Source organism: Xenopus laevis, chromosome 7L (genome assembly GCF_017654675.1).
Source record: "Xenopus laevis strain J_2021 chromosome 7L, Xenopus_laevis_v10.1, whole genome shotgun sequence".
Classification (NCBI taxonomy): Eukaryota; Metazoa; Chordata; class Amphibia; order Anura; family Pipidae; genus Xenopus; species Xenopus laevis.
In genome coordinates, this window is record NC_054383.1 from 97519917 (window position 1) to 97570877 (window position 50961).

Genomic DNA, 50961 nt, shown 5'->3' on the forward strand with positions numbered 1-50961 from the left:
AGAGAGTAAAATGCCACTGCTCTCCATTCATATGGGATTTTTAGAGGTATTTTTATCATCATTGCCAACTTCTTTGTCTTCTTCCATCTTCTCTTTGTACCAGTATGCGCAGGCCTCTTCCCAGTACAGTGAAAGCTGAACTTAGAAGCAAAACACTGGCTAAATGACTATTTGCTGTGCATGCGCTGGCCAGGCCCAGGGAGAAGTGGACAGAAGTGGAACAAGATCATGGAGAATCAGTTTCTGTAGAGACTGGATTTATACAGGAATTCAAGGGGGGGGGGCTAAGATTTGGCACCCCAGGGATTATACCTTTCCTGTCACATGACTTCAAGGGGCATGTGTATCAATATTTGAACAATTTTAAAAAATATTTTATATGTATTTAAGAGAAATGTTAAATGGGTTCATTGCAGAAGATGGTGAAAAATGTTCACGCAGGCCGGAAAACATGACTGCCGTAAAAATTGCATCAAAAAATAGCATATTGACCAAACATCACATACTAGTGTTATATAATCATAAAAAAAACCTTTCTTTGGACAGAAGCTGAGCAAATGAAAAAACGAGCTATTAATAGCTTATGAAATAAACTTCACTTTAGAAAATCTGACACATCTGTTTCAGCAAAATATTTTAACTTTTTTTTTTGCACTTAAAAACATTTCCTTTAGGCCACCGCAAAAAAAAAAAGGAGAAAACACTGATTGGTTGGTGACAAGTTTCTCTCCTCCCCTGAGACCTGAGACATAAAATGGAATGTTTGAGCTTGGTATGACTTTAGCAGAAGTGGGTTATTTCTCCTCCCGGATGAATCAAGGCATCAAGGCTATGGCTGAGTTCTGCCTCCTCATGGCACTTTGGTTTCTAGCGCTGCTCACCAGTAACCATGCCCTGTGCCCAAGTCACCAGAGTTCTTACACCCCGGAAGGAGGCACAGAGATCTGCTGTGATTTCTGTTCTGAAGGTAAGTGATTGCTCTGAAATAGTGTGACATTTGCAGCTTCTGTGCCATTTCACTTGTTCCTTATTTGTCTTTTTCATTTGCCTCCTCATAGTGGAACTTTCTCCAGCACATATTAACTCTTATATAACTCGTATATAACAAGGCTTGATATAAAAGCTACAGAGCAGTGATCCCCAACCAGTAGCCTGCGAACAACATGTTGCTCTCCAACCCCTTGGATGTTGCTCCCCGTGGCCTCAAAGCAGATGCTTATTTGTGAATTCCAGGCTTGGAGGCAAGTTTTAGCTTTAGCTTAGCAAGTTTTATGTTTTGGTTGGATAAAAACCAGATGTACTGCCAAACAGAACCTCCTGTAGACTGCTAGTCCACATAGGGGTTACCAATAGCCAATCACAGACCTTATTTGTCAACCCAGAGACATTTTCTTGCTTGTGTTGCTCTCCAACTCTTTTTACATCTGAATGTTGCTCATGGGTAAAAAAGGTTGGGGATCCCTGCTATAGAGTATAACTATATATACAGTGCCACCATGTTGTCTGATTAATGGGGAGATTCACCTTTAAGTATTATGTTATAGAATGACTAATTTTAAGCAGGTTTTTAATTTGTATAGTTTTTAAATTAATTGCCTTCTTTTTTTGTGTCTCTCAAATGGGGGTCACTGACCCTATCCAAAGAACAAATATTACAAATGTATTGTTATTGCTACTTTCCTCTCCTATTCTTATTCCAGTCTCTAGGCTATTCTGGCCCTGAAATTGCAAACTGGAGAGCTGCTGAATAAAAAGCTAAATAACCCAAAACCACAAATAATAAAAAATGGAAACCAATTGCAAAGTGTCTCAATATATCACTCTCTACATCATACTAAAAGTTAATGTAAAGCTGGCCAACCCCTTTAAAAAAAAAGTCACTTTTGAATGAAATGACTGCAATTTATATTCTTATTAATACAGAGAGGATACAGCCTCTTGAATAGGAGAAAGGTAGGACCCATTGTCAAATCTGTAAATCACTTAACTTTCCATACAGAGTGACGCTGGAAAAAATTGTGGTAGTGATTAGAGAGGAGGGAAAAACTGTCTCCGGCAAGTAGAGTCCGATCTATATCCTCCAGCTGCTGATGAATTGCAACTGCCAGTCCCTGCCACCCTCTGAAAACTGTAGGGTTATAGTTTTGACAGCCCTGCATTATATACATAATATAAATAATAGGGCCCAACCCTGACTATAGATTCTCTTGCCATTGTTGTAACCTGATAAAGAAGTTCCATAAACACCAATCCGCATGCCCTTCTGTCAGTCAGATGCCTCTATTCTCAGGGCTAATGACTCAATGGTACTTTTACGTTAGTATCTAGGGGTTTCCGTGGTTATTATACTGATGTTCCTGTAAGATTCTGGAGACCTTTTCTTTTTGTGCTTTAAGTACCAAGACAAAGAGAGAGACTTTTATTGAATTATGTGAATGAGAAACATTTGGTGCTTGGTTTCTACAGTTATTAATGAATGTTACTACCTTTATATTACATATATATTATGCTCTGATGTACTTTTGTAGATATGTGTTGCAAACTGTATGCCTAATTTTAAACAAATTTTAACAAATCCAAAAAATATAGTATATACATCAACGTCATATTCTGATGAAAAAGCTGCATTTTCCATGCTTGCGGCCCGATGTCCTTGTGAATGAAGAAGGCCAATCAGTATTAGCGGAAAACAAAAATGTATTGAATAAAGAGTAGCCTCACTGAAAGGGAAAGTTAGAAAAAACAGGCATAAGGTGAAATATCTTCTAGAGAATGTTGGTTGGCAGCCGGTGCCTCTCTGTGCTGTTGCTGAACTACAGCTCCCAGCATTTCAGCCACAAGTTGACTATCACTGTTGGAACCTGTCCTATGGCCGCACTAACACTAACACTGGGGCTCATTTATCAACACTGGGCAAATTTGCCCATGGGCAGTTACCCATAGTATAGAAACAGGTATAGTTACCAAATTGCACACCCTGGCTCTCCAAATCGTATGTTGCCTGTTGCCCGGCCGAGAAGGCTTCGGAAACCCACAAACTACAGAGTAAGTAATTACTCTGTAGTTTGTAACCGGCACACAGGTCTTAGTTGCAAGCAGGGACAACCCTTGCTGTATTTTATTTGCGTGATGCAACGTTTCGGGGTGATCCCCTTTGTCAAGCATGCTTGATCACCCCGAAACGTTGCATCACGCAAATAAAATACAGCAAGGGTTGTCCCTGCTTGCAACTAAGACCTGTGTGCCGGTTGAATTACTTACTCTGCAGTTAGCCATAGTAACCAATCAGTGAATAGCTTTTTAAAGCCAGCTGCAAGTAGAACAATGAATGCAGAAATTTGATTGGTTGCCATGGGTTACTGCCCAAAGGCAAATTTCCCAGTGTTGATAAATGAGCTCCAGTGTATGGATATCATAACCAAAGTCAATGCATGGGTAATGATTACACCAATAAAATTCACATTCAGATGTTTAGTCCTTTAGGGTAGAATTACAGGTGCGACACCTTCCGCTCCAACGTGCTGAGATGAGTCGCAGGCGTCATGTTGGATGCACCAAATCTAAGGTAAGCAATAGGAATATCGGACGTTGTCGCTACATGCATCTGACACGACTGTCAGATGAAGACACAACATGTAGCATTCTCATCTGACAGTCGTGTCGGATGCATGTAACGACAACGTCCGACATTTCTATTACTTACCTTAGATTTAGTGCATCCGACGTGACGCCTGCGACTCATCTCGCACTTAAAAACGCTCCTGTTGTTCTACCCATAAGGGTTTGATTCAGCTGAATTTGAATTCTGTAGCATGTGCTAGAATTTGGCCGTCCCAAACTGGGATTCAGTTCATCACTATGGGGGGTACCTGTTGAGAATTCTAATGAGCCATGCAAAAAGTCAATTCTATATTTGTCTTTAAGGAGTAGTTCAAATTAGCATTTTGTATGAAGTAGGAAGCTGCATTCTTAGACGGTTTGAAAAGAGCCTGTTTTTTTATTTATTTTTGAGCCTTTAAGAAAGAACAATTGCTGTTTTCTATCTGTCTAGCTTGAAATTTCAAGTGCTGCCTGGTCTCCAGGGCATAACTGCCCAACAACCGTGCAGCAGCAGTAGGGAAGCTAGAATGGAAGATCAACAGCAGAGGGGCTGAAAATAATGACAAGCCATAAAAATATGTATTCCCAATGAAAATGAACCCTCATAGTTGATTTTTTTATGCTGAGACAGGTGAGGCAAGAAAATAAATATGAGTTGCATTCAGGGTCATTATCTGAGATTAAAGGGGAAGTAAACATACAATCTGCTGTTCTTCGATCTGACAGTGAGGTTAGGCAGTTAGGGATCAATCACCATCTTTTTACACCACTAAGCAAGCCCAAATCTCAGGAACTGCAACAGTGGTGTAACTATTGGGGGTGCAGACCCAATGGCTGTAGTGGTACCTGGGGAAGGACCAGCAAAGGGGCTAGATCATCAAACATATATGCATGGTTAAAGGGGTGGTAAACCTTAAAGTTAACTTTTAGTACGCTATAGAGTGGCTTACTTTTAAATTGGTTGATGTTATATATATATATAGTTTTTAAATTATTTGCATTCTTCTTAAAACTCTTTCCAGCTTTCAAATAGAGGTCACTGACCCCATCTAAAAACAGATGCTCTGTAAGGTTACATAAAAATTGTTATTGCTACTTTTTATTACTCATCTTTCTATTCAGTTCTCTCCTATTCATATTCCAGTCTCTTATTCAAATCAATGTATGGTTGCTAGGATAATTTGGACTCTAGCAACCTGAAATTGCAAACAGAAGAGCTGCTGAGTAAAAAGCTAAATAACTAAAAAACCACAAATAATAAAAAAATGAAAACCAAATGCAAATCATCTCAGAATATCACTCTGTACATCATACTTAAAGTTAATTTAAAGGTGAACAACCCCTTTAAAGGGGATCACAGGTTATGCACATGGGCTAAAGCAGCCACATGCTAAGTCAAATGTCAAACAACTTTTGGCTGCCCAGAATGCTGGGAGCTGTAGTTCAGCAACTACCTATATCTTACATATGGCTACATTAGTTACCAGAGCAATTTCATCTTTTAAAAACATCTGCAAAATGTGTACTTCCCCTTTTCTATCAGCCCCTATGCGAACGTAACGGGGTTTTTTTTCTATTTTTGCTATTTTCCTTATGTAGGCGATAACTTCAAATATTTAACCTATATGAACAGAAATAGAGAAAGTGTTTACTTCCTGAAGCAGCTGAGACTGCACATGAAAGGGGAAGTTTGGCAAAGAGATGGGGAGCTACAGTATATGAAATGGAATAGGAATATGCACAGTGTGATACAAGGGTTCATGGTCTGAAAAGAGAATCCCAGTCAGTTATTAAAAGCTAGTTTTTTTGTAATATGTTAAATGTCTTTGGACCAGTGACCAATGTCTATACTGGCTCTTCTTTCTTTACAAAAAGTGTCCATGTGTTGCCTTGCACTATTTATCAAAAATAAAATTTGTGAGGTTTTTAGATGTATTTTCTACTTCAAATAAATTCACAATCTAAAATAAGTTTGCTTCATTATTAAAAAAATCTGAATATTAAAAACTCAATTGAGTACAAACGTGGACAAAAAAACTTGAACACCTTGAATTTGTGAGTTTACAAGCTCAAAAAAACATGAAAATCTCAAATTCAAACTCCCACTGACTGCTATAAGCTTTTACATTGTCGTTTTTTTGTGCTTAATAAATAACAAACATCTCAGTTTTTGAAAATATAGTTCGAGTTTGTGAGTTTTTTTGTGCAAAAAAATTAGAATTGTGGCAAAACTTCAAATTCGAACCTTGATAAATCACCTGCTAAGTGATTGAGCCAGTCAGAATGTCAGTAATGATGTGCTGGTGGCTTATAAACTGCCCCTTCTGACCTCAGGTCATGACAAATATCTCAAATAGACAAGTATATATTTGAGTAAATTGGTGTTACTCTGGATGAGTAACTATATGTGATATAAACTAGAAGTAAGGTTCAAGTGTGGTTAAGGCTGCCACTTTATTCAAAAAGTAGTTGAGTTAAAATGTTTTTCAGGGCTGATTATCCAACAAGTTATATGGGAGATATGATAATTCATAAAAACCATACCTGTATATGGGAAACCTGTTCAAACGCTGAAATAGATTGTGGGACCTTATCCCAAGAACTTGTGCATTGGAGAAGGAGCTCTACCTATGGTCATCCAGCCATGCTTTTATCTTCAGTACCACTGGCTTGTTTGATACAGCTGCATGGCTAATTCCTCTACTGTAGAGCTATCCTCTTCTACAGATTAGAGTCCTCTTCAGTTTTTCGAGTATTTTGAGTACTGACCAGAAACAACTGAATAAAGTGGTAGGGAATGGATGCTGAAAAATATAGCAGAAAGGTAGTGGTGGTGGGGGGTGTATCTACGTATAAGACCAAAATTCAAAGAGGACAGGCATAAGCAGATCCCTAGCTGTATAAGTTTGTATTCATGGTTGAATGATCCTTCAATTGAAGGTTGTACATAGGCTGACAGCAACTTATTGGTCTGTGTATGGGATGTAAACAGATAACTAGTTGGTACTGAAACAGATATGAGCTTGGGTAAGGGTCGCATTGAGCCGGGGATACAGTCCTCTCCCAAAGGGATCTGCTCTGTGATCCAATGTGTTGCTAGAAGTCTTGTAGCCACAAGTTAAAGAATGTTCCCGTAGGACCCCTGCAGGTGTTTCTAAGAAGAGTGCAAGCCTAACCACACTTTCTTATCACTCGTAGAACAAACTGTAGATGAGCAATGTGCTGCCAGGAATGGGCTTTGTGATATGTTCTACAACTGAAGGAAACTGCTGCGGTTCTTGTAACACCTGCAGAGCTGCACCCTTGGCTGAAACCCAGACTTTCTGGCTGAATACACCGCAACTGCTTAGGATTCTCACCACGTTCAGTAGCAATGAGATTTGAACCAACCAAAGCAGGAATAACACCTTAAACCAAGATTTTAAAAATCTTTATTAAAAAAAAAAAAAAAACAATTCCAGGTAGGGGATCTGTTCTCCAGAAATCCGTTATCCAGAAAGCTCCGAATTACGGAAAGGCTATCTTCCATAGACTTCATTTAATCCAGATAATTAAGATTTTTAAAAATTATTTTATTTTTCTCTGTAATAATAAAACAATACCTTGTACTTGATCCCAACTAAGATATAATTAATCCTTATTGTTAGCAAAACCAGCCCATTGGGTTTATTTAATGTTTACATGATTCTTTAGTATGAAGATCCAAATTACTGAAAGATCTGTTATCAGCAAAACCTCAGGTCCCGAGCATTCTGGATAACAGGTCCCATACCTGTACTTGAATATTTTCATTTAGGAAAATCTTGTGGCCATGGCAAAGCTTTAGTTTCTCATGAGAAGTAACAGAGACAGTGTATCAGTGGCCCAGTCGAACACAAATGCAATATTATGTACAAAGTGAGTTTTTGGTCCAAATGTCCATGTTTTTTTACCCATAATGCATAGTTTTATCCAGAATTCAGCATAATTGGAGCACCAGTATATTAGCACCCAATGCAGCACAAAGTGTCAGTAAAGTCTAGAATAGAACAAGGCTAGAAATGCTGTATTTTGTATACTAAACATGTATACTAAACATAAACATGAACTTACTGCACCACAAGACTAATAAAACAAATGATTTATCCTTGCAAAGTTGGCTACAGGGGGTCACCATCTTGTAACTTTGTTATACATCTTTGCAAGACCAAGACTGTGCACATGCTCAGTGGGGTCTGGGCTGCTTAGGGATTTTCATAAATTATCAAAACAGCAGAAGTCAGAAAATATCTGCCAGAAGCTGATACAGCAAGACAGCAGAATAGGCAGACTGCACTGGGTCCTGTGTTGTCATGTAATCTAATGTGGATTTTATAGCTTCTGTATTGTTTGATACAAACTTTCTACAACCCAGTTTATCTGTTTAAACCTGGCTCCATGATCTTTTCCCTGCACCTGGAGTTGGAAACAGTAAAGGCAAGAATAAAATCCAATACAAATCTCTACACAGTCGGCGACTGCTCTACAGGGAAACAAACAAAGCTGCTTGAGTTCTGCATGGCTGGGAAGTAAGGTGGGGGCTCCCCCTGCTGTTCATAAGTATGATTGTTTCCCTGCTCAGCAGTTAGGGACCATCTGACAATTCCTATCCACAGCAGTAAATGAAGGGAGAATTTCACTGCATACAGTCAGGTTTCTTATAAAAATGGTAGTCATTTTTAAAATAAAGTATATTGGAGATAGGTTTCTTTTTCATTAAAGAAAGTAAAAAATTGTATTTTATTTTTTTTGCCTTTACATGCCCTTTAAGGCAGTTGTATTCATTGGCACATTTTATGAATTTTGCATCCATTGTAAGTATACAAATAATTATGACAATATAATAGTTTATATTCCCTGTATTTGAAATGTTTGATGTTGTAGAATTGTCAAGTCATTGTAATTGTTCTTTTTTCATTAACTTTTACCTTTTCATCTTTCATGTGAACTACTGTACTTGTTCCAAATAAACAGGAAAAATTCCAGTTTCCTCTTTCAGACTTTCTGTTGTGATTTATTGCAGTAACTAATAGATTTTCCCTGCACATGATCAGGATAATGTTACAAATGTGGTTTCTTTTGACATCACTAAAAGCATATTGATTTTTCTGCTTTTCCAGGCGAAGAAATGAGAAAACGTTGCACCAGCAATAATCCGAAACCAACATGTGCAGCTTGCCCAGAAGGATTCTATAATCCACCAAGAACAAATTACAAATGCAAGGTCTGCAATCCTTGTGATAAAAGTAAGAGATCCTCTGGTGGTGGTGGTAATTGAAAGGGGTTGTTCGTATTTAAATCAACTTTTAGTATAATGTAGAGAGTGATATTCTGAGACAGTTTGCAGTTTTTTTTCATTTTTAATTATTTGTGGTTTTTGAGCGATATTTCTTTTTATTTAGTGGCTCTCCAATCTCCAATTTAAGCAATCTGGTTGCTAGGGTCCAAATTACAAAGGCGCACAAAAGGATCAGTTATAAACAAAGCACAGTGAGCAAAGTGCAAAAGCTAGACACAAATTGACATGATTTGTACCCACAATGCAGTATTTCCCCATAATTCCTTCATAACAGCAATCACCCTCTAAGTTGAATCCATTGCATTTAATGCACAAATATGGATTCAAATTAGGGTAGTTTTTTTTTTTCAAATAACAGTTTTAGAAGATGTATAATAGCTGAAATTCTGTCTCTCTACATGCAGGATTTGTGCCAAAGTCAGTTATTTTGTTGATTTACAGTGGTTGAGTGAGCTCTAATACAGCTGCTAGGAAAGGGAGTGTCTCTAAAAGAATTATTGGATTTAACTGTCAATCAAAATCTGATTCCCAACTCCTGCATGAAGAAAGAATGAAGAGAGATACAGGTTGATGAGAGGGGAACAACTTGGACAACTTGATTATTTCAGAACCAATACAGAATTTCCCACTGATTATATTTATAAAGTTTCTTATTTCAGTATGATGAAGCTAATATTTTATACATTTTCATTTTTACAATAGTTCACCATTATATTAAGTCATCTGATGTTTCTCTGGTCACTAAACATAGTAATAGTTTCTTTTCTCAGGCATTTTTGTTGGTCATTGGTCAATATAATAATAATGTTTTTTTCCACTTTTCAGGTAGCATTGAGATTAAACCATGTGACAAATCCTCTGATGCTGTGTGCAAATGCCCGGCTGGGAGTGAAGAGAAAAATGATAAGAAGACAGCATGTCTGTGTAAAAAAGGGAATCACATAGTAGCAAATCGTAAGTTCATTTTTAAATAAATCTTGGGTTTTGTGAGACTCAATATCCATAGTGTCTCATGCTGCATTTCATTAATACAATTAAACTACCAGAAGGAATTATTCATGGATTATACTTCCCAAAGCTAATTATATTTATTGGGGATACATTGAGATCATTGTTTTACAATTTGGTTGAATGTCAATACCAAACTAAAAAATAACATGCAGGTTCCAGTTTGAATGGGTCCCCTGCACAGACCCCTTCCCCAATTGAATTGAATAAACAGAATTGCCCAGCAGAGGATTGTAAATTGTCTAATTGCTTTCTAATTGTCTAATTGCCAAAACCTAAACATAGGGGTGGCAGTGGATGTGATCTACTTGCTGGTTAAATTAAGAAATATTGGCATGGAACATAATATTTGTATTTGATTTCAATATGTTTACTTCCACTGGCTTAGTTAATTTTTGTTATTTTCAGTTTATTGTCAGTCTCTTAAAATTGTATTCCGTTTTCAATCTCACTATGCCATCATATTGAATACGTCTTTCTTCATCTGCATAATATTTGCTGTCATAATGTTATTACTTGTTTAATATGAAAATCAAATAAAACATTTTCAAAATAAATAAAGAAATATTGGCCTGGAACATAATATTTGTATTTGGATAGAGAACTTGCTGAAGCATAGATTACAAAGAGTGGCAGTAACTGAACACTTTCTAATTGAACCAGTGTAGTTAGTGGAGTACTGCAGGGGTCTGTCCTTGGCCCTTCACTGTTCGGCTTGTTTAAATGGACATCCCTTTGCTGCTATAACAGCCTCTACTCTCCTGGAAAGGTTTCCTGGAGCATTGTTGGAGGGAATTGATTCCATTTAGACTCAAGAGCATTTGTATTAGTAATGACAGATGTGACTTAATTAGCCAATTATAATAATTAGAAGGGGAATCATCTATTTTGGTCATGTAGTATAACTGCAGTCAAGACCCACACTAGACCCTGGTGTTTTTATTACTATGACCCTGTGTGAGGGTGCTTGAGAGAATATATATTAAAAAAAATGCAAATTAAGGTGAAAAAATTAATCTGAAAGAAAAATGTAACCCATCCAACCCCATCCTCATCAAAAAACAATACTGCAAGGTATGTTTGGCCATAAAATAACATTATAATGATTGTTCCTATATCCATATAGCACAATAGGGATAAGGCAAAGTTGGATATTCTTATCTAATGCGATTTAAACATATAATTTTGATAGGATATTAACTGTTATCATGAATGACCTTGACACAACAGGAGTTCTCTTTAGTGCTGCTGAAGGGCAAAAATACTGCTGTTGTACTAGTGTAAACTAAAAAGAAAATATATCTTACAAAAAAAACAGAAAGAATCCATTCAATCTCCCATGCTTATGACACTGTATGTGATATGCATTAGCCTGTGCTGAGCTTTTACTTCTGTCCTTACATATTTCAGAATGTGTGCCCTGCCCACAAGGACACTTCTCAAGTGAAGACAACAGCAAATGCCGCCCATGGACCAAGTAAGTGGGGCACCACCTGCCAACAAACATTTCCATATAATGAAAGTTTTCTTCTAAAAAAAGAAATTATATCATTAAAGATTATTATTTATTCATTTTGAATGTAAGATTGTGTGTTTTTTAATCTTGTGGCTTTTCAATTAGAACAGAATATTTAGTGGTCATTGGCCACACTGACCTGTTTCATGTTTTTTTTTGACTTACTGCCCTGCATTGTTAAAGGAGAAGGAAAGGCTTTGTGATGCCAAATGTTAGTCACCCCCAAGTAATTGTATTTACTTACCTGAAACCCTGGGCCAGTGCTCCTATCAGCAGAAAACTGCACCAGCCCAGGGTTATACCAGTGAGCACCACAGAGCGATCTTCTTCATCTCCCTCTTCGTCCGGCTGCACATGTGCAGTCTGCCCCGGGAAATTTGAAGAAAGAAGAAGATGGAAGAGGATCACTTCGTGTTGCTCACTGGTATAACCCCGGGCCGGTGCAGTTTTCTGCTGATAGGAGCACCGGCCAGGGGTTTCAGGTAAGTAAATACAATTACTTGGGGGTGCCTAACATTTGGCACCCCCAAGTGTTGCAAGCCTGTCCTTCTCCTTTAAGGAGCAGTGTGAAGATTGGTTTATAGATTCCCTGTAGACACATGGCTATTATGGGGACACCATTCATTATTTTTCCATTATATTTAAATCCATAAATAAGTAGGTGTATCCACACCTAGAGTGTCTTTAAGTGCATCATAACCCCAGCATTCTCTGTTGCCTGCTGCACTTTAATTGACCCAGGTCACAACTTAGAAAGTTATACTTAGAAAAGGCAGATCACTTTGCATTAGATAATTGATCTTAGGCAGGGTTGGACAAGGGCATCCAGGGCCCAAAGAATGGCAACTTCAAGCCCCGCCCCCATGAAGGGCTCTCCTCCCAGCGTCCAACTTTGCACCTCCCCCCCCCCGTGCACATTCTCTGAATACTTCCTTGCTACCTACTTGATTTTGTGTCTATAATTTGGGTAGAGGGGGCGCTCTGGGTGGGCGGACAGGGGGCACTCTTGGCGAGTGGATCGGGTCTCGGTCGGGGGGGCCCCATCTGCTTTTTTCTTGGTGTCCCACTGCCCCAGTCTGACACTGGTCTTAGGCTACCTTAATACCCAGAGAGGATCACAGAGGCCATCGGTTACATCATCCATGCAGAAGACTCTGAAATCTGTCATTAGAATCCCTAAGCAAGTGACATCACAGGCCAAGAAACAGAACATTCACTGGCCTCTGCCCCCTTGTCTGTCTGCACTGACACTGGCACTGCTTAGGTCTGAGTATAGACACATGAGTGGATTTTGGTGCTAAAAGGAGCCCAAGGGCTAATTTATGGCATTTCAAGTAGGTAAAGGTCTGGGAAAGGACTATGCTAGACATTGGAAAGCCTTATTTAAAATAATTGGCATTGGCAGGTCTGGACTGGGATTCAAAATAGGCCCTGGCATTTGAAGTACATAGAGATCCAACCAGCCCCCCAGCAGCCCACTAAATAGTGACTGTGGCAATTTACAGCAGCCCATCTGGTATTTGCCAGAACCCACAGATTGCCAGTCCATGCATAAAATAATCTGAGAATCCCAGCAAACATTGCTACATCCCATCTGTTCATAATCCTGTGATATATAAATATCTATATATCAATCTACATTAGCCGAACACAAGGGCTGATTTTTGTTTTCACCTTTTTAGCTAATTAGGGTAAAAAAACCTTATTTGGATATTCCTGGAGACTAGATTTTCCAAATCTCTACAAAATCATGGAGGCCAATGTTCTCCTGAGGATTAATAGTATGAATATAAATCCAAGCCAGACAACACAACAAATAGTACATGTATACATTCTTATTAGATGATTATCCCTTTATTAGTTTCTTTATTATTTGCTTAATGAACAGATTGAGCATTTGTTTCCTTGTTGCTTTTGATCTCCTAGCTACTCTGAATGTGTTGCTGACTCACAGTATCAATTCTGGGGCAAAACAATAAAATTAAAACTGGGAAATTCTGAAGAATTCCAAAAAGTTCAAATGTTTCTCAGTAACTAAGCACTTTTCTGAGTCATGACAGTTAGAAAAGAGTGGAGCCAGTTAACATGTTTATTAAAGCAGATTAATTTGTCACTTCATCGGAATGTATGCAACTGCTTTGAGCAGCCAAACACCACCACCTCACAGCACTGAGCTCTAACACATCGGTGTGGGGTTTAGTGATTCAGACAAGTTTTTTTTTGAGCTGGAAAAAAGAATCTGAATGAATCTGATGCGTGCTGAGCAAATCTCTCCATAATGCTGTTATTACTGCCACTCAAATTGGTGAGCCAAAAGTGACACCATTCAACGGGGAGGCGCATTTATCAAAGGTCAATGTTATTTAACAAAAAAATCTAATATCTAAAACTCGAACAAATATTACCGACCCAAAAACTCAAATCAAATTTGACAACTCAAATCGAGTTTTTTCTCCGAAAATGTCAGGAAGGCTAGTAACATGTTCAAGTTGATCCCTGGACTTCTCCTTTTGACTTATACATGAACTCAGCAGGTTTTTCGGTGGCGAATAATCTCATTTTTAAAGGGCCAGGGTTTGATAAATCTTGAAATTAAAATTCGAATCGCGTTTGGATTATTCACAATTTGAATGCAAGAGTTTTTACCATAATTTTTTTGAAAATTTACCCTGTGTGTCCACTTTTATCCTCGAATTCTGGGGAATTTTTGTGGAAAACACATAGTGATTGTAAATAAGCCGTACCTATCAATGCTCACAGCCGCACTCTAGTGCAAGGAGTCAGTAGCACATGACCTACAGACCTGGGCACAGAGGGAAGTGCTATCATGTTATTGGTGGAGTATAATGCAATACTGCAAGCAAAGCACTAAGAAGAACAGCTCTCTGAATTTTCTAATAGCATGTGCAGAGAGATTTCACCAAACCTTCCAGTGTATAATATACATATAAGTTAACCAAGTTATTTAACGATTCCCCAGACACAAAGGCATTAGGGTGCATATTCCACTCCTTATGGTTCATGCACTAGCCAGCAGCTGGGCCTAGAACTTTGTAGTTTGTGTAGTCTGCTCTCTGCACCTTGAGGTGGACATTGGCTCTTCTGGGTCTTATTCCAACACGCTCCCCTCAGGCAGATGTTGTGCCCCATGACCTCATCTTGCATAACATGCAAGCTAGTGGGCATTTAAGGGAACATGCAAACTAGGGGGCACCCACCACCCTCCTACTATGAATACACTACTGCTGACCAAGAGCAGTGCTGAATTTGCTGGAAGGCGCAGCTTTTTGTGCTCCACAAAGGGCCAGATCTTTGGGTGCAAATAATTGGGAAAAAGACAAATAGTGTACCAGTTTTTTGCTCTTTACAACCTGCACAATGTTTAATAACTGACCCCAAATGCATATATAAAAATGTTTTGTAATTCCCATTTTGTGTATTTCCTCTTCTACTGATTAAAGTTGCAGTATAACAGGTCAAGAACACCAGGAATCTGGCACCTCCACTCAAGATGTAAAGTGTTCCAGCCCTAAAATCTTGCCCAGCCAAGTGTCCCGCAGCAGATCATCAACAAAAGCTTATGTCCCAGAGAAAACAACCACCAGTCACCCATGGACCACTGAAGGACAGAGTGTCTTTAATAATTCTACAACTACCACTGACAGCACTATGAATTGGAGTAAGTTGAACTGTACTAAATTTCACCTCAATATCACTGTTTTTCTGTGGTCCCACCTGGCCCGGGCTCCCTAGGCAGCCCAACTTGCCACTTTGCCCCCTCCCCAGCATGGGCACACAGAGACAAGTTTCGGTGGGGGAACAAGGCTCCAGACCAGAGAAAGGTGAAAGAAGAGATAGGTGCTTGGCGCCCTAGGCAAGTGCCTCTTCTGCCTACCACTAGTTCTGGCCCTGGGTCCCACCAACATATTATGCATACTACATTTCCCTGATTTTACTCCATTTTTGGTCTCCTGAAAACGTGGTCCCTTTAATCTTCTCAGGCCTTTAACTCTTACCTCTAATTATGTTTCTTATTTTGCTTCCTACGTGTAACACCTAGAAATGAAAATGGCTTTTAGAAGTGCACTCTCAGATAGTACATAAGAACTCATTTACTTACACAGGCACAAGTGTAAAGAGCTGCATACATTTAGTACTGGGTGCATTGAATCGAGAAGCTTTTAGTTCAATGGCTCCTTTTGCATATATACATCCAACAAACTATTGCTATATCTGGTGTCGGACTGGGGTGTGCAGGGCCCACTGGAACTATCACCTCAGGGCCTCCATACCCCAGTCATGAAACTCAGAGCCGGCATACACTCTATCCTCCCCTCCCCAGCGCACTGTATATCTTGCTTGCGCCAGCGATCGGGGTAAGGAGTGCACTATGTTTTTGAACAGAGAGGAGAGAAGGCCTGGGGCGGCAGGGCTCACTGTTTTTTTCCCAGTGTCCCAATGGTCCAGTCCGAGCCTGACTATATCTACTTGCTCAAGCATCTCAGTGCAATTCGCATACACACTGTAATACATGAAAGCAACTTGTACACGATTTATCACTGGTTAATCACCCACAATTTGCAGCACATGATACTAGTGGAGGCCTAACATAATACTGGAACGAGGGGGGGGTTTACATTGTGGGAGAAATAATGCCAATTCACTTGATCTGCTTTTACGCTTTGTTAGTGAATGAGTTCTTTAGATGTTGCATTTATTTATATCTTCAGTTATTAATGCCCCAGATGCAAATAATCGAGACCTCCAGTATTTTAACTGTGTTTACCATAATTAATGTGAAATCACATGAATAATCACTGGTTATAACTGACAACATCACTAAGCAATGCTTATAAATACATCATTCATTATATGGTTATATATTACAGACATGGCTCTAGTGCATTTTATACAGTGTGCAGGTATGTAACCTAAATGCCAGATTAATACTTTATGTCTCTTATTTATGATACAGAGTTCCTGTCCTTGATCCTCTTCGCAGTTATCCTGCTTATAGTCTGTGCCACTGTCTTTTTGATAATGATTATTCATATGTGTCAAAGAAAGGAAAAGAGAAAATTCAATGGTAAGAATATAAGAGAAAGAATATAAGACTATTGCTAACTGAGACTGAAACTTCTAGTAATAAATCTATGCATTTACACCTTTCATTTGTCAATTATTTAAATCCAAGGAGTGCTGTCCTTGGCCCTGTGTATTTTTTTTTACTAGCACCTAGGTTTAACTGCTACACATGGAATAATATATATTTTATATAGAGAGAGAGAGAGAGAGAGAGAGAGAGAGAGAGAGAGAGAGAGAGAGAGAGAGAGAGAGAGAGAGAGAGAGAGATGAAGTTTTTGTTAATTAAGTATATATGACAGAAAAGCAGCCCTTATACAGTATGTGCCATATGGGCCCATTAAAAGGCATGTAAATTCTAAAATAGAATAAGGATAGAAATGCTGTATTTTGTATACAAAATATAAACATGAACTTGCACCACTAGCTTAATCAAACAAATGATTTATGCTTCCAAAGTTGGCTACAGGGGGTCACCATCTTGTAACTTTGTTAAAAATCTTTGAAAGACTAAGACTGTGCACATGCTCAGTGTGGTCTGGGCTGCTTAGGGATCGTCATAAACAAAGCTGCTTGAGTTCTGCATGGCTGGGAAGTAAGGCTGGGGCTCCCCCTGCTGTTCATAAGTATGATTGTTTCCCTGCTGAGCAGTTAGGGACCATCTGACAATCCCTTTCCACAGCAGTAAATGAAGGGAGAATTTCACTGCATACAGTCAGGTTTCTTATAAAAACAGTACACATTTCGTTCATTAAAGAAAGTAATGATCAGCAGAGGGAGACTTCGCTGCTCTTTATTCACTTTTATATTGGCATATTTATTAAAGGCTGAACTCTCACTCTTACTGAACACGCACAACCTAAACAAAGGCAGAGCAGCTAACATTTGACAAAATAACGAAACTGAATTTATTGAACATTTTTTGTCCAAAAATATAAAATAAATAGGAACATCTGTCTAGAAACGTTTCTATCTTTCTATCTCCACAGGGTGCAGAATTCCAATACAAGAGGAGACTGATCCCAGCCTTACCAAGCAAATCACAGTGTGAGGGACAGCTAGAAAAAACACCAACATAAGCGTTAAATACAAACTATAAATACCTGCTGGCATCCAGCAATAACTTCATATAGCAGAATCCTAGAAGTGCTGTCTCCTTTGCAACATGCACCTAGAGACAAAAGAAGAATCATCTGAACAGACAAAAGGATACATGGGCATCATGAACTCAGAACCACTGTCTTTAGTCATGGAATTTGAAAGAACTTATACTTTTTCAGTTTACAGACACCAATTACCGGCCACTCTGAGACAAGATTAAGGAGCAGTGTCTTTCACATTTTACATTTTATTGGAACAATAAGGGGACGCGGGTATTTGTTTCACAGGTTATGTTTTAATAGCCCCACTTCTCACATGACTGCACTGATCACATTTCTATTTTGATAGAAAAGAGCAACTTGGAAAATTATTTTTAAAATATATGTGAGTGTTCAGATGTATGGCATGTGATAAGCACTAAAGGAAAGAAATGTGAAGCGTTGTATATGATTCAACATTCACTGTATTTACATGTCATTAGCATGACTGGAGGGGGAAGTTTAGCTAATATGATTTAATTTTTTTATGTTTTATGTACCTATGAAGGCATAGGTTATTTTGTGCATAGAACATTGCCTCTTTGTCTCTCTACATTTACATTTTGGAATGGGAGCAACTATACTGTGCTGAGACATGCTACAGAGTAATAGAGCCGCATGATGTGGTTTATTGATGACTATGAGCAAAGCCTATTCTTGTGCTAGTAAGTCACTATTTACCACTACTTTGTCGTAAAAGATATATCTGCAGAGCTAATCAGTGCATAAAGTAAGTTGCGCCCTCATGCATTGGTCTACTTAAGGAATAATAAAGGACAGTGAACAATGCTTGCAGGGTATATATTTCCTTCCTAGGACAATGGACTGCATATTTGTAATTATGCGTTATTTATAACATAGTGTGGCTATATGCTCTGGGGAGTTGCACCAAGAGATCATTTAGGATATACCCATTTATTCTGTAGAATGTTTTACCATACCTGAGTAAAAAGCTCTAGAAGCTCTCTCTCTCTGTTTGTCTAGGATAGCAGCTGCAATATTAGCTTGGTGTGACATTTCTTGCTGCCTGAGTCTCTCCCAGCTCACTTATAGCTCTGGGCTCAGATTACAGCAGAGAAGGGAGGGGGGGGGAGCAAACTGAGCATGCTCTTGCCCGGGGCAAGGAGGTTTAAGCTGAAGGCAGGATGTCTGATAAAGAAACCCATGTGTACACAATAGAAGGAAAGAAATTAAGTGTTTCTTTTGACAGTGGCCTCAGAGCAACTTTGAGGGTTTACTGGTGTATTTATACAGACCTTTCTAATAAAGCTTACTTAGTTTTAACATTTCCTTCTCCTTTAATGGCTGGATAATGAGCAGTAGCCATGGTATGACGAAAAAATAGATTTAATGAGCAAATATAAGGGAAACAAAGGGATTTAAAGTGCAGACTGAAAAAACCAAAGTCCAAATATAGGCCTGTGATCTAGATTAACTTCAGGCCAAAGGCAGAGATTGATAAAAGGCTGGGCAACGGATGGGAACTGGAGACCAGGAACTGGGCAGCATAGAGCCAGGCAGGAACACGGGTACCAAGAACACGTAAAGAATAAAGTGTTTGTTTAAATGGCTTGGTATGTGCCATTATCTGTGTGAAGCGTATACAAATCCTATTTTTGACAGCACCCTGACATTAAAAGTTAATAACTTCCAAAGGTTATGCACACATAATGAACGAGATGCAAGGATGGAGAGATGTTGTCTGAAAGCCCTGGGACAAAGTAAGGGACATAGGTATATAGGCTGCAGCAGATGTTTTGCACTGGGGGGCCAGGGAGGGAGGATGATATGCTGCACATACAGCAAAAAATAAGCCGTGCCAAAATTTAGAGGGGAACAATTATGTTTAAGGAACACACCTCTTAAAACCCCAATGTATATTGTGTCTTCACAAAGTTTTAATGGAAAGTACTACTTCGGAAGCAAAATTTGTGGAATGGTTGCCATATATACATGTGATAAAATAAGAACAATCCATTAAATATTCAGTTCTTAATTAAGAAACATTCACATAGCGATGTCTACTCTTGTTTTTATTTACCTCTGGAAAAGAAAGTGATTTAATTGCAGGTAAACAACAAAAATTAACCTTGATTAACTCATTCAACAAAAGATATCAACAAAAATGTGTATTCTAACTGAGCAAAAATTTAGGACACCTTAGCCCCTATAGCTAGTGTTACCCCCTTTGGCTGAAATAACTGCAGTGAGACACTTCTTGTAGCCATCTATCAGTCTCTGACGTCAGTCTGAGGAGACTCCCAGACCCCACTCCTCAATGCAGAATTCTTTCAGTTGTGAGATGTTTGAAGGTTTTCTTGCATGTACAGCCTGTTTCAAGTCACCCCACAGAATCTCAATGTGATTAAGATCTGGGTTTTGATTTAGCCACTCCAGGACTCTCCATTTCTTAGTTTTCAGCCAGTCCTTGGTGGATACAGATGGTCTGACATGTCCCTCAAGCACCCTCTGATACACAGTATAATTCATGGTGGATGCTATGATGTGAGCTGGCCAGGTCCTGTTGCAGAAAAGCATCCCCAAACCATAATACTTCCACCTCCATGCTTCACAGTTGGTAAGAGGTTCTTTTCATGGAATACTATATTTGGGTTACGCCAAACATGTCCTCTGTTCTGGTGTCAACATAATTCAATTTTTATCTGTCCAAAGAACATTATTCTTAAATCCTGATCTTTGTCTGTGTTCTCTCTGGCAAACTTCAGTCTGGCCTTGGTGTTTCTTAGAGAGTAAAGGGTTCCTCCTTGCACACCTCCCATGCAAGTTAAAGTTGTGCAGTCTCTTCTGATTGTAGAGGCACTTTCACATCAACAGTAGGAAGAGCCTGCTGTAGGTCCCCATTTTGCGGTCTGCTCTTGGGGCGAAGATTCTTGGATGGCCCAACCTGGGCATACTGGTTCTTGTTTTGAAAGTCATCCACTTGTAGACTATTTTCCGGACAGTAGAATGCCAGAGCTGATCTGTGCATATAATAAGTTGCGTTGCGCCTTCATGCTTTGGTCAACTTAAGGAATAATAAAGGACGATGAACACCTTTCAGCATTTGCTGTTCTTATGTGCTGCCCTTATCTATTTTTCGTCACTTCCTGGATATCTTATTTAGTAACATAGTAAGTAAGGCTGAAAAAAGACAGACGTCCATCAAGTTCAACCTTTTAGTTTTTTTTTTTTAATCTGCCTAACTGCTAGTTGATCCAGAGGAAGGCAAAAAAAACCCCATCTGAAGCCTCTCCAATTTGCCTCAGAGGGGAAAAAAAATCCTTCCTGACTGCAAAATGGCAATCGGACTAGTCCCTGGATCAACTTGTACTATGAGCTATCTCCCATAACCCTGTATTCCCTCACTTGCTAAAAAGCAATCCAACCCCTTCTTAAAGCTATCTAATGTATCAGCCTGTACCACTGATTCAGGGAGAGAATTCCACATCTTCACAGCTCTCACTGTGAAAAACCCCATCCGAATATTTAGGCGGAACCTCTTTTCTTCTAATCGGAATGGGTGACCTTTTGTCAACTGGAAAGACCTACTGGTAAATTAAGCATTAGAGAGATTATTATATGATCCCCTTATATATTTATACATAGTTATAATATCACCCCTTAAGCACCTCTTCTCCAGTGTGAACATCTCCAATTTGGCCAGTCTTTCCTCATAGCTAAGATTTTCCATACCTTTTACCAGCTTAGTTGCCCTTCTCTGTACCCTCTCTAATTCAATAATGTCCTGTTACCATTTAGAAATGTTTTCCTTTTTATATATTTCCCCTTCCTTTCAATCTCCCCATTTGGATCACCCTCCTTCCTTTACTCTGCTCCCCGTACCCATTGCCCTTTTGGTGTTGTCTTTTCTATCAGTTCTTTGCTGCACCCCCATTAGCATGCCCTTCTTTTTTTCATCACATTCTTTTCTAGACAGAACAAAAACCTGTGGCACAACTGAAGTCCCCACTGATCAGCTTGCCTAGAATATGCAGATAAACACTATCTGGTTTAAGTCCTTTCCATGTTCCAAGGGCCATTTTTTAATTGGAGATTTGAGAATCCATACTCTTTTCTCTGCTTTAGTTTTAATTCACGCCCCCTTTGTCCAACACCATAAATCTCAACTGGTAAGAGGTATGACCTGCCTCTTTAAAAGGATTAGATGCAGGTAGTCTATAATAAGTATGGGAAATACTAAACTACGGGTAAACTGCAAAACTTAAAGCACAGGTATTATATTGCTTCAGTTGCACAGACAATCCAGTGAAGCCCAACTCTTTACAATCAGTGAAAAGCACCAAGTATTTATGTTACACTGATCTAATCTACTTCCATCTCTTTGTATTAGGGTTGCCATCTGCACGTTATTTTACCGGCCTGGCCGGTAAAAATGATGGCTGTTCCCAATGTTATTAATAGGGAAAAAAAAGATAAATATATAGGCTGGTATTTTTTTCCAGAAAAGGTGGCAACCCTACTTTGTATTAAATGGAAGAGATCATCCGTGCCTGCCTTCAGCACAAACATAAAAAAAGTTGCATATATATATATATTATTATATTATTATATTAAAGAAGGGCATAGTTTTATATCAGTTATCTTGGTGGAAGTTCAATTCATAGTTTTATTTTAAGAGGGAGAATATCTCTGGTTTCTAAAGGTGGCCATAGAAGCACTGATAATACCGTACAAAACTAATTCTCCTATGATATTCCGCGAGGGTGTGGTGGGAGTCAAGCCGACCAATATTAGCAGAAGGATATCTGTCGGCTCGTAGATCGGACTGAGTGGAAAATTTTGATCATACGCCTTTGAAGGCACCCAAACATTGTCCATTGTGCTGGATCGTCAGATACAAGTAGAACTCTATTGTTTCTACCTGTATATCTGACGATTCAGCTTTACACATGTGTAATAAAAAAAACAATCTTTCCTGGAGAGATATTTTCCAAGAAAGATCCTAATTGTAAAGTATATGGCCACCTTTAGTCTGGTGAACACCACATCTGAGCAAAAATATGGCATCTCCCACTCGATTCTGAGTATACAGGAAGTTATACACTTGTGCTGTACTTAAAAAAGGAAAAAATACTGTATGGCCCAGCCATATGCATAAGTACAGACATATAGAAAATGAATATTCTGTGCACACAATACGGTCTGTATTGGAATGTGGTATTGAAACTCCTACTTTGACCAGGAATTTTAATTTAACTGCCACTTACTTCCTTGACAGCTTTCATCTAACTGCTTAAAAATGGGTATCTTAAAAACTGTAATGGAGACCCTAGTGGAATGTTTTCTGGATTACAACATGCTGTGGAACTTCTCAGTTATTTGGGCTTTCACCAGATTGCACCACTCACCTGAATGGCATAATTATAATGACATTGGTATAAAAAACTATCTGCCCAAAACTATTTGGACACTCTTGGGCTCATTTATAAACACTAAGCAATTTTGCACATGGGCAGTAACACATATCAACCAATTAGTGATTAGTGCCATTTTGCCCAGAGTTTATATATCACCCCCTCTGTCTATAAAGATGTCCCCAGTTGCAACGGTCACTGCTGAGTGGCCAACCTAAATAACGATCTTATGGCTGAAAGGAAGCAAATCCAACCAACAATATTCCAATATGTAGTGGAATGCAGAGGCTTTAATAGTGTTAATATGAATACACTGGGTGCTCCAATCATTTTAACCATTTGACATTTTATAAGACCACCAGCAATCCTATTGATATCAGCGCTTATCCACTGCAACTTAATGTTTGGATATGTCTGTTAACGGTCACTATGGCGACCTCTATGACATCACAAACACCGTGCTGCAAGCAGAGCCAACCGCAGGAGCCATCATTAATTTCTTGGATATCGAGAGGTAAGCACCTTTTATCAATTACTCCTCTATATCTCATACCTGTTTGGGGTTTGGGGTTGGAGTGCTAAGCGTGCTTTAGGCATCACTTTGGTTAATGTATGCTGTTTCTTTAGCTTTACATTTGAGTTAGATGGATGATTGTGGAAATGGGAATCTAGAGGCTGAAATTTTTCTTATATTTATTGACATACATCAAAAACCTTACCAAAAATAACAAAATGTGTTTAATTCTTTAAAATCATATTTGGAAAGTTCCTTCAGCTTACTATAATGAGAAGTGATGAGTGTTTTGCCTCTTAAACCAAGTCTAACCTTAGGAGCCATGGGCCTAATAATGTTGTTGTTGTTTAGATAATGATAAAGGCTGTTTTGTAACTTATGCTACTATCATTTTGCAGATTTTTAAAGAGTTTATTTTGTTATTATCATAAATGCGAGATTACCAACAACCATCAAGATCTAGTACAAGCACTACACATGTCAACCTACAGGAGGCAATATGCCCCATATGTATGGAGAGGATAGAGAATATCTCCCACCCAGATAACTGCATACATACATTCTGCCACCAGTGCATAGTGAAGTGGGCAGAAATCAATCCCGTGTGTCCCCTGTGCAGAGAGCCCTTCCTGACTGTGCAAGAAGGGGGGACAGAGTTTACGGAGACAGAGGACACTTCTTCTGTTGGGACTGAACTCAGCGAAGAGGAGCTGAGAGATGAAAGCCCAAGCTGTTCCTATGTTACAACGGAGCAAGCCACGACCTCAGCTGCAAGCACACAACTAACCTCTAGTGAGAGTTCAGATGAGGAGCTGTCAAGTCTTTCAGATTTCTCTGAAGATGATGAATGTGACTCAAGCCCACCTCTTAGTAGTTATTTGTCACATGTAAGCTCCCAGTACAGAGGTGTGTGCAGTGATGCACTTACAACTGGCACTCAACACCATCCTGCTAACACAGCAAGTGGGAAGAGCACGAATACGACTCACCACCTGGACAATCAATCTAGGGAAAATCCTAATGGTGAGCACTTAAATGCCAAGAGGAAACGCCCAGACCATCAAGAAGCAGTAACTCCACAGACATCACGCATGTCAAGTTCTGAAGAGCCGCTTGAGAAAAAGACCAAGCAGGAATCTTGCCCTATACCCACTAGGCAAATGACTGAGTTTCAAGCTGAGCCTCCTCTACGTGAGAGGCATGGTCAGAAAACGAAACGTGGATCTGACCACACTGAACGAGAGTTTACGGAGACAGAGGGCACTTCTTCTTCTGTTCGGACTGAACTCAGCGAAGAGGAGCTGAGAGATGAACGCCCAAGCTGTTCCTATGTTACAACGGAGCAAGCCACAACCTCAGCTTCAAGCACACAACTAATCTCTAGTGAGAGTTCCGATGAGGAGCTGTCAAGTCTTTCAGATTTCTCTGAAGATGAATGTGACTCAAGCCCACCTCTTAGTAGTTATTTGTCACATGTAAGCTCCCAGTACAGAGGTGTGTGCAGTGATGCACTTACAACTGGCACTCAACACCATCCTGCTAACTCAGCAAGTGGGAAGAGCACTAAGACGACTCACCACCTGGACAATCAATCTAGGGAAAATTCTAACGGTGAGCACTTAAATGCCAAGAGGAAACACCCAGACCATCAAGAAGCAGTAACTCCACAGACATCACGCATGTCAAGTTCTGAAGAGCCGCTTGAGAAAAAGACCAAGCAGGAATCTTGCCCTACATCCACTGGGCAAATGACTGAGTTTCAAGCTGAGCCTCCTCTACGTGAGAGGCATGGTCAGAAAAGGAAACGTGGATCTGACCACACTGAACATACTCAAGCAAAGCGCACGGCCCCAGAGAGGCAGCCACCCACCAGACCCCCAAGATCAGAAGAGGAGGATGATTCATCTGATGAGCCTGAGCGCTAGAGCAGAAGGACTACTACAACTGCAATTTGCTAATCATTCATTTTGTATTTTTAAACTTCGGATTTGCATCATTTTGAAGCTCAATCTTTTTTGTAAAAATGTTGTTTTCATATTAAATATTACTGTAATATTACATCATCACCATGTGTTTTATTTTCTTTGTCTTGTTTATGTTAAGTCCATATGAATGACATGGAAAGATTTGGTTTGAAACAAGTTGATTGATCAGTCTTTCTTCTCTTCACATATGTTCAAATATCTTAACAAAGTGGACGATTTTTGCATTATGCTGGTTTTTGGTGATAACCAAGAACTAGACAACACTTGATATCATCTACACTGCTAAATTAGATTTAAAGGCTGTCATCTTGTAACTATGTTAAACATGTTTGCAAGACCAAGACCACGCACATGCTCAGTGTGGTCTGGGCTTCAGTTGGGAGGTAAAGCTTAGGGATCATCATAAATTATCAAAACAGCACAAGTCAATAATATCTGCCATAGAATTTAATTTAACTGAAATTTATATCCTTAACCTTAGCTTCAAAGCAGGTATCTTAATAACTGTCACGGAAACTCTAGTGGGATGTTTTCTGGATTACAACATGTTGTGGTACTTCTCAGTTATTTGGGCTTTCACCAGATTGCACCACTCACCTGAATGGGATAATTACAATGACATTGGTATAAAACACTATCTGCCCAAAACTCATTTGGGGCTCATTTATAAACACTGAGCAATTTTGCACATGGGCAGTAACCCATATCAACCAATTAGTGATAAGTTTTATCAGTCAGCTTCAAGTTAAACACTGAAAGCAAACATATGACTGGCTGCTATGGCTAACTGCAAAGGTGCCATTTTGCCCAGTGTTTATTAATATATACTGTTTTCAACAGGGGTCCCTACAGGTCACATACTTTGGTATACATAGGCATATTTGATATGAAAAGGTTCAAAACCCCTGGTTTTGTAACATCACAGCAAGGTGTTGCCACTCTCACTCAGCTTGGACTGGCTCTCAGAAAAAAGGCTCCTGGTAGTCTGTAATATTGCTTCTTTTATTTAAAAAGCAAGCATTTTTGTTACACAAATACATTTGACAATATATTTTTATTTTCATACCAATTAATTAGAAATAAGGTAACCCCACACTGCTTCGGTGGTAATAATTAAATTATAAATTATTATAATTCCTTACTGTGTGTGCATAGTTGAAATCACTCCATTAAATTATTTAATAAATTACACTATTAAATGAGTTCAAAAGTGAATAAATAAATTATTGTATAAGTGCCAAACACTTACTGGATCATTGTGAAAAGTAATCAGACCTCACTACAATTAGGAAGGTGGGATGTAAGTAAGCATGCACGGTTTTCTCCTTTGGTATTAAATATTTTTGTTTTTACCATATCTGTCCATTTAGACAATTAGATTTTCACAATGGTTCCCCTTTCCTTTCAATCTCTTCATTTGGATCACCCTCCTTCCTTTACTCTGCTCCCTGTAACCATTGCCCTTTTGGTGCTGTATTTTCTATCAGTTCTTTCCTGCACCCCGTTACCATTCCCTTTTGCTTTTCATTCATCCCATTCTTTTCTAGACAGAGACCACTCTAAGACGTTTATGGACCTAAGAATATGTACCTGACAGAAGCCATAAGCAACTATCTGAATTCAAATGCTACTGCAGGCTCTGTGAAGGCCCCACTGATCATCTTGAGTAGAATATGCAGATTAACACCATCTGGTCTAAATCCCTCCATGTTCTGAATTGTAAGATATGTCACATGACCACACATATGTCTAGATCTGGTGACTTCTGTGCACATTACTGAGAAGAACTGAACATCAGTTATAGTATATTTACACTGCAAATATGATTAGTAGATTGTTAAAAGAGAACTTCCATGTTCATGCCGAAACCCGGGATCGAACCAGGGACCTTTAGATCTTCAGTCTAACGCTCTCCCAACTGAGCTATTTCGGCCAGTGTTAACCATTTCTTACACCTCTGTATACAATTACTGCTGCTTCTAGACATGCAGGGCAGAAATGCTGAGTGTCATTCAGTCTTATATTATTATTACTGGATACAGGGCTATCACTTTAACCCTTTCACTACCAGAAGAATTTACACACTTTAGTTACACTTTCTGTTAGATCCTTTTTCAACATTTTGTGATCTTATACTTTTAGATTACATACTTAAAGGAGTGTTTCACCTTTAAGTTGACTTTTAGTATGTTATAGAATCACCATTTATTTATATGCAACTTTTCAATTAGTCTTCATTATTTATTTGTAATAGTTTTTGAATGATTTGCCTCTTTCTTCTGACTCTTTACAGCTTTGAATGGGGGTCACTGCCCCCATCTAAAAAACAAATGCTCTGTAAGGCTACAAATGTATTGTTATTGGTACTTTTTATCCCTCAGCTTTTGATCCAGGCCTCTTCTATTCATATTCCAGTCTCTTATTCAGATCGGTTGCTAGGGCAATTTGGACCCTAGCAACCAGATTGATGAAAATACAAACTAGAGAGCTGCTGAATAAAAAGCGAAATAAAAAAAAAATAAAAAATGAAAATCAGACTATCATTCTCTACATGATACTAAAAGTTAACGAAAATATGAACAACCCCTTTAATACATTGCAAACACTTTAACCCTTTCACTGCCAGAAGAATTTACACTTTCTGTTAAGCCATTTTTGAACATTTTGTAATCTTTTACTTGTAGGGTGGTGGCACACTGGGGGATAGTTGCCCAGCGACAAATCTTCTCTACTGCAGGCGACTAATCTACCCAAAGGGCTTCCCGTTGGCAAGGATACGTATCGCTTCGGTTACCGAAGTTGCTGATATATATGCCAACCGCTCTAATGACCAATTTTAGCTTGTGATTAAAAAATCCAAATTAATCGGATTGCGGGGAAAAAAATCGAACAAAAACTCAAATCTCTTGATTTTTTCATGAATATTTCACAAATTGCTTTATGTTTTCGTTTTTCCCCTCTAATTGTTTTTTGGCCAAAAAAAGTTGGATTTTCGGGCTAATCCCAGCACAGACCATAAATATTCCAACTGAGATTGGTGCCGCTCCCATTGACTTAAGACGGCCATAGACGCAAAGATCCGATCGTACGAATCAACATACGATCGGACTTTCCCATCTCCTGACCCTCCACTAACCATTCAGATCAAAGTCTTACCATTCCCATCAAATAAGAACAGATGAGCCGATGTTCTGCCCCTGACAACAATCGTACGATACTTATGTCTGACAACACTAGTGACAGTCTCCCTCTGAAAATCGTACGATCGGCAATACACGCAGAGATATTATCGGCAGGCGACAAATTTTCTAACCTGTCCGATCGACCAAACTCCGCCGGACGAAAAATGACGGGACTCTCCACACATGGTCCGAAATTTGTACGAATCCACGATTCGTACGATCGGATCTTTGCGTCTATGGCCAGCTTAATACAGAACCTCAACAGGTCTAAGATGGCAGACTCAGGGTATAATAAATCTCAATTTTTTATTTTTTTTCTGCATTAATAGGTGCAGCAGTGCTCAATTCGGAACGGTTAGGAAGGACTAAGTGACACAAGCACAACTACCGTACGATTCAATTACCTTTAATGAAAGTAGTTTTCCTAACTGCTGGGAAATCGCAAGCACGGCAACTGCACTTGCAGATGTAAATGAACCCTAAAGGCTTCTAATTTAATTTTATATGCAATAATAAAACTATTAATAAGACTGTCTTGGCTGGTTCAGATCTCTGATCTGTGGCTGTTCGTTTTTGACGTAAATATGCAAACGACCGGGTTTATTCAACTTGAAAAATGATTTGGAGGAAGGGGATATCCTTATGCCACAGTCCTGGTATTTATTGGGGCCCAGGTTCAATACCTGTATCTGGTACTTGGGAACCCTTCTAATTTTCCCTTTGTTCTCTATACTGTACATAATACAAATATGGGACCTGGGTTTTTTCCGGATAACGGATCTTTTCAGAATTTAGATTTTCTGAATAACGGGTTTCCAGATAACAGACTCCATACCTATAGTATGGAAGAGACAAAAGCCACAGAACTTCTCATTGGTATATATTTAGGCAGCCATAAACGGATTTAATTACCATTAGGTAAATAGAAAAACAAAATAGTAGAATTTCAGTGGAAAACAGGGCCATCCATGGTAAAACGGTTTGTATATATAGGGATGTATCTCAGTAAGTCTCTACTAGAATATCAATATCACAGATAAATTATCTAATACAGTGGCCGCATAGTAAATATCTAGGTGGCTGCATGAAAGGTTTAAAGATATAGTACAGGTATGGGATCCATTATCCAGGAAACCCCTTATCCAGAAAGTTTCGACTTACAGAAAGGTCAACTCCTATAGACCCATATCCTACATAGACCTCCCTCCCTCCAGCCTAAGTGTTACCCCGGGCAAATGCCCGAATGCTTTACTTACCCCTCGGTGCAGATTTAGGCATCTGAGCTGTTGGGCGCCATCTTCAGCCACTTCGGTAATCTTCGGAACGAGACAGACGATTCAGCAATTTTCGGCACATGTGCAGCTGTCGCTAAAGCAGAAAATTGCTCCAACTGCGCATGTGCTGCCGCGCCGGTCTCATTATAATTTCGTAAGAGAAGAAGATGGCACCCGTGAACTCCGATGCCTAAATCTGCACCGAGGGGTAAGTAGATAGTTAGGGGCATTTGCCCGGAATAACACTGGAGGGAGGAGGGAAGGGGTCTATGTAGGGTAGGGTTTTTTTTAACTTTAGGGTTGAATTCTCCTGCATGAAGATCCAAATTATTTAAAGATCTGTTATTCAGAAAAACCCAGGTCCCAAGCATTCTGGATAACAGGTCCCATATCTGTACATCATTTAAAGTCTTTATCAAGACTACATGTGAATTATAGTTAACTTATATTTTTAAATTATTAATGGTACAGAAAACCACAGTACACACTAATGCAGAATGCCTCCTAAAAAATTCAGCTGTGCTCACCTTCTCAATATGGACATTTTTAGTATCTTCCCAGAACTCTAAGTAAGCTTGGTGGGTCCCACAGACTGATAGTTTCTCAATCATTAATTCTTAACCAGTCTTCTCTGCTATTGGACACCCCTCCTAATCATCAAGAAGCTTTCCTCAAATTGAACCTTGTCTGGATGGTATAGTTTTTTCATACATTTACAGACAGACAATGCATTTCAATGAAAAAAAAAAAAAAAGCCAAATCATATGTTCTGACGTGAAGACCGCAAGCTTCATCTGTTAGACAGCCATGTTTGATGAAAAATCTCCCATGTAGTTTACACATTAGATTTGTGTCCATCCCATTATATTTTGACCCATGCGACTGCATACTGTGCATCTCTGAACTTCTCTCCAGGTACTCACCATACAGCTTATTAATCTTCTACTGAACTACTCACTCAATTCCTCTCCTCTTACTCAACATCAAGACTTGCTACAGCAGCATATAAAACCCCGCACATGTTTCATCTGACTTTCTCCTTATTGTTGTACCTTTAAAAAAAGATCATTTCTTTAGACGTTTATCCCCATCTAATCTAGCATTGATTCAGCATATAAATTACTACCAACAATGCTCAATGCCACAGCTCTCCTTTTCTGACTCTCAAACTTGCCAGTCCTTGTTTAATAGTTTCAATACTTGATGGATTAAAACCCACATGGCATTATATATAGGATATTAAGTCACACAAGAAGCAAGTTGTGCCAAAGCAAAAATTTTATTCAGTAGAATGATTGGATCAGACATTTCTGTATTAAAAATAAAATCTTTCAAAAGTAGAAGTGTTACCAGAGAGACAGAGCAAACTTGAAGTTTCTAGGAGAGAGGGAGAAAGAAAAAAAGTGAAAGAATGCAAAATAAAATGCATATAACTACACAGAATAGAAGAAAAATGCAGAAGTTGGTGGTCTCACATGCCACGTCCAGTTTGAATCTAAACCCCACCCTAAAAAGCCGGCATTTGCCTTTGGTGACACAACAATACAGATATATACCCGTTGGCCCTGTTGCTAGAACAGCAGGAATATCCCAAAAGACTAAGCTAAGGATGTGTGCAGTATTATACACGAGCATCAGACACTGGGAGATGCCCACACCTGTATCTGCACAGGCAGCTCAAGGAAGAGTCCAACCTGGTGGTTTCTCTAGGTCTGGGAAAAGCTGATTTGGTACAGACTGACAGACACTGAAGCTGCACAACCAAAGAGCCAGGCCCATGACCACAGTTACTTGTCTATATCAGAGGATAGGATTGAACATACATTTTATGTAGGGATGCACCGAATCCAGGATTCTGCCTTTTTCATCAGGATTCTGATTCGGCTCAATCCAAAATAGTGTATTCGGTGCATCCCTAATTTTATGAGGTTTGGGCTCTTACCATTGTGCGGTGAAGGCAAACGAGTTTTCTTGGACCTAGAAAGAACAAAGCAACACGATTAAGATAAAGTTGATCATGTCAGCTGCCAAAATAAGTGAACTGCACCATTCCTGGGACTGTGAGCTGCACAAACAAATTCATAAGAGCCAAAAGTTGCAGATGGTCTCTTTTTACAATCTGCTGTAAGATCTTAAGACAGGGGCACTAAATGCAAAGGCCTCTATGGTGAGTCAGTATGTGAATGGGTTTCTCCAGGGCACCCAGTTTCCTCCCACATAAACACACACAGGCAGGTTCAATAACTCCTCAAACAGACCCTCGTGTGTGTAATAGAGAGGAACTACAATAGAACAGAGGGACTGATAGGGATAGTCGCTGCTGAACATACAGACACGATATAACGTGTATCAGTATATGTAGAGTTTATAATCCGCCACTGAGAGGGACAGGTTCTGTGCGGAGGAGCCAAGAATAACACGCAGGACGGCTGTGAGGAGAAAGGAACAACATTGCGCGTGAACAAACAGTATTTGCGCCTCCCAACCAACACATAAGCACAAACCTACGATCACCAAACGATTCGTATTCATTATAAACACGCGCCCAGAAGACCACATACCTCCATTTAGCCTCACTTTACTGCTCAAATGTCCCACAACGCCTTCGCCGTCCTCCTACTTCATAACCAATCCCATCACAAATCTCATCTCGCGAGATCTTGACGTCGCAACTACTCGTTATATAAGCGCAGTGGCGCGGGAGGGACTCGGCAATGGAAAAAGCACCTGGTTGTTGTCTGACGCTATAGATGCTTGTGGCGGGTGTCTTCTCTCACAATTATTTTTTAATTGCTCAAGGGATGAAAGAGAGACGAACACTGAACAATTTTCTCGGCGTTACCAAAAATACCCAGCACGGGGGTCTCTGCGCGCAATATTAATAAAACAATAGAATCCATTATATTGTCTCTGTTCAGAGCTGCCATTCTTCACAAGAGAATAAATATTTGATACCTGCTTTTTATCTGAGTCTTTTCTCTTGAAATTACCAAAAAGGAAAACGTTTTTCATCTGGAGAATGTTTAGAATATCATTCTCTATGTCCCACTAAAAGTTAACTGAAAGGTGATCAACTCCTTTAAAACAATCCCTAAAAACTCCAGATTACCTTTGCCTTGTATTAAACTAGCCATTATTTTGACCCCAAAATTGAGTGAAATCAGTCCAGTTTTTATTATTTGTTGTTTTTGAGTTATTTAGCTTTTTATGCAGCAGCTCTCCAGTTTACAATTTCAGCAATCTGGTTGCTGGGGTCCAACTTACCCTAGCAACCATGCACTGATTTCAATAGGAGACAGGAGGGGATGGTTTGAAATAATAAAAAATAACAATAAATTTGTAGCCTTACAGAGAATTTTTTTCTTTTTTAGAAGGGGGTCAGTGAGTCCCATTTGAAAGCTGGAAAAAGTTTTAAAAAAAAAAAGTTGCTTAGAATTGCCCATTCTATAACATACTTAAGTTAAATGAATTCTTGCATCAGAGGATCTCTGTTTTATGTAGCCAGATTTTATATAATTAATATATTATAATTTATATTCTCTTAAATTGGATAATTTAAGAGAATATCATGGGTGCAAAATACTATACTTTTTTTTTTGTATGAGATCTATGTGCAGACAGGAGCCTCTGGTATAAGAAGGTACACAGTTTGGCTATGGGCTTTGTTCACTAGAATCAGAGTGTGCCAGTGTTTTTTGTGTGTAAACAAGGTCCAGGTTTTTCACAATTTAGGGACAGCTCATTTAGATTGAGTGAAATTGTCCAAAAGTGACTTTCCCCCTTCATTTAAGCTGGTCTTAAAGGAGAATTCAACCTGTACCGCCCCCCTACCCTACGTAGTCCCCCCTCCCTCCTCCCCCCCAGCTTAGCTGCCCCCCCCAGGGCAAATGCCCCTAACTTTTTACTTACCCCTCGGTGCTCATTCTGTCCTCGGGAGTTCACGGCAGCCATCTTCTTTTCTTCATTAAACTTTGGAAGCAGCATGGAGTTTCGGCACATGCGCAGTCAGTCCTGAACAACTGCACATGCTCCAAAAGTCACAAATTATTTCTGAAAATTTCTCGTCACCTTCACCGCATGCACAGTTGTTCGGGACCGGAGTATTACTCCAACTGCGCATGCGCTGAAAATTCCAGTCTGCTTCTAAATTTTAACGAAGGAAAAAAGATGTCTGCCGTGAACTCCCGAGGACAGAATGAGCACCGAGTAAAAAGTTAAGGGCATTTGCCCAGGGAAGGCAGCTAGGCTGGGGTGGGAGGGGGGTCTACGTAGAATAGGGGTAGGGTTTTTTTTATGTTACAGTTAGAATTCTCCTTTAACACCAAAGTGTTCAGGTTCCCTGTCAGTTACACAACAGGAAATTCCAGGGCCCCAAAAGAATGTCGGTAAAGGCCACAGAAGCTCTCACCCATAATTACCAAAAAACAGACTAAGTTCTGAATTCCGTTGCAGTGTATTATGTGAAAACTAGGGCAATATTTTTCACAAGTTAGGGATACAATATAGACTAATTTAGGAGAATATGTGTGAAATATATCAACCATAATCTTTAAATTGTATGCTCTTTTGGTAATGATCGTATTGAAGGGTCCCAGTGGCCCTTGTGAAAACAAGGGCGGAATTTTTCACAATTTTAGGATAGAATAAGGGCTAATTTAAGAGAGCGAAATTGACCAAAAGTAATATTTTACTCTTGCTTTCTCTGGGTCAAACTCTGAAATGTGCTGGTTCCCTGTCAGCTCCAAAGAAGAAAGTTCTGAGGCCCCAAAAGGGCATTAGTGAAGGGCACTTTGGCATTTGTGAAGGGCCCACGGTTACCCAAAATCAGGCTAAGTCGTTTTGTGTTCTGGTCCTGATCTGATGTGAAGACTGGGCAATAATTTCCACAAATAAAATATGACCTAATTAAGGATAAAAAAATTATATTTTTTTAGTTTAGTTTGTTAACAGTAGTTAATGAAAGAGGCAAGCACAAGCACACAAGGCAAGCTTTTTTGCAGTAAAAGGAAATGTTTTAGACTTTACATGTCTTATCCAGGATTACAGAGGATATATGAAATAAATAATTTCATAATTTATAACAGTACTGAGAAAAAAAACAGTGGGTGGGGGAGTAAATATAAATGTGTGGTCCACTTACATCTAAATAACTTAAAAGTTTATGTTGGGGTATCAGCTCTGTAAATGGGAGCCATTCGGTGGATACTTCTGGGCATATCTGGGTTTTAATATAAAATGAAGTCCAGCCTTGATCTCTACTGTGGGATTGATTTCTGGTTCTGGTTGCAGCCATTTTTCATTATATGTTAGAGTTCATTTTAGCGATGAGCTGAGAGTATGGTACCCCAGCCTTTCTGGGTTGTAGAACCACCTATACAACACTTTATAATTTGGATTTTATGTCTCACCGTCACATTAATAACTCTCAGCCATTCTTATGATGAATAAGTAGGCTGGAAATCTGTTTCCTATTTGTGCTTGGCTGAGAGTTTCTCTTGTCCCATAGCGATATCTACAATTATATAACACTGAGCAGTTCCTTTGGGTACAGCTGGAGCTTTAGAGCATATTAACACCAAAGGGGGTGATATTTTAAAACATTTCTCTTATGAAGACCCTCTTTCCTCTGGAGTTGTTCTCAAGATATTAGGTGGATTCATAAAGGTGCGTATTCCAAATGAGATCCAAGTCTCCAATTTTTACAGGCACATAAAGCTCAAAAGTTGACATGGGTCTGTTAAGTAAGAGAAAGATTATGTTTTGGTCTCATCCATGCCAATCAGATATATAGCCCGCTTTGATTGTTTCTAGCAATGGGGAGGCTGCATGTTGCACTGAGCTATGTGCCCACAGAGCAGTGGTCAATTGCACCTCGGCCCCTGACTCAATTTCTAACTAGTCAATTCTTTTGTTGTAAAGAGAGGTGTCAAAAGCATGTTTGGGTCAGAATGTTGACTTTGTAATCTCTATCTGGAACCGCTAAGCCACCCTTTTGTCTGGTTTTGCTTAGTATGTGGCTGGAAATACTATTTTTCTTGTGGTCCCATTTAAAACGAGTTTGTGGAAAATTCACTAAAATGCATTGAAGTCAATGGGCGACAATTTTTTTTGACATGCAACAATTTTTTCCACCCATTGAATTCTATGGGCGTCATTTTCGCGGCAAAACTTGGCAAAAAATTTCACTCATCAGTCATCACTACTGTCAAGTTGATCTCTGTTCTCAAGTGATACAAAAATGAATTCCTAAATCATATGTGTGTGCACTTTGCTCTTCTGATGCTTGTTATTTGGTGAGAACCAAGAACTACAAAACACTTGATATCATCTATACTGCTAAATTAGATTTAGAAGGGCCATTTTTGAATTGGAGATTTGTGAATCCTCTTCTCTCTGTTTTAGTTTTGATTCACGCCCCTTTTCTCAGGTAGGAAACAATGTCCAACACCATAAATCTCATGTGGTCAGAGGTATGAGCTGCCTCTTTAAAAGCACTAGATGCAAGTAGTCTAGTATTCCCCATAATGAATATGGGAAATACTAAATTAAGGGTAAGGGCACACCTGGTGATTCGGGTACATTTAGTCGCCTAGCGACTAATCGCCTCTTCTTTGGGGTGACTAATCTCCCCAAACGCCTTCCCCCTGTCTTCCACCGGCTACAATGAAAAATTGCCTGCGGCATGCGTATTCTGAAGTCGCCCCAAAAAAGCGGCAATTAGTCAACAGGCGACTAAATCTCCCGAATCGCCAGGTGTGCCCTTTTCGAGATTTATCATACTCTGGCCCTTTTAGGAATTCTAAGTCAATGGGATAGGTCCAGGGATCAATTTTGATTTCAATTGGTTGAATTTCAAGTTCATTGAAGTTTATGGGAGTTTTAAAGAATTCACATGAATTCGAAATCCGACCCTTGATAAATGTGCCTTCCGATATTTATGTTACACTGATCTAATCTACTTTCATCTCTTTTTACTAAAGGGAACAGATCATCATTGTCTGCCTTCACCACAAACATAAAAAAGAGCGCATGGCTTAACTACTTCCATTTTTTCCCTGGAAATTTTCAACACACCGAGACAAGATTTTTTGAAGCAATTTAAATTATGGGTATATTATAGAAGGGCATAGTTATCTTGAAAGTAATTTCAATTCATAGTTTTATTTTAAGAGAGAAAACATCTCTGGCTTCTTAGTCTGTCGGAGATCTGGAGGGGACCCCCAGGAACTGCCAGGAGGGCCCTTCCTTTGCAGTCCCAGTGGGTTCACAAGGATCCAGTCCGACCCGGCACGTACAAACATATAGAAACATATTGAAACTCCTGCTTTAACATGGAATTTAAATGTAACTGTAATTTACTTCCTTAAAGGAGAACTAAACCCCATCGGCGCTAAAATCCCTCCCCCTCCCCTGTGTTGCCCCCCTCCCTCCTTGCCTACCTTCCCCCCCGGCAAATGCTCCTAAGTTGCTACTTACCCCTCGGCGCAGGTCCTGTCCACTGAGTTCACAGGCGCCATCTTCTCCCGTGCGGTCTTCTTCCTGGATTGCCCTGCGTTTGGCGGCGCATGCGCAGTAGGAGTATTTGCCGGTTCAGCTCTACTGCACATGCGCCGAGTCACTAATTTTTCTGATTTCTTTTTTCGAAAACGTTGTGACTTTCGGCTCATTGCACAGTAGAGCAGACCTGGCAAATGCTCCTACTGCGCATGTGCCGCCAAACGTCGGGCAATCCAGGAAGAAGACCGCATGGGAGAAGATGGCTCCTGTGAACTCCATGGACAGGACCTGTGCCAAGGGGTAAGTAGCAACTTAGGGGCATTTGCCCAGGGGGGAGGTAGGCCAGGGAGGAGGAGGGAAGGGGCAACACAGGGGAGGGATTTTAGCGCCGAAGGGGTTGACTTCTCCTTTAACAGCTTCAAAGCAGGTATCTTAAAGGAGAAGGAAAGCCCCAGGGCGCAAAACCCTGGGGCTTCACAGTCGCCATCTTCTCCCACGCGCGTCTTCTTCCTGCTCTGACCGGCGTCTTCTGATCAGGTACCGGTACAGCTCTATTGCGCATGCGCCGAATGTCACGAAGTTTTCCGATTTCACTTCGTGACATTCGGCGCATGCACAATAGAGCTGTACCGGTACCTGATCCTACTGCGCATGCGCCAGAAGACGCCGGTCAGAGCAGGAAGAAGACGCGCGTGGGAGAAGATGGCGACTGTGAACTCCGTGGACAGGACCTGCGCAGAGGGGTGAGTAACAAGTTAGGGGCATTTGCCCAGCGGGAGGGGTAGGCCCGGGGGGAGGAGGGAGGGGGGGCAATACACGGGAGGGGGGGAGGGGTTTTGCGCCCTGGGGCTTTCCTTCTCCTTTAATAACTGTCACGGAGACCCTAGTGAAATGTTTTCTGGATTACAACATGCTGTGGAACTTCTCAGTTATTTCTGCTTTTACCAGATTGCACCACTCACCTGAATGGCATGATTATAATGACATTGGCATAAAAAACTATTTGGACACCCTGGGGCTCATTTATAAACACTGATCAATGTTGCACATGGGCAGTAACCCATATCAACCAATTAGTGGTTTTTGAGCCAGCTTCAAGTTCAACATTGAAAGCAAACATATGCCATATTTGTCATGGGTAACTGCAAAGATGCCATTTTGCCCAGTGTTTATAAATCACCCCCTCTGTCTATAAAGATGTCCCCAGTTGCAACGGTCACTGCTGAGTGGCCAACCTAAATAACGATCTTATGGCTGAAAGGAAGCAAATCCAACCAACAATATTCCAATATGTAGTGGAATGCAGAGGCTTGAATAGTATTAATATGAATACACTGGGTGCTCCAATCATTTTAACCATTTGACATTTTATAAGACCACCAGCAATCATAAACTACTGTTATCAGCGCTTATCCACTGCAACCTAGTTTTTGGATATGTCGGTTAATGGTCGCTACGGTGAGCTCTGTGACATCACAAACACTGTGCTGCAAGCAGAGCCAACCACAGGAGCCATCATTTATTTCTTGGATATCGAGAGGTAAGCAGAAACGTTACTAGAGGGGGACGGGCCCTGGCGCAGGACGCGCAGCCGGGCCCCCCTCCGTACACCCGGAACTGGCCGGGAATATGCGGCGCACGGACTGCCGGGGGGCCCTGGCCCGCTCGCACCCCGGTAGTTCCGCTGCTAGAGGTAAGCACCTTTTATAAATCACTCCTCTATATCTCATACCTGTTTGGGGTTTTAATGTTCACCTGAGAGCTAAGCGTGCTTTAGGCATCACTTTGGTTAATGTATGCTGTTTCTTTAGGGTTATTTTTGAGTTAGATGGATGATTGTGGAAATGGGAATCTAGAGGCTGAAATATTTCTTATATTTATTGACAAGTATCAAAAAACCCTACCAAGCACACCAAAATGTGTTTAATTCCTTAAAATCATCTTTTGAAATTTCCTTCAGCTTACTATAATGAGAAGTGATTTTGTCTCTTAAACCAAGTCTAACCTTAGGAGCAATGGGCCTAATAATGTTGTTGTTGTTTAGATAATGATGAAGGCTGTTTTCTAACTTATGCTACAATCATTTTGCAGATTCTTAAAACATTTACTGTTATCATAATGCGAAATTACCAACAACCATCAAGATCTAGTACAAGCACTTCACGTGTCGCCCTACAGGAGGCAATATGCCCCATATGTATGGAGAGGATAGAGAATATCTCCCACCCAGATAACTGCATACATACATTCTGCCACCAGTGCATAGTGAAGTGGGCAGAAATCAATCCCGTGTGTCCCCTGTGCAGAGAGCCCTTCCTGACTGTGCAAGAAGGGGGGACAGAGTTTACGGAGACAGAGGACACTTCTTCTGTTGGGACTGAACTCAGTGAAGAGGAGCTGAGAGATGAAAGCCCAAGCTGTTCCTATGTTACAACGGAGCAAGCCACAACCTCAGCTGCAAGCACACAACTAATCTCTAGTGAGAGTTCAGATGAGGAGCTGTCAAGTCTTTCAGATTTCTCTGAAGATGAATGTGACTCAAGCCCACCTCTTAGTAGTTATTTGTCACATGAAAGCTCCCAGTACAGAGGTGTGTGCAGTGATGCACTTACAACTGGCACTCAACACCATCCTGCTAACTCAGCAAGTGGGAAGAGAACCAAGAAGACTCACCACCTGGACAATAAATCTAGGGAAAATTCTAATGGTGAGCACTTAAATGCCAAGAGGAAACACCCAGACCATCAAGAAGCAGTAACTCCACAGACATCACGCATGTCAAGTTCTGAAGAGCCGCTTGAGAAAAAGACCAAGCGAGAATCTTGCCCTACACCCACTGGGCAAATGACTGAGTTTCAAGCTGAGCCTCCTCTACGTGAGAGGCATGGTCAGAATAGGAAACGTGGATCTGACCACACTGAACATACTCCAGCAAAGCACATGGCACCAGAGAGGCAGCCACCCACCAGGCCCACAAGAGGAGGATGATTCATCTGATGAGCTACATCTGCACTTTGCTAATCATTCATTTTGTATTTTTTAATTTCGGATATACATTTGCAAACAAAATCTTTTTTTGTAATAATGTTTCCAACATTATTTTTGTTTTTATATTAAATATTACTGTAATATCACATCATCACACATGTTTTTATTTTCTTTGTCTTGTTTTTGTTCAGTCCCTATGAATGACATGGAAAGATTTGGTTTGAAACAAGTTGATTGATAAGTCTTTCTTCTCTTCGCATATGTTCAAATTTCTGAAGTGGATAATATTTGCATTGTATACAAAAAGGGGGGTTGTGGGAGCACTCAAAAGGCTAAGTTAAAGTATATTTAATTATAATGGAAGTGCTACTTTTTAAAGCACATTCCCTGGTCCCCTGACTCATAAGTAATTCAGTGCATGTGTTTACAAAACAGGGGTTTTTAGTTACAAATGATCATAAAGTTGATAAGCCAAGTGGGAAACAAAGTCCAACACCATAAATCTCAAGTGGTCAGAGGTATGACCTGCCTCTTTAAAAGGATTAGCTGTAGGTTGCCTAGTATTCCCCATAATGAGTATGGGAAATACTAGAGTACTAGAGATCTAGAGTACCTTAAGTCTTAAGAACTGAGGGTTCGGTGGGACAGTCACTCTAAGAAAATATTTAGAAAACAGAATCACACACAGAGGGTTAAGATTAAAAAAGGAACCAACATTTGGAAGAGAGGATGTAGAGTTTATGGCAGAATGGAAAGTTCTTAATGGGTGTACAGTAAATTTAATGCACTCTCTAGAATATGCTCTGACCAAATTTGTCACCTCCCTTAATCTAAATAACCTTAAATTGGAATTTTCCATGACTCATAGCACAGAAAGAATTAATTTTTTAGATTTGGACATCTAAGTAAAGAATGCAAAGTTACACATTAAAACATATTTTACAGAGTTTGATGCAAACGAGGTAGTGCCTAGTAGTAATCACCACCCCAATGGATTAAAAGCATCCCCTTTAGCCAGATGTGCAGAATTAATAAAAAATTAAACGAACAAGAAGTTTTAAATGAACAGTTAGACCAGCGGTTCTCAACCTGTGGGTCGCGACCACTTTTAAAGATGAGTTTCTTTTTCGCAAACCTCTTGAAATGACAATAATTGCATGTGATATATTTGACACAGTTGGCTCATTTCTTAAAGAGCATAAGATTGGGAAAAAGTTTGTGGTGTTTGCACAGATGGTGCTCCAGCTATGCTAGGGTGTCGATCTGGATTTCAATGCTTGGTACTGAATGAGGCACCAAAAGTCATCGGAACTCACTGTATGATTCATAGGCAAATATAAGCAACAAAGACGCTGCCACAAGAGTTACAAGAAGTAATGAAAAGCTTCATAATAACAGTCGACTGTCTTCGCAACTGTGCAACGAGTTGGATGCGCCAAACAATGCTCTGCTATTTCACACCGAAGTGAGATGGTTGTCAAAAGGAAAAGTTTTAAAACATGATTTTGAGCTTCGTGATGAACGCAAAACGTTTTTTAATTAGAAAGCAAGACCGCAGTTCGAAGCACTTTTCAGCGATAAAAGTGAACTGCAGAAAATAACTTATTTGGTTGACATCTTTGCCATCTTGAATGAGTTAAATTTATCACTGCAAGGACCAAATTCAACATGCCTCGATTTGTCTGAAAAGATCCGATCATTCCAAATGAAACTTCAGCTTTGGCAAAAATAATTGGATGAAAATAAAATGTACATGTTGCCAACCTTATCTGCTTTCTTTGAGGAACATGACATTGAACCAGACAAAAGAATTACGATGATAATTTCTGTGAAAGAACACTTGCACATGCTTGCAGACAAAATCTAATCGTACTTTCCAAATCTACCTGACACCCCATTTGCACCGTTATTATGGACAAACAGAAATATTTACAAATGTGTCAAGACCAATTAGATCAAACTACATACAAAACTTTAGGAAATATTCCCATGGAAACATTCAGCACGAAATTGATGCGATTGTTAAATGAAGCCAGGGGAAATGGTATTTTAAGTGACACAGAGTGGGATTACCTAATCCAGTTGTGTCAATTCTACTTTGTCTCCCAAAAATTCATAAAAGCTTAACAAATCCTCAGGGCAGACAATCATTTCAGGGATAGGTTCACCCACAAATAACCTATCACAATATATAGATGCTGCAAAAGTATGTAAGAGACGTGGGAGATGAATATGATAAGGCACAGTCAAGGCCTTAAAGCTACAGCCCATTTTTTAAGAGAGTGATGATCTAATCCCATCCTCTCAAAAAGAATATATTCTGAAAGGGATTGAATTCATTTTAGAACCCATTTTTTTCTGGTTCTAAGACGGATATTATTTACAAACTTCATGAACAGCCATGGGAACTAGGTTTGTGCCCAGTTATGCCAATCTACACATGGGAAATTGGGAGTGCCACATCCTTCCACACCTACAACTGGGTGCAGACCTACTCCTATGGCGTCGCTATATCGATGATATTGTAATCATTTGGAAGGCCTCTGAAAATGCTTTGACCAAATTAGTCACTTCCCTTAATCTAAATAACCTTAACTTGGAATTTTCCATGACTCATAGCACAAAAATAATTACTTTTCTAGATTTGGAAATCTATGTAAAGAATGCCAGTTACACTTTTGAAGTGAACTTTGAAGTTGATGCAAGAATTATGTAGTGCCTAGTAGTAATCACCACCCTCAATGGATTAAAAGTGTTTCCTTTAGCCAGATGTGCAGAATTAAGAAAACATTTTTTTTTTTTTTAACATCATAACCTTTATTGAAAGATGATAGGCATGACATGTAGCAAAGAATGCAACAGAAAAGGCATAATGGACAATGCAGTAGATGACATAACACATGACAGTCACATACCAGTCAAATAAAGTTATACAATATGATAATCAAAAGAAAAGAAAACAGTGAAAGAAAAGAAACAAAACAAAAGAAAAAAAAAACAAAAACAGAGAAAGTGCATATATTCAACATTGTCTAGAAAACAACAATATGATAATCTGCCAACAACACTATATATAGATAAGGGTCCCGAATGCAGTAAGCAAAGCTGTCTAAATGCAAGCATACATCGTTTACTCAATAGAGCAATCCAATCGCCGTGCCTAAGAGGCCGGCCACGATCCCCAAACCTTGTCAAATTTGGTAGATGATCCCCATTTAGTGTATAGGTAAGACATACAATTAATAAAGCTAAGCATTTGTACCATCCACATCTGATGGGTCGGGGGGGCAACACTCTTCCACTGTTGAGTTAGGCATTTGCGTGCATGGAATAGGCTCTGACGTACAATAACTAACTGATCCCTATTAAATTGGGAATCGTCACAGGCACCCAATATGGCTAGTTCAGGGGAAGGGACTAGAGGGGTACCCAGTACAGTCGTTAGCGTAGCAAACACCTCCTCCCAGTACTTCTGTAGTTTCCTACAGTCCCAAAACATATGTTTGAGCGTTCCCATCTCTGAGGTACATCTAGTACAGGTGGGGGGGTTCTGGGAGTGCATTCTGTGCAATCTCACCGGGGTGAAATAGGCTCTATGCAGAATATACCTCTGTATCATTTTGTGGTTAGCGTTGGGGGACACAAATCCAGGTGCCTCCAGGGCATCTAGCCATTCCTCATCCGTGAGTGAAGGGATGTCTAGTTGCCAAGCCCTGAATAAGCTAGCATTGGTTTTATCAAATTTACTAGACCGTAAAACTTTATATAAATTGGAAATAAGATGTTGGTTATCTTGCAGTTCCAGTATCCTGCAAAAAGGGGGTTTCCCAATTTTAAACGGGTCTTTAGAATAAGCATGTTGAACCTGCCTATAGTGCAACCAGTGGGAAGCAGGTATATCAAAGTCCCTTTGGAGATGTTCAAACGGAACAATAGCATTATTATGAAATAGATGGTGCAACAACTTTATGCCTTTCCTCTCCCATGCCCGCCCCACCGGTATCGATACAAATTCCCGAAGTTGAGGGTTTTGCCAAATAGGAGTATCTGGATGTCTTAATTGATGAGTGCAGACAGCTCGTGCTCGTTCCCACACTTTACGGGCTAACTGCATAAGGGGGCTGCAAACAGATTTTCTCCTATCTAGTGAGGGTCTCAAAAGCACTTGTAGCATCGGATGCTCTAGATTGTGGGCAGCCAACAACAATAGGGAGGAGGGGCACTGCACATCCAAATGAGCCCAAGGTTTGACATGGGCCAATTGGGCAGCTAAATAATACAACTCAAAGTCCGGCAAAGCCGCTCCTCCACTATCGGTCGCCTTTTTAAGAGAGTCAAGTTTGAGCCGGGACCTACCAGAACCCCATATGAAAGGGCACATCAGCTTGTCCAGTTTTCGAAAAAAGGCCTTGGTGAGCACTATCGGTGCCTGCGTGAGTACATACAAAATTTTAGGGAGGACTGTCATTTTGATTAAACTAATGCGTCCCTGTGGACTAAGAGGCAGCCCGGACCATTGCCTAAACCTAGCCTCCACCATGGCTAACAGAGGAAGTGCATTCAAAGACCCGAAGTCAGATATCTGCCTAGATACTTTAATTCCCAAGTATTTAAACTCTGGGGCTATCTCCAATGAGTGTCGGTTGGGGACCGCGGCCACCTCCTGACCGTCTATCAGGCAAAGGGTCGATTTAGACATATTCACTCGCAAACCGGAGTGGTCTCCAAATTCTTGAAGAGTAAATACCAGTTTATCCAACGAAGTTGTACAATCTGACAAGTATACTAAGGAGTCATCAGCGTATAGCTGAATTTTCTCCTGAAGCATTCCTACGCGCCACCCAATTATGTCAGGGTCTGCTCTAATAATAGCTGCCAGTGGTTCAATAGCAATCGCAAATAAGAATGGGGATAGGGGGCACCCCTGTCTCGTCCCTCGCGAAAGCGTAAAAACGGGCGAAGCTATACCATTGACCACTACGGAGGCTACCGGGTTGGAATAGAGTAACTGAGTGAAGGCTAAGAAGTTCGGGCCAAATCCCATCTTGCCCATCACCTGCCAAAGAAAGGACCATTCTACTGTGTCAAAGGCCTTGGCAATGTCCAGCATCGCCAAGGCCCTGTCCCCCTTATTATCATGATCAATGGTCAAGTTGGTATACAGCCGTCTAAGATTTATGGCAGTGCTCTTATGGGGCATAAAACCGGTTTGGTCAGGTGCAATGAGAGATTCTATTACTAGTTGCAGCCGTCTAGCCAACACCTTTGCAAGAATTTTCACATCACAATTCAATAGTGAAATGGGCCGATAAGACCCACATTCCAACGTGTCCTTGCCCGGCTTAGGCAGTACAATAATAGTTGCTTCACGCATCGAGGACGGGAGTGCCCCCCTCGCCAAAGCAGAGGTGTAGACGGAAAGCAAGTGAGGAGCTAAAGTTTCAGCATACTTTTTATATATATCTATGGGGAGTCCATCAGTGCCTGGTGATTTACCACTAGAAAGAGACTGAATAGCTTCCTGGATCTCTGTAGGGGTAATTTCCGCCTCAAGTCCATCAATTTGTTCCGGTTTTAAGCTAGGGAGTGGGACTCGCTCCAAATACGCTACTATTTGTCGGTCGTCATAACGTAGTCGTGACTGATATAATTGTTCATAGAATAACCCAAAAATCTCGCTCACTACCTTAGGGTTCTCAATAACTGTCCCTGAAACATTCCTAATTGCTGGGATAATTGGGGGAGTAGAATCTGCCCTTGTCAGGTGAGCCAACATTTTACCCGTTCTGGCGCCCTGCTCAAATACATTATATTTGAGAAATAGATGTCTCTTATTAGATTTGGCCTCAAGGAATTTTTGGTAAGCATCCTGCGCCCTCCGTAGAGCTAAGTGGGAATGCGGAGTAGGGCTAGCAACCACACGAGTCTCAGCGAGAGTTACCTCCTGTTGTAGCCTTGCTTCTGTCAGCCTAGTTTTGGATTTGATAATATTTATTTCCGATATATAGACACCTCTAAAGTAGGCCTTGAATGCATCCCAATTATAGGGGTTATGTTCCTGGGGGGCGTTGTTAATTGAGTATTCCTTTATTAGGGCATCTATCTCCTCAGTCTTCCCCACAATATCTATCCAGACAGGATTAAGACGCCAACGTCTGGAGCTGGACTCAGTTTTACCAGCCCAAACCATCTCCAAGGGGGCATGATCGGATATGCCTCGCGGTAAGTATTCTATGGCCTTAGTCAATGGCACCAATTGCCTCGGGGCTAAGATCAAATCAATACGGGATAGGCTCTGGTGGGAAGTGGAGTAGCAGGAGTACTGTTGGGCATGCAAATGAAATGTTCTCCAAACATCCAGAAGATTTAGAGATTGGAGAAAGTTGTCAAACCTCTGGTTATCACCACTCCCCCGTGATCCATCTCTTTTCCATCTATCCATTGCAGGATTGGGAGTAGTGTTAAAGTCTCCCGCCATTAAGATGAGAGAAGTGGGAAACTGAAGAGCCCATTTAGTGAAATCAAGTAAGAGGCCTTCCACAAAGGGTGGGGGTATATAAATATTGGCAAGCAGATATTCTGTAGAGTGCAATTTGCAATGTAAAAAACATACCTGCCTTTCGGATCAGTTTTGAGATGCAGCAACTCGAATAAAACCCTTTTATGTACCAAAATAGATACTCCTCCCGTATACACCGAATATGTAGAGTGGTAGCCCCATCCCACCCAAGGTTTCCTAAGCGCTAATACGGATGATCCCGTGAGATGCGTTTCCTGAAGAAACAATATATCTGGGTTATAAGATTTGGCGTGACTTAAGGCAGTGCGTCTCTTAATAGGGTCATTCAATCCCCTAACGTTCCATGTAATCAGTTTTAAATTACCCGCCATAGTGGTACCTAGCAAAGGACCGGAAGCTGACCAGTAGGCCGCAGCTTGCGGACACTGGCAAGTTATGTGAATATATCAACACAGGAAGTACCATAATGCTACCAAAATTAGTACACCTCAGGCACATCACGATATTGCTCCCCTTTGTGCACATACAAACATTATTCACATCAAATATCACATTGTTGTTGTCAACCATAAAATAAAAAGCATTTCTCATATCATCTAACCATATAACCCAACTACCCTTCCCTCCCCGTGGCCCCATAATAACAGAAGAACACATGGGGCTACTTTTCCCAAAAACCAAACTTAGATTTGAGCAAAATGAACCCTTGCACAGGGTATAAACCCAAAGTATGGGGGGTGTGATGAAGCGGCGTCTCCTGTGCCATAACACCCTGCATGGTGGATAATCCAGGGCAGCTGTAGATGAATGACAAAGATGACCCCTTCCCCCTCACTCTCACTCCTCAAGGGGCACAATATGTGGTCTTGCAAACTACGGTTAAGAAACCGGATGAAACGTAGCCACCGCAGGGTAACCGGGGGGCAGTCGCCCAAACAAAGTCAAGGAACTGTCCCCACAACAATAAAAGTGTAAAGTCCCGCAAGAAAAAAAAAAATATATAAAACCAGGTAACAGTCCCTCGACATGGCTACCCCTCAAGCAGTCTCGGCATAGGATGAAAATAGCAGGGAGGAGGGGTGATACATTACCGACCCAACGAGTCCAGCCATTGACACGCATCCGACGGGGAGTCAAAAAACTTGGTGCCCGTAGCGGTCTGCACTCGAAGTCGTGAAGGATACATCATGGAGTACAAGATCTCTTTTTGTCGTAGACGTTTCTTGATATCCAGAAACCTGGCTCGCTGTCTTTGCAATTCCGCCGAATAGTCAGGGTACAGAGAGATGTTGGAGTTGTTGTGCTGCAGTCGGCCTTTCTTGCGGGCCAGCATCAGTAGCTTGTCACGGTCCTTGCAATTGTGGATCCGGGCGATCAGAGGCCTCGAAGGCGCCCCAGGTATAGGAGGCTTAGCAGGAATCCTGTGCGCCCGCTCTATGGAGAACGCCGCGGTGAGATTTTCAGCGCCAGCCCAGCCCTTCAGAAGGGTTTCCACAAAGGCCTCAGGCTGCTCACCTTCCTCACGTTCCGGTAGGCCTATCAAGCGAATGTTGCTCCTTCGCGCCCTGTTCTCGAGGTCGTCCACTTTCGCCCGCCATTGTTCCACCTGCTGCTGCAAGTCCCTGGTAGTTTGTTGGAGCGGGGTGCACAAATCCTCCAGCGAGGAAATTCTGGCTTCCGCCTCAGTAGTGCGCTCCCGGATCCGCTGCAAATCATGCTTTATCAAGGATAATTCGGCCTTCAATTCATCCGTCCTCGCCATAGTAGTGGCCTGGCAAGATTGCTGGCATTGTTGGACAGCCTTCAGGATATCTTGCATGGATGGTTGCGGCTGGAGGTCTTCCGGCTGCCCATCCTGCATTTGTTCCTCAGGTTCAGGCGCCATATTGGGCGTTTCCAGCCCCGCCGCGGCCTTGCGTACATACTTCTCCATTCTCGTAGGTGCGGTCGATTTCGGCTTTTGTTGCTTTTGTTGCCGCCGCCTATTGCTCATCTCCGTTAGGGGGTAGTGTACCCCTATTTCCAACACAAACAGCGTACCCCAGCACAGTAGTTAAGACAGGATTAATGAAGGGTGCACGGAGCTCTTCCAGAGCACGTCTTACTCCATCGGCAGAAGAAAACATTTTTAAATGAACAGTTAGACCATATGAGTAGGAGGTTCAAGGGGTCTTCTAAACAAAAAAGTAAACTAAGAGGAGGTATTTCCCACCACATATAATCCCCTAGCCAAAAATATTGGCAAAATTATTAAGAAACACTGGGGCAAATTACAGTGTGATCCAGAACTCCATAAATCTTTCCAGAGCAAAAAAGAGTAGTATTTAAGAGAGCAAAGAATTTTAAACACATTTTAACAAATCATTCATTGTTAACGCAAAGAGAGGAAATGTGACAGTGTGGGCTGGGTTTTATACATACTCTCCTATGTAAGGCTTGCCAATATGGAAAGAAATAAAAGTCCTTCACCTCTGGAGTTAATAAAAGGGAGTTAACGATTAAATAAAGCATTAAATGTACAACATAAAAATTGTATTCATTGTGTACAATGCGCACGTGACTTACAATATGTTGGGAAAACCAATAGAATGCTAAAAAAACAGAATTAGAGAGCATGTCAATAATATAAAAAACGGAAAAGAGAACCACAGTGTGTCCAAACATTTCAAAGAGGTTTATGGAATGAACCCATCAGTATTAATTTATTGGGGCATAGAAGAGGTTAATACTGCACTATATTTGGCATTAACCTTTGTTGTCTACCCTAAAGCTACTTGAGTGGTGGTACATTTCTATAACCTAAATCAGTGAAAAACACAACGTATTTATGTTACACTGATCTACTTTCATCTCTTTGTACTAAAGGGAAGAGATCATCATTGCCTGCCTTCACCACAAACATAAAAAAGAGCCCATGGCTTAACTACTTCCATATTTTCCCCTGGAAAGTTGCAACACACTGATAGGAAACAAGATTTTTTGAAGAATGGGTATATTATAGAAGGGCATAAGTTTAATGTCGTTTATTTTCAATTCAGTCAGTTCAGTTCAATTCGTAGTTTTATTTTAACCCTTTCACTGCCAGCCAATTTGGCCAAGTTGGTACTTTTATTGCCAGACCATTTCACTTTAGGGGCCTTTCCTGGGGGCGTCTTTTAGTTTACCCAGGAAAACAAGATATCGTTTTTTTAGGACAACCTAAGCTTTCAAAATGTGCTATAATTTTGTTGTTATTCTACTCCTGTAAAAAGATATGGGATTCTAAGTGTATAAAAAAACAAAAAAAAAACTGTTTCACATGATACAATTGCATATATCAGAAACAATTTATTTTATGCACGAGAACAAGGCAGATTTGGAAAGTTTTGTCTCTCCTGAACGTGCCAATACCAAATATATAGTTTTATGGAGATTTCTCATTTCTATAGATCAAAAACTAGAGACAGCAAACTACCAAATTTCCAAAGAACCGCTCCACAAAACTGCATACATCTGATTTCATGGCCAAACATTCCACTAACAGTAGGTTTACCCTAGAAAACTACACATTGTTGGAAAGAACAGATTCTAACGAGTTCAAAATGGGTTAATATATTTGTACTCAAAAGTAACAAGTTGCAATTCTTTCCTAAAATTAGCAGTTTTTATGAAAATGTGTTAAATTTTTGAAAAATTACCTCAAAGTGTCCACTCTACAGCATTGTATCTCCAACATATCAATACATACCAAGATAAAACCCCCTAAACATTAAAGCCCAGGGTCCGCTGAACAGTTTGATGCCCAATATGCATAGGTACACCTAAGTACTGTATGTGGCATATAGTGGCCCCAGAATGACGACACCCCATACGAGTTATCAGTTCTGTTATTCCAGATACTGCAAAATCAGCACATTTAGAGCATTTTTCAAGGGGCAAACGTACAAAAATGTATGTTCACCCCAGAAAACTATATATTTTTAGA

General features: G+C 40.3%; 1 protein-coding gene and 1 non-coding gene across 2 annotated transcripts; one reads left to right on the forward strand and one right to left on the reverse strand.

Moving 5' to 3' along the window:
- Window positions 1-759: 759 nt before the first annotated feature.
- LOC121395568 (tumor necrosis factor receptor superfamily member 4-like) lies at window positions 760-18451 on the forward strand. Its single transcript, XM_041569369.1, has 7 exons — window positions 760-967; window positions 8739-8864; window positions 9743-9871; window positions 11336-11402; window positions 14903-15120; window positions 16417-16527; window positions 17513-18451. The coding sequence occupies exons 1-7, from the start codon at window positions 760-762 to the stop codon at window positions 17572-17574; spliced, it is 921 nt and encodes a 306-aa protein (XP_041425303.1). The 3' UTR covers window positions 17575-18451.
- Window positions 18452-27396: 8945 nt separating this feature from the next.
- trnaf-gaa lies at window positions 27397-27469 on the reverse strand. Its single transcript has one exon. It is a non-coding gene; the product is annotated as a tRNA-Phe (tRNA).
- Between the last annotated feature and the right edge of the window lie 23492 nt (window positions 27470-50961).

Coding starts and splice junctions, on each gene's coding strand:
- LOC121395568 (XM_041569369.1), top strand. CDS start 760: ATGTTTGAGCTTGGTATGACTTTAGCAGAAGTGGGTTATTTCTCCTCC. Junction 8,865..9,742: donor CTGCAATCCTTGTGATAAAA/GTAAGAGATCCT, acceptor TCCACTTTTCAG/GTAGCATTGAGATTAAACCA. Junction 11,403..14,902: donor AAATGCCGCCCATGGACCAA/GTAAGTGGGGCA, acceptor TACTGATTAAAG/TTGCAGTATAACAGGTCAAG.